General features: G+C 42.8%; 2 long non-coding RNA genes across 2 annotated transcripts; both read right to left on the bottom strand.

Moving 5' to 3' along the window:
- Nucleotides 1-22,453: 22,453 nt before the first annotated feature.
- LOC147578703 (uncharacterized) lies at nt 22,454-31,813 on the bottom strand. The gene is made up of 4 exons (XR_015254343.1): nt 31,694-31,813; nt 27,956-28,982; nt 24,875-27,386; nt 22,454-22,881 (listed from the first exon to the last, which is right to left on the bottom strand). It is a non-coding gene; the product is annotated as an uncharacterized LOC147578703 (long non-coding RNA).
- An 11,196-nt stretch (nt 31,814-43,009) lies between these two features.
- Nucleotides 43,010-51,759, bottom strand: LOC147578702 (uncharacterized). The gene is made up of 3 exons (XR_015254342.1): nt 51,181-51,759; nt 50,316-50,622; nt 43,010-43,456 (listed from the first exon to the last, which is right to left on the bottom strand). It is a non-coding gene; the product is annotated as an uncharacterized LOC147578702 (long non-coding RNA).
- Between the last annotated feature and the right edge of the window lie 20,330 nt (nt 51,760-72,089).

Raw genomic sequence — 72,089 nt, 5'->3', positions numbered from 1 at the left:
GTCACCCCTCAAACATACCACGCTGCCCGATGCCTTTGCCTTACTCTTTCTGCTGGCGATGCCCTCGCGTAAATTAATGCCAGTATCTTCCCCTTCATGAAGCTTTGCAATCAGGTCTGGGGGCTCCTTCCACTGCGCTTTCATTGAACTTCTGTTATCCTTTTGCCACAGTCTGTGTGTGTGTGTGTGTGTGTGTGTGTGTGTGTGTGTGTGTGAGTTCCTGGAGAGCAAGGGTCATGCCTTCTAATCTGCATAGCCCTAGCATCTAATTCAGTGCCTGTTAATCAAATATAAATTGTATTGAGCACCTAATAACGCACCAGGCCCTTGCCACACACTATAGATATAAAGTAATGGTCTCGGGGTGCCTGGGTGGCTCAGTTGGTTAAGCGTCTGACTTCGGCTCAGGTCATGATCTCAGAGTTTGTGGGTTCAAGCCCCGTGTTGAGCTCTGTGCTGACAGCTCGGAGCCTGGAGTCTGCTTCGGGTTCTGCGTCTCCCTCTCCCTCTGCCCCTCCTCTCCTCGTGCTCTCTCTCTCTAAAGTAAATACACATTAAAAAATCATAAAGTAATAGTCTCTGCCCTCAAAATTTTCAATAATGATAATAACTGTTGCAAGGCCCCCCAGCTCATTTCCCTCCTCTCCCCACCATGATTGCATCCAAGCTCTTGGGGTCCTATTTTGTGCTGAGGTATTGGGTTGTTGGGCAGGGGAGAGCGTGTCTCATCTTCCATTGTTGGCCATGCAGGACCCCAGCACATTGCTCCTGGGAGACTTGTCTGGAAGGCTCCTTGAAATCAGACTTTCGGTGTCTTTAAAGCTGGTGCTTTGAACACAGATTCATTCTTCTCTCCCCACCCCACCCACCCTGCTCTGGCCACAGCAAGATCCAAGAGGCTGAGCAAGACCTTGTCTACTTCCAGTCTCTGTAGAGCATGTGGTATCTGTTCTCAAGCCTCCCTAAATCTATCGTGCATTCATGCCGTGCACCATATCCTCTGTACTGTCCCCACCCTCCACCCCAAGGCCCGTCCCCCTTCCTCAGGCTCCGAGAATATCTTGGCCACCCTTCTCCACACTGAGGGAAGACTTTCCTCTCACAAGGTGCAAGGCTGTTCAACTCACCCTAAGTTCTTTCTGCCTCAAAGCCTTCTCACTTTCTTCCAGAGATGCAACTTCCCCCCAAAGCAGTAGTTTGTAATGGTAACGGCCCAAACAGGAAAAGAGGGAGAGTAATGGAAAATACCAACAAAATAAATTTCAGAAGTACTATTGAGGCACAGTTATAGAACTAGCAGCTAATCGGTTCTTATAATGCGCCAGGAACCACCATGAGTAATTCATACGCCTTAAATGTATTATCACAACAACTCGTGCAGTAAGTTAAATTGTTATCCCTGTGTTACAAATGAGGCACAGGCGAGGTTGTCTAGAACCATGGAGTCAGCAGGTGTTGGAGCCTGTTGGGAGCCCAGGCCGTCTGGCCCCAGGATCCACTTTTAACCACCACTCCTATAGCCTCCCCACGTCTTGTGGCTCAACCTCGGCCCAAAGTAACTTGAAACCAGCACAGCGTGGTAGAGTCCTATCTCAAACCAGCACGGAGCAGGCACCCCATAAATATTTGCTGAAAGAAGGCAAATGAACAGATGCAAAAATATGGTTGATAAAACCACACGCAGGGGCAATTCATCAGGGAAATGATTTGGGGGCTGTTCATCATATTCTCTAGTCAAATAAAAATGTTAGAAGGTGGACATTTTTGCATGTTCTAGAAGAAACGAGGACTGTTCTGAGCACAGAGCCCTAAATCCTTCTGTGTCCAGACATGCTATGGACCGGAGCCAAAAGCCAATGTGAATCTGAAAAGAACTCCCTAGGAGGAATATATTTACATTTATTCCATAAACTTGTGCTTCCCTTCCAAGCGATGGCATCCACCGGCCACTCTTCAAAGTCACTCTGGCTGAGGTAAGAAAGTGGTCACGCTGAAACTCTATTTTTAGCTGGCCTGTGGGTTGGGGCTTGCAGACATATTTACATATTTACATATTCTGTTTTGGTCTTGATATTTTTCTTTCCCTTCACTCAGTCTTGGAGCCCATGTTTACTTCATCAGCAGTTAAAACTGAGAATCTCGAGGGCCTCCCGCCGGGAAAATCAGTTTCAAGTGTTTTTAAAGCTCAGGTCTTGATAGCGTTGGTGCTGGCTCATCATGAAGAAAATTAAGGTAATAATAAAGATTTTCGAGAGACCTCAAAGTGTGTTTTAACTGCATAAAAATTGGTTTCAAGGAGCTGTGAGCCAGAGGAACTTTAGGCCGGAAGAAATTTCTGGATTTTTTTTTTTTTTAACATCAGGGTTCCTGCTTTAATACAGCAGGGACATTCAAACTGTGATAACTTTGTATAATATCTTATTGATGTGTCGAGCACTGTACTGGGTTTGAGTAAAGAAGCGCTTTTTTAAAACGTTTATTTATTTATTTTTGAGAGAGAGAGAGAGAGAGAACGAGAACAAGCGGGGGAGGGGCAGAGAGAAAGAGGGAGACAGAATCCGAAGCAGGCTCCAGGCTCGGAGCTGTCAGCACAGAGCTCCACGCGGGGTTCGAACTCAAGAGCCATGAGATCGTGACCTGAGCCGAAGTCGGATGCTCAACCAACTGAGCTCCCCAGGCGCCCAAGAAGTGCTTTTAAGAAGCATATGGACACCCTGAAGGGGGCAGAGATACACGCACATGTAAAGCAAAACACTTCCAAGGCCACATAAGGTAGAAACGACTGAGAGACAAGGGGATCTCACACACACTGAGTGGGAGGTGGTTCCAGGAGGGAGAGACCCCCTGTTATGGGCTGAGTTGTGTCCTGTCCCAAGTTCATTTGTTCAAGTTTTAAATCCCCGTACCTTAGGATGTGACTGTATCCGCAGATAGGGCCTTTAAAGAGGTAATTAAGGTAAAATGAGATCATTAAGGTGGGTTGTAATCCAACTCGAAGAGGAAATTAGGACACAGACGTGCAGGCAGAGAGAAAAGGCCGTGTGAAGACACAGGGCGAAGACAGCCTATCCACAAACCAAAGGGAGAGAGAGAAGCCTCAGAAGAATGAGCCCTACCGCCTCCTTGTTCTCACGCATCCAACCTCTAGAACTGTGAGAACATGAAATTCTATTGTCTAAGCTGCCCAGCCAGCGGTCCTTTGTTAAAGCAGCCCTAAGAAACTGGTACATCTCCATCAGCTGCAGCGGGGCAGGAGTCCCCCGCAGAGGACAGAGGAACGGAAATCAGCCTGAAGCACAGGTAAGGTCTGTAGAAGGAAGCAGAAATTCCTAGCACAGGGCAGGAGATACCTATGTGAACCAGATGAAATTGCTGACACCTGACCTGTCTTCAGCCGTACGAGTGGCAATTTCACATGGTTCAGCCCAACATAAGCCACCTTATGGAGCAAGCGTGTGGCCACCTGTCACACTGGTGAATGATGACGAACCGCGAGAGAGCCTGGTGGTGGCAAAGTACCCCCACTCCACCCAGCGTCTCCGCTCAGACCCTCAGTTTCCTCTTCTGTGAAATGAGGACAAAAGCTTGTAACTGCCTCACATAATTGTTGGGAGCCTTAAAGTAGCCGATGCCTGTAAGTGCTTACTTAGCACAGGACCTGGGACGGATTCGAAGATCTCAGTACATTTTAGGACAGCTTTAAGGACTCCCTGTGATGCAGGTAATAAGAGCTGAATCAAAATAGCTTAAAGGGAAAAGGAGGATTGTTCAAAGGGCAAAGATGCCTCGCAGAACACAAAGAAAGAACTTAGCCCAGCGGTTCTCACCTGGGGGGATTTTTCCTCCAGGGGACATTTGCCAATGTCTAGAGATATTTTCGGCTGTCACAACTGGGGAGACGCTAAGTGGCCTCTAGTAGGAAGAAGTCAGAGATGCCACTCAAGATCCCACAGAGCCCAGAACAACCACCACAACAAAGAATGATCTGACCCCAAATGTCAACAGTGCTGTTATTGAGGAACCTCTGGCCAAGAGCTGAAAAGTGACCTGGAGGTAACTCAAGGTCAGTGTGTCCTGGCCGTTAAGTTGTCGTCTCCCAGCACCAAACCCTCCCCTCCCCTCTTCTTTGTGATGCTGCGGTTGAGTCTCTACAAGTCCCGTTTCTGCTCTGCTGGCTGGTTCCAAGTCAAGCTCTGTCAAGGGCAAGGGGTGGAGTAATCTGTGAGGCTGGAGGAGGGGAGGGGACTCGGCCCGGCCAGTTGGCTTCCTGCTCCTGACTGTGTCTTCACCCCAGCACCCGGCTGGTTCCAGGAGCGATGGATTCCAGTTTCCAGCTTTGTCTGGCACACCCATTGCCTGCCCCATGGTAACCCCTCAGAGGTTCCCCCACGGGTAACCAACTCACCTGTCCCTGAGGTGAGTCCATGGAGTCCTCTACATCCCGATAACTCCAACTTCTGCCCTTCGTTCCCTCGGCTCGAAGGTCGTTCACGACTGCCTGCCGTTACTCTCTCTGGCCGATTTCAGTGCTTGCTTTTTGCGTCTAGAGCCTTCTGATACCTTCTAGCCAATTGCCATTACAGGCACAGCTTAGAGATCTTGTGGGTTCAGTTCCAGCCCCGCACAATAAAGCAAGTATCACAATAAAGTGAGTCAAATGAAATTTTGGGCTTCCCGGTGCGTATCAGCGTTACATTCATACCATATTGTACTTTGTCACGTGTGCGATGGCATTATGCTAAGAAAAATAACATACCTACCTTAATTAAAAAATATTGTAGGGGTGCCTGGGTGGCTCGGTCTGTTGGGCGTCCGACTTCAGCTCAGGTCATGATCTCGCGGTCCGTGAGTTCAGGCCCCGCGTCGGGCTCTGTGCTGACAGCTTGGAGCCCGGAGCCTGCTTCGGATTCTGTGTCTCCCCCTCTCTCTGCCCCTCCCCTCGCTCACACACTGTCTCTCTCACTCTCAAAAATGAATAAATGCTAAAAAAAAATTGAAAAAATAAACATGTTAGGGGCACCTGAGTGGCTTAGTTAGTTAAGCATCCGACTCTTGGTTTGGGCTCAGGTGGTGATCTCGTGGTTCGTGAGTTCGAGTTGCACATCTGGCCGCGTTGCTAACAGTGTGGAGACTGCCTGGGGTTCTCTCTCCCTCTCGCTCGCGGCCCCTCCTCCCATTCACATGAGCGTGCTCTCTCTCAAAAATCAATAAACTTAGGGGCGCCTGGGTGGCGCAGTCGGTTAAGCGTCCGACTTCAACCAGGTCACGATCTCACGGTCCGTGAGTTCGAGCCCCGCGTCGGGCTCTGGGCTGATGGCTCAGAGCCTGGAGCCTGTTTCCGATTCTGTGTCTTCCTCTCTCTCTGCCCCTCGCCCGTTCATGCTCTGTCTCTCTCTGTCCCAAAAATAAATAAACGTTGAAAAAAAAAAAAATTTAAAAAAAAAAAATCAATAAACTTAAAAAAAAAATACTTCACTGCCAAAAGTGCTATCAGCTGAGGGTTCAGTGGGTTGGAATTATTGATCCCAGCTCACCATAGCAAATATAATAAAGAGAAAGTTTGAATTATTGTGAGAATTACCAAAACGTGACACAGAGATAAAGTGAGCGGATTCCATTGGAAAAATGGCTTGGACACAAATTATGGAAGCAGCCCAAGTGTCCACCGACAGATGAGTAAAAAAGATGTGGTGTATGTATACAGTGGGCTATTACTCAGCCATAAGAAGAATGATATGCTGCCATTTGCAGCAACATGGATGGAGCTAAAGTGTGTTATGTTAAGCAAAATAAGGCAGTCAGAGAATGACAAATACTGCATGATTTCCCTCACATGCGGAATTTAAGGAACAAAACAAATGAGCAAAGGTGAAAAGAGAGAGAGAAACCAAGAAGTGGACCTTTAACTATCGAGAACAACAGACTGATGGTGACCAGAGGGGAGGTGGTGGTGGGATAGGTGAAACAGGTGATGGGGATTAAGGAGCACATTTACCACGATGAGCACCGGGGGTTGTACGGAGCTATCGAATCACTATATTGTACACCCAAAACTAATATAACACTGTATGTTGATTTACTGGAATTAAAATAAAAACCCTAACTAAAAAATGAATAAAACCAAGTTTAGAAAACGAAGAAAGAAAAATGGTGCTAATAGTCTTGATGCAGGGTTACTACAAACCCTTCAGTTTGTAGAAGTGCAATAAAACGAGGTATGCTTATATTAATGTTTTGTTAAAATATCTGGTGTGGTTTCTGTTTTCCTCACTGAATGTGACTGACTGATACACACATTTTCTTCATCCTTCCTGACAGAAAGGAAGGGGCCCATCCCTTGACTCTGCAGTGTAGATATTACAGGTCCAGCCATAGAACAAGAGAGAATCTCTCTTAGTCCCAATTACAAATTGCCAAGGAAGGAAATCTAACTGGCGCAGTCCTGTGCCCTCCCTTGTCCAATGGGCTGCCAAAGAGGGCAGGGCCATGTTGTACAAAATGGCAGCCCTTGGGGCGCCTGGGTGGCTCAGTCGGTTAAGCGGCCGACTTCGGCTCAGGTCATGATCTCGCGGTCCGTGAGTTCGAGCCCCGCGTCGGGCTCTATGCTGACAGCTCAGAGCCTGGAGCCTGTTTCAGATTCTGTGTCTCCCTCTCTCTGACCCTCCCCCGTTCATGCTCTGTCTCTCTCTGTCTCAAAAATAAATAAACATTAAAAAAAATTTAAAAAAATGGCAGCCCTTGTTCCTGATTCAGGTCACAGGTTTAGCAGGAAGTTATTTCCCAGCTCTTTGAAACTCCAAAGTTTTTCCACTTAATTTAGTTATTGTTGGTTATAGTTTTAAAGTCAAAGGGTGCCCTCAAAATGGCTCTCAGTGAGTCATGTTAATATTGGGCTTTTGCATTTTCCCATTCACTCTCAGCAGGAAGTAGGGAGGTGATATCTTTTAAGAAAGGGGATGCACACTGATTGGTACCCTAAGAAATATGGTGCATGCAACTGATTTTGGAGCCCTCATCTTCCTTTTCTAGATGCAACCAGATCCTAATGCTAGTCTAAATACAGTTTTGAAAAAGGACTAGATAAAACCTGGTTTCCACCAGACTGAAAAGTCCAAAATATTGAGTTTTTGAGGGTTCAAAATTTCATGAAGAGCTGGGTAAGTGATGGGTCGTGTTTCTAAAGATTTCCTCTGGCCTTGCTGATTCATAAAAAGAGCTTTGGATGCATGCTGAGCCATGGGTTTAAATCCTGTCTCCAAAACATAAGCCTCAAGTGACATACCTGAGCATCAGTTTCTCAGCTATAAAATGGAGATTTTTATGCTCAAACTCACAAGGTTGGTGTCATGATTAAATAAAATAATACCTGTGATAGCTCCTAACGGAATCTCTAGAACTTATGCCTCCGTAGCTGTGCCCTATATTCTCTCTGCGTTGGTGGTTGTTTCCCAATCTCCAGCGTTTGGACACAAGTCAAGACTTCATCATAGCACTTAAGCATAGGCCTGTCATAGCAAAGAGAGGCAAGCTGTACCCTGAACATGGCCTTACTCAGTCTCCAGTCCCCATAGTCACAGTATCAGTGGAACACAGAGACTTCTTGACAGCTGGTCAGGCACGTGCCCAAGGGCACAGTAGTGTCTGGCTAAGAATACAAATTCTGGAGTCAGGATGAGCTGGATTTAAACCCAACATTGCTATATACTAGCGGTAGGACTTTGGGCAAATTATTTCCACTTCATCCATAAAATAAGACTGATAATGACAGTAGCTGTCTCCGAGATAAACAGTGTAAAACACTTAGCTCCGTGAATGCCTGTTACTTGGGAAACATTCGATAGCAGTTGGGTTGGCTTAGCTCTTATTATTTTCCATCAGTAAGCCTTTGGGGATTAGTTGGAGAATTTGTAAAGCCTCAAGTCAAAACCATTTCCATTAGAGAAAGAAACCAGTAGGGTTTGAAGGCATATAGACTTCTTCAATTTCAGAGTGCATTTTGTTAACACTTTTCTCCTAGAGCTGAAAACTGTTCCCACTTTTTACTACCAGCCATCATGGCACTCCATGACTGCTCTTTCAGTGGGATCTGTGACTGACATCAATTAAGATGGCAGGTTTCTCACTTGGCACTATGCCTTTCTTTCTGCGTGGCAAGCTCTCGTGCAGGATTTCTTAGGTCTGGGTACTACTAATAAGGCGGTCAGTGCCTGTTTGGAGACATGTGACCATTAGCCCACAGGCCAGGGAGTTCTCTATGATCCAAGACCAGCCATTTTGAACATGCTGCATAGCAGCTACACCAGGACTGCCTCAGGTTTGCAGACTTAACCTAATGAGACAGAGGCTTAAAAGCTTATTTAAAGGAAAAAAGGTGATTTAAAAATTGCGACAAATGCTTCATAATGATTTGCAGAGGTAAAATTGTCCCATGAAAAAGAACATCTCTGCAAATTTAGGATACAAATGAATCGTCCATGACCACCAGCAGGAGAATGGATAGATTGTGACATTTTCACAAATGGAATAATATACAGCACCAAAAATGAATGAACAATAGGTTCATTTTAAGTATGGGTGACCCTTAGAAATCAATGGGAAGGGAAAAAAGGAAATTGTAAAAAAAAAAAAAAACCCAGTTCTTATACGTGGATGGAACCAGAGTGTATTATGCTACGGGAAGTAAGTCAAAGACAAATATCTTATGATTTCACTCATATGTGGAATTTAAGAAACACAACAGATGAACATAGGGGGAGGGAAGGAAAAATAAGATAAAAACACAGAGGGAGGCAAACCATAGGAGGCTCTTAAATACAGAGAACAAACTGAGGGTTGCTGGAGGGGAGGTGGATGAGGGGGATGGGCTAAATGGGGGATGGGCATTAAGGAGGGCACTTGTTAGGGTGAGAACTGGGTGTCACGTGTAAGCGATGAATCACTGGGTTCTATTTCTGAAATCCATACTACACTGTATGTTAACTAACTTGAATTTAAATTAAAAAAAATAGTGATACAGGGGTGCCTGGGTGGCTCAGTCGGTTAAGCGTCTGACTTCAGCTCAGGTCATGATCTCACAGTTTGTGGGTTCAAGCCCCACCTCGGGCTCTGTGCTGACAGCTCAGAGCCTGGAGCCTGCTCTGAAATCTGTGTGCCTCTCTCTCTCTCCTCCTCCCTCATTCATGCTCTGTCTCTCAAAAATAAATAAATGTTAAAGTTTTAAAAATAGTGACACAATTTTCTAAAGTTCACAAGAAAGCAAATATAAATAATATATTGCTTAAGGAAGCATTCATAGGTAACACATCCATAAAGAAAGTAAATAAGATGATATTTTTTTCCAGTTTGAGGAATCTTTTAAAAATGAGATGGTGTGATATATTCATACAGCAGAATATAATTTAGCAAGAGAAAGGAACCAATTAACTGATGCTTGCAACAATGTGAATGAATCAAAAAGCGTGTGCACTTGTATGATTTCATTTACATGAAATTCAAGAACAGGTAAAACCACTTTATAGGCATATAGATCAATATGGTGGTTGCCTCACTGTGGAAGGTTGCGTGGGAAACAGGGGTTTGAGGTATTAACTGAAAAATTCACTGGGAAAGAGCCTGAGAAAACCTCTTAGGTGATCCTATTTCTTGATCTGGATGATTGTTATGTTATATATGTAAAATTTCACCAAACTGAACACTTAAGATGTATGCGTTCTACAATGTGTTATACCTTAATTATTAAAAATAATTAAAATAATTATAATAGTACATGATATGTATTTTGATCTTAAAGTCCTTTTTGGTAGCATAAAAAGTAGGCAGCCTCACATATACACCAGAATTTATTTTTTATTTTATTTTTTTAATATGGTTTCCATATAACACCCAGTGCTCATCCCGACAGGTGCTCTCCTCAATGCCCATCACCCACTTTCCCCTCTTCCCCGCCCCCCATCAACCCTCAGTTTGTTCTCTGTATTTAAGAGTCTCTTATGGTTTGCCTTCCTCCCTCTCTGTAGCTTGTTTCCCCCCCCTTCACCTCCCCCCATGGTCTTCTGTTAAGTTTCTCAAATTCCACATATAAGTGAAAACATATGGTATCTGTCTTTCTCTGATTGACTTATTTCACTTAGCATAATACCCTCCAGTCCCATCCATGTTGCTGCAAATGGTCAGATTTCATTCTTTTTCATTCCCAAGTAGTATTCCATTGTACATATAAACCACATCTTCTTTTCTTTTTATATGAAATTTATTGTCAAATTGGTTTCTATACAACACCCAGTGCTCATCCCAAAAGGTGCCCTCCTCAATATCCATCACCCACCCTCCCCTCCCTCTCACCCCCCATCAACCCTCAGTTTGTTCTCAGTTTTTAAGAGTCTCTTATGCTTTGGCTCCCTCCTGCTCTAACCTTTTTTTTTTTTTTTCCTTCCCTTCCCCCATGGTCTTCTGTTAAGTTTCTCAGGATCCACATAAGAGTGAAAACATATGGTATCTGTCTTTCTCTGTATGACTTATTTCACTTAGCATAACACTCTCTAGTTCCATCCACATTGCTACAAATGGCCAGATTTCATTCTTTCTCATTGCCAAGTAGTATTCTATTGTGTATCTAAACCACAATTCCTTTATCCATTCATCAGTTGATGGACATTTAGATTGTTTCCATAATTTGGCTATTGTTGAAAGTGTTGCTATAAACATTGGGGTACATGTGCCCCTATGAATTGGCATTCCTGTATCCTTTGGATAAATTCCTAGTAGTGCCATTGCTGGGTCATAGGGCAATTCTATTTTTAATTTTTTGAGGAACCTCCACAGTTTTCCAGAGTGGCTGCACCAGTGTGCATTCCCACCAACAGTGCAAGAGTGTTCTCATTTCTCCACATCCTCACCAGCATCTATAGTCTCCTGATTGGTTCATTTTAACCACTCTGACTGGCGTGAGGTGGTATCTCAGTGTGGCTTTGATTTGTATTTCCCTGACGATGAGTGGCATTGAGCATCGTTTCATATGCCTGTTGGCCATCTGAATGCCTTCCTTGGAAAAGTATCTATTCATGTCCTCTGTCCATTTCTTCACTGGGTTATTTGTTCTTCGGGTGTGGAGTTTGGTGAGTTCTTTGTAGATTTTGGATACTAGCCCTTTATCTGATATGTCATTTGCAAATACCTTTTCCCCTTCCATCAGTTGCCTTTTGGTTTTGTTGATTGTTTCCTTTGCAGTGCAGAAGATTTTTATCTTGATGAGGTCCCAATAGTTCATTTTTGCTTTTAATTCCCTTGCCTTTGGAGATGTGTCAAGTAAGAAACTACTGTGGCTGAGGTCGAAGAGGTGGTTTCCTGCTTTCTCCTCTTAGAGTTTTGATGGTTTCCTGTCTCACATTCAGGCCTTTCATCCGTTTTGAGTTTATTTTTGTGTCTGGTGTAAGAAAGTGAGAACTATCTATCATGCTGTTGGAAGTCAAAAGAAAGCTGGAGTAGCCATACTTATACCAGACAAACTAGACTTTAAATTAAAGGCCGTAACAAGAGATGAAGAAGGGCATTATATAATAATTACAGGGTCTATCCATCAGGAAGAGCTTACGATTATAAATGTCTATGCATCAAATTTGAAAGCACCCAAATATATATATAAAACAATTAATCACAAGCATAAGCAATCTTGTTGGTAAGAATGTGGTGGCACCAGAATTTATTTTGACATTATGTTGGTCCATGAAATCACAGGGGAGAAACTCTGCTCTAGCCTACTGACTTTTTGCATAGCGCTTAATCCATTCTCCCTTATTGATAGAACTTCTCTATCAGACTATGAAGACCAGGAGAAAAGAAACCATGCCCCCATGGTTCCCAAACTGTGCACCAAGGTATCCTGTCCTGTGGCATATTTAAAAAAATTTGTTAACATTTATTTATTATTGAGAGACAGAGCATGAGCATGGGAGGGGCAGAGAGAGGGGGAGACACAGAATCGAAGCAGGGTCCAGGCTCTGAGCTGTCTGCATGGAGCCTGATACGGGACTCAAACACACAAATTGTGAGATATGAGCTGAGCCAAAGTCAGTCGTTTAACCGACTGAGCCACCCAGGTGCCCCTCCTGTGGGACATTTTAAATTTTGAGAGAAACACAACGTTTCATCAAGAATGACGTGAATTTATAGCTTGAAATAGTTCAGCTTCAGATTAAGATTATGTTACATTCCGGTATGCCTGGGTGGCTCAGTTAGCTGAGCGTCAGACTTTGGCTCAGGTCATGATCTCACAGTTCGTGAGTTTCGAGTCTCTCATCAGGCTCTGGGATGACAGCTCAGAGCCTGGAGCCTGCTTTGGATTCTGTGTCTCGCTCGCTCTCTGCCCCTCCCCTACTCATACGCTGTCTCCCTCTTTCTCTCAAAAATAAATAAAAACACTTTTTAAAAAAGATTATGTTACATTCCTTTCCATAATACTTTTTTTTTTGCAAAGCTGACTTTAGTGGTCACTGTCATAAAAGGTAAGTAAACACGAAATCAATATGCAAAGGGAAATGCGACAGTGTCCAATCTGATTCCAAGGATTGAGAATTTGTGCAGAGCCCGACAGGCACACATATCTCATGAATAAGTAATCGTGGTTATTTAGAAAGTAAATGAAAGTGCTATTTTTCTTTCAACTTATTTGTAGCTTAAATGGCTCCTAAATTGTTAACCCATAAGTATTTATTAGGTTGGCTTTTATCTATTAATTAAGCAAAGGGCTATTAGTTGTTAACTTTTGCAAGCTTGGGGATGTTGTGAAAATATTACTGAAACATTAAGGGTAGCATGAACAAGAAAGTTTGAGAATCTCAGCTGTGACTCTCTATTACATATCCATAAACATAATCACACACACACACACACACACACACACACACACACACACAGAAATTACCCAGCATGGTGTCTGATGTATAAGTTTTCAACAAATGTGTTGAGGAATGAACGAATGAATGGATGAATGAATGAATGGCAAAGCCATGCTTTTCTGGCTTACCTTCTCCTGGTGGGAAGTGTGTTCAAGGTATTCATCTCAGTATGGAGCCCCCCTTAGTTAACCGAATCCCGGCCTTTCATCAAACAGGCTAGAGATGAAAGAAAAGAGCCCAAGCAGCTTCTGAGGTGCAGGTGCACCAGTTGGGAGGCGCGTGGGAAGGTTTCACAAAGGAAGTGAGCATTACAGACATTGAAAGTGGAGGACTGAGAGAGAGAGAGCCTGGCATCTGAGATGGAAAGTGTTTCTGCCATAAGGGCTGTCATGACTGGAAAGCACATGAGAAAGCCCGAGAACAAAACTACAAGGGCAGCCGAGAAGGAGCCGAGGGAGAGATGGATCAAAAGGGAAGGGAGGTGTGAGTTGAACCAAGAATAGGAGGCACAGGCTGGCAGAAGCAGGAAAGTGACACATGCAAGAATCGAGAGGTCACGTCACTGAATTTGAATTTATTTAGAATTCGCTGAAGAAAAAGAGCAGGTCGGGTATTTAAAGAAGGGGGCGATATGGTCAGAGACTTGGGAACAAGATGTAATTTTAGCACCGGTGCCTGCAATGAGGCAACGAGGTAAAGAAGGCCACCTGGTTGACATGTGGCTTCGAAGAGCCCCCAGATGGGCTCCGGGCAGGGTTTGAAAGGTGTTCGGAAGCACGATGGAGTGTGCAAAATAGAACCCAGCGTAGCTTCGTCCGGGGGAACAATCTGCTGTGTTCGGATGGTTGCAAATGAAGGAAAACATGATTTGTGTTCTCTCTTTGGGCCGAAAACCTCCACGCTGCTCACATTCCTCTGAACGTGTTTACAGAACATGATCTAGACAAGCGTCACCTTTCCGCTACCGTGGGGGCCAGGGGGAGGTGGTTCGAGTCATCAAAATCTGCTCACACGTGGATCGCATCCTCAGAACAAAGCCTCTGGGTGGCTCGCCAGGCTGGCAATGGGGTCTGCCTACAAGGCTCCTACCACGTTTTGCCTTGTTCTGTCTTGAAGAGGGCTCATTCATTGTGTATGACAGCTCACATTTTAATGTAGATCTCCTATCAGGGTTCTCCCTACATCATCATACCATTTAAAATAAAATATTTGCATCTGCTTCAACTTGGAACATTTTAGAACTTCATGTCAGAACTTCATTCCTAGTTGAATCATTATTCTCTTGACACGTGAGATACACTTATTCTAAAGTGCCGGTGATCTTTTTTCTTATTTCTTGGAGGTTGTGTTGTCGTGTGGTCTTCTTGATGATGCCTGTGTAGTCAGTACCCTTGAGAAATGTACGGGGGGCAGATGAGTCTTATGGAAATTCTCTCAACTAAGAAACTGGGGATCAAATCCCAAGTTTATCGCACACTGCTGTGACCTCAGCCCAATCGCATTACCTCTCTGAACACCTGCTTCCCCACCCGTCAGATGACAAGGGGCTGTCTGTCTCTGTGGGCACCGCATGAGATTCAGGCTCCCATGAGCCCGGGTCTGAATTCTGGGTCCACCATTTGCCACCATTCTGAGCCAAAAGAAGTTACTCACCCTGAATCCAAATTTTATCGTGTGTAAATACAAATAATGGTCTCTTTCTCATGGAGCTATTGAGAGAAATAAAGGCAATTATAGGTAAGGTTGCCAAATGTTTTGTTGGGAACCTCACCATCCAGTATTTGAGGTTTCTTATAGTTATATAGACTGCAAAGGGAAGTGACTTAGGTGCAATTCTTCCGGCTTACTCTCTAGGCTTATGCCTACTCTGCTGATATGCAAATTAGATGTTTAGTACGGGACTTGATTCCTTATAAATTCTGGCGCACAAGGCAGAACGGCTCTATGCAGCCACGCACAGTACAGAGCTGTGATCAGGCAGGTAGCAATTATGAATAATGCTGAACACTTTTATTTTATAAACATACAGTGCAAGCCAATCTTGGGTTTGCTTTCATCTTATTTACTCAGCACTTTCATTTTCTTAATTCGTTGTTCCTAGACCTCCTTTCTTTTTAAAAATGTTTAAGTGTTGACCTTAATTCCAGTTAGTTAGCATGCAGTGTTATGTTCGTTTCAGGTGTAAAATATAGTAATTCAACACTTCCATCCATTACCTTGTGCTCATCACGACGAGTGCACCTTCTTTATTTAACCCATCCCCCCATCTCCTTCCCCTTAAACTTCATTTCTTATTACAAACATAATACACATTTCTTTTTAAAAATTAAAAACACAGATTACTTTTTTTATGCTTTTATTTTATTTTGGAGAGAGAGAAATAGAGTGCGAGTAGGGAAGGGGCAGAGAGAGGGAGACACAGAATCCGAAGCAGGCTCGGGGCTGGCACTCATGGACGGTGAGATCATGACCTGAGCCGAAGTGGGACACTTAACCAACTGAACCACCCAGATGCCCCTACCAAAGATTACTTTAAAAAAACAAACAAACTGTGATGTCGGAAATAACCACCACTAATATTTTGTTGTATAAATTCCTGTGTGTGTGTGTGTGTGTGTGTGTGTGCGTGTGTGTGTGTAGGTACAGAGGACTATAAATCCAATTTTACTGTAAACACAATTTTGCAATTTATTTTCTTTCAGGTCACATTTTTCTTACTGTGGTAAAATACACATAACATGAAATTTACCATTTTAACATCTTAAAGTGTATGACTCAGTGGCCTGAAGCACATTCATAATGTTGTGCAGCCACAACTACTGTCTAGTTCTAGAACCTTTTTAAAACCCCAGAAGGCAATCCCATACCCATTAAGCAATCACTCCCCATTCCTTTCTCCTCTCAGCCCATGGCAACCACTAATCTGTTTTCTGTCTCTGTCAGTTTGCCTATTCTAGATGTTTCATATAAATGGAATCATAAATATGTACTGTTGTGTCTGTCACTTAGCACAACGTTTTCAAGTTCATCCGGGCTGTAACATGTATCAATACTTCGTTCTTTTACCTGATTGAATCGTATTCCGTTTGTACATATATCACGTATCGACCTGCCTAAGGGATTGTATTTCCAACAACTCGAATTCTCACAACAATCCTGGAAGACGGACGGTGTGATTTGCATTTTACAGGGGAGAAAAAGGAGACAGAGGAGGCTATACAAGGGCATATGGTACTATTGTTGGTGCCAGAATCAGAATCCGGGTTTGTCTGTTTACAAAGCCCGTCCACTTTCCATTTAAATTCTATTTACAGAACTATTTCCTTAAGATAAAGTTCTAGAAGTGAAATTTACGGATCACAGGACATGAGAAATTTTAAAATTACTTATTGCCAAACTTTTTAAAGGCGAGACACTTTTGGTAACTTCATTAAGCTTGAACCAAGAATTTTACAGATTTAATTTAGTTCCAAAGTGCCTTTCAAAACTTGATGCTACGATTTTTTGGCATGAAGGCCATATTCAAATCGCAGAAAAATGAGCTCTTGTTTATGCATATCATAAATTGACTGCCAAGACACCAACGTGAATTTCAGGAGTCTCGAATTCTAGAAGGAGGAGTTAGAATTCATGATTTCATGCTCTGAGTCTCAAAGCATTTTGGCTAATCGTGATCAATCTTTTGATGAGTAACTCAAATCTGGAGGTTTTCGACACGAAGAAGGGGACTGCTCCAAATTCTCCTTGGGAGAATTGGTATTAGGGACACGATGTTCAAATTTCTCGGCAAAATGTCGTTTTCTGATAAGTGGAAACCGTGTTTTCCAAAGGAAACCTGCTGCTCTGTGTAAAAACGAGTTCGATAATTGCTCTAACTTCTGTACCAAATACCAGATCGAAAATAATTTTTTGTGCTATGAGTAATCTTGGTGTAATGGCTATAACAGAACAGTTCTGAGTCAGTAAAACCCAAAAGTTGGTTTGGTGGAGGGTTTCAAAATACTTTTACTTATTTGGTAAAAGGAAGAATGAAATGCAGACTGTCGTCATTAAATGTTCTGCAATACAAATACTTTTTACCTGATACATTGTTTGCACTTAGTATTTTTGTTAGAATAGTAGGACAACCTGATTCCAATGCTTAACGGCATTAGTCGCAGGGATTTCAAAAAAAGTTGTGAGGAGATTAAAATGTATTTACTTATGCACCAAATGTCTATTGAGCACCTACTCTGTTAAATCGCTAAGGACCTATCAGTGAACAAAACAAATAACTCTCTACCCTCATGGATATAGCTCAGGTAGCTGGCCGGTTGGAGGATACACACCAGACAAACAAAATGCTATCTATCCGATGGTGATAAAAAAAAAAAAAAAAAAAAAGCAGGATGAAGGATAGAAGGTGACAGAGAGGGTGACTTTTGATCAAGGACCTGAAGAGAGAGAATATGCTGTGAGTAATCTGGTAGGATAGATGGTTAAGGCAGGGGCGTCAGTAGGAATAAAGATCCTCAAGAAAGATTGCAGTTGGAGGATTTGAGAACAGCCCAAGGGCCAGTAGGAGCAGAGTGAATTGGGGAAGGAATGGTCGGCAATGAGGTTACAGAAATCTAGGGCCATGGAGGCCTTTGTAAGGATTTTGGCTTTTCCTCTGAGTGGGAAACTATTGCAGGCCTTGAGTAGATGTGATATACTTATTAAAAGGTTAACTCTGTTTGCTGTGTGGGAAAAAGACCATAGAGAGGCATGGGTCGAAATGAGAAAACTTTTCAGAAGTCTCGTGCAGTAATCCAGGCTAAGATGGCCGTGGCTTGGGTCCAGCGGAGAAGTGGTTAGATTCTTGACATATTTCTGAAGGTAGAGTCCATGGAATTTGCTCACAGATTGAATGTGAAAATGATATAAGAGCCCATTCAGGGATGATTTTGAGGTGGTTAGCCTGCAAAAAATGTCATTTATTTAAAAGGAACATATCAAGTATAGGTTTTTGTAGTTGTTTTTTATAATTGGTTTCTGTCATGGGATGATGAATGAGTTTGGTTTGGGGCGTGTTATGCTCAAGATAGCAATTGTAGTCCAGCTGGGGCAAATGAAGATCAAATCTTTCCAGCTGGATCTTCACTGGCCAAGTCCTCCATTCTGGATGGGCTGTATCAGCCCATAGAAAGGATGATTTTTTTCTAATTTGTATGCCTGGAGTAGACAGAATTCTAAGATCATCCCCCAAAGTCTGGCCCTGGGTACACAAATATGTTCTCTTAGCTATTCACTCAAACACTAGTATAAACACTAAGTACTAAGGTATTGCTGTGAAATTGCAGATGTAAGTAAGTCGTCACATCAGTTGGCCTTCAGGGAGATTATTTGGGTGGACCCTGCTGAATCACTTGAGGCCTTTAAAAGTAGAATTTCTCCCAAGGATTGGAAAAGAAGAAATCAGAGACACACACTCCAACTTGCCTTCCCATGGTGGCCACAAGGAAGAAACTGTGGGTGCCTCTATGAGCCGAGAGATGTCCTCATACAACGACTAGAAGGAAAACAGGATCTCGGTCCTGTGACACCAAAAATCTGAATTCTGCTAACAGTCAGTGAGCTTGGGAGAGGACTCTAATCCCAGATGAGACTGCAGTCCTGGCCAACACCTGGATTTCATCCCAATGATCCTCTGAGTAGAAAACCCAGCCATGCTGTGCCTGAATTTCTGACCTACAGAAATTGTGAGATAATTTATTTGTATTGTTTTGACAAAGCTCTTTAAAACTCACACCATCGGTGACAGGGGCAGCCCTAAAGGAGAGGAAGCGGAGAAAGCTGGCGTAGACAAATCTTTCAATGGGTTTTGCTAGAGAGAGAACAGAGAAATGGTGATGTATAGAGAAGGGGGTCAAAACAGTACTGTTTTGTTTTAAGGTGAGAAATCTTATAGTATTGAATACTGACAGGAAGGGCAAAATTGCACAGGAGAAACAAAATTGTATTCCAGAGAGAGAATAGTCCTAGTGCAATGTCTTGGAGAGAGGGGTGGGACCCAGGAGATAGTAGGAGGAGTGGGTTTGGTCTTCCACAAGAACAATGGCATCTTTCCATAGTACTGGAGGGAAGGAAAAGTGTCCTCTATGCACACAGAGAGAGGCCAGCTAGTCGCTGACTGGTAGGAGACTCCTAATTGCTTCCATTTCTCAGTGAGATAAGAAGCAAGGATATCAGTCAAAAAGGGAAAGACGGGAATGTAATCATCTAGGAGTGAGGGTAAGTGAACAGACCAGGGAAATACAGTGGGCTGGCTTTGGTCTTCTGAGACTAGTGACTAGGAATTTAAAATCATCAGGTTCAGGCTTTAAAACATCAGAGAGTTGCCTTTAGCCAAATTGGGAGTTTTCAGATAACTACAACGAGAGAAAGAGAGACACAAGGGAGTCCAGGATATATACAGGGGATTGGTCGTGATGTTTGCCATGGAATCTAAAGCATGGTAAGAAACGTATAGGGAAGCAGAATGAGTAAAAGGAGGTAGGACCATTGAGTTATAGGTCCCTGGGGTAGGCTGAATAATGCCCCCCCACCCACCAACAATGTCCTTGTCCTAACCTCAGGAACTTGTGAATGTTACCTTCTATGGCAAAAGGGACTTTGTCGATGTGGTTAAGTATCTTGAGACGAAGAGATTATCCTGGAGGACACAATGTAATCACAGAGTCCTTATAAGAAGGAAGCAGGTCAGTGCCAGAGAGGAAGGCAATGTAATGATGTCAGAGGCAGAGATTGGAGGGATGTGCTTTAAAGACGGAGGAAAAGGCCACAAGCCAAGAAACACAGGTGGCCACTAGTCACTGAAAAGGTCATAGAAACGGATTCTCCCCTCAGAGCCTCTGAAAGGAACCAGTTCTGATGACACTGTGACTTTAACTCAGTGAAACTGATTTCTGATTTCCATGCCCCAGAACTGTAAAGTAATACATTTGTGTTGTTTGAAGCCACTAAATGTGTGGTGATTTGTTACAGCAGCAATTGGAACCTACTGCAGTCCCAATAGAATTGAAGAATGGTTGAAACTGAGATACTCAAGGGAGTGAGCTCAAAGTTAAGAGAATGTGGTCAGCAAAGGAGGTACCTGAGTTGGGCACATGAGATTGTGCAGTGAGTGGCCGTGACCATGTGATGAGGCTAAGACCACAAGATTTGTGGACGAGGTGTAGTAAGACATAGTCATTTGAGAAAAGACCAAGGACCTCAGAGCCTAGGGCTTAGAAGAATTATCTAAGTGGGTAAAAAAATTCTTCAACTATCATGATAAATGTGGCATTGGAGAGTGACAGCGATCTAGAAGCTTAACTCTTGTAGAACCAAGGGTGAGCGACTCTGGGGTTTATAGACGACTGCAAAAGGGAAGGGGTAGCAAGTGATTGAGTCTGATGGTAGGAGTCTTACAAATGGGAGGAGCAGTGGAGGGAAGAAGTAAGAGGATGGTCTAGAAGAGGGATAATGGGAACAAGGACAACATCTGCCCCCTCACTCCAGGCCCACCAGTATGAAGGGCTGAGTGAGCTAGAACATCCACCACCTGAGACAGCTACACGGCAAGCAGTGCCCTTGAATGCATCCAGGATTCAGAGAGGGTAAGAGGGCAAGGGAAGTAAGTTCCCGGGTGTCCCATGGGTAGGCTTTGCTTTGTAGGAGGGAGTGGGAGATGAAGCCATATGGAGGACATATAGTGCGGTATGTGGGTAAGAATCTCAAAAATGAGGGAGCATCTTGGAGAGGATCCTAGCTTCCGAATGGTGGCTGATGAGATTTGTCCCAATGGCCTCCTGGGAGATGGTGGTAAAGAAGTTGTGAGGACTTGGAGGTTAGAGGGGGTCATCGTGCTATTGGCACCCAAGAAAGCTCTTCATGCTTTCACCCTCTTCATGCCTACTCATGGCAGCAGAAGGAAAAGGGATACTGAGTGTGAACATATTTTGAGATACATGATATAAAGGGAAAAGATTACTTACATGTTCATCTGATAGAAAAGTGATACATGACAGAAAAGAATCTCTTGCTCTGATTGGTTTTCACAACAGCCAGGCATCCACCCCAGAACCTGCAATGGCTGTCAGGTTTCCAGCTACTCCCACTGTAGGCCAGAGCCTGAGCTGACGAGAAGTCAGAGCACCATCTTTCAAAACCCACATCTCTGCTCAACACCAAGAAGGTCCAAGAACAGACTGAGCCCCTGTCTTATGATCAGCGGGTTGAACTTAAACTTTGAAGGTTTGGTGCTTTGGGCCCATTTTCAATATGCTCCCCAAATAACAACTTTATTATAAACACGGAGTCCCAATCAAAGTGTGGGTCATGGGGGAAAAAAAAATCTAGTATTGTGTGATACGTGGGAATGTTTGAATTAAAAACAAAAACCTGGGGCGCCTGGGTGGCGCAGTCGGTTGGCGTCCGACTTCAGCCAGGTCACGATCTCGCGGTCCGTGAGTTTGAGCCCCGCGTCGGGCTCTGGGCTGATGGCTCAGAGCCTGGAGCCTGTTTCCGATTCTGTGTCTCCCTCTCTCTCTGCCCCTCCCCCGTTCATGCTCTGTCTCTCTCTGTCCCAAAAATAAATAAACGTTGAAAAAAAAAATTTTTTTTTTAAAAAAAATAAAATAAAAACAAAAACCTGCATGGTGGGACCAGCCTTTCAAAGAGCGTCACAGCAAGTACATGTCGGCAACTGAAGTTGAGACAGAGGGGAAATGAATTGCCAGAGGTCTTTGAGGTATTATATGATGTTGAGGTCACAGTAGCCAAACAGACAAAAGGCTGTGGACATACAGAGATTGAGGAACCCAGTAGGGCAAGAATCGAAAGGGCATCTTACTGTTGCCTAATATTCATGAAGAGGCCTTACCCAACATTGTACGTTAGCTTGTGATTCCTGCATTTCTCTGGCAGGATGGGTATAACATACCATCTTGTAAGTCCGGTCTTCATCTAGGGTGGGTGTATCCCAAGCAATGAACGACTGTGGGAATACCAGTAGGGTCCTCAGCCATCAAAAATTGGTTCAATTTTGCCAATTCCTGAAGGGCACAGGAAGCAGGTTCTGGAGGACACCCAGGACCAGCTCTTCTCCATTTGCTTTCAAGGTGTTTAATCCCTTTCCTCAACCCTTAACACATAGCAATCATCAGAGCTACCTCCTTCTTCCGTGAGCTGGCAGGGGTGCTCAGAGATGGCAAACTAATTTTGCTGTCAGTCAAAGAGAAACACACTCTGAAAAACCCCTTCTGACCCTAACATTCTGTGATCATAAAACAAACCTCCCTGTACCCCCAATCATAGTGTGTATCCTTAAATTAAGTACAATTTGACTTTGAATGACCCATGTCACATGTCTCTCTCTCTGAATAGGAATGATCAGGAGGCCATTCTGCTCCGCTTTCTACCATCCATGAATGCTCATGCAAGAACGGACGACTTGCCACTTTGCCTGAACAGAGCACAATATGCAATTACTTTAGTCAAAAGTACTTTGAGGTGATAAACTCAAGGTGACGCTGAAAAGCTAACTTGTTGTGTTCATCTACACTTTCATCTTTATTCACCAGGAATTAGACTTTAAGAGTACCAAGCTTCCTGTGTTGTAGTCTTTCGTCAATTCTTGATTCTTCTTAAGGGAATTACTAAGTTCCTTAGCATATGGCCTTTTACTAAGATCATCAACCAACCCTAGAAGGAAACAGAATGAGTGGCAAAGAGCTCCGGAAGCGTGGCACTCTCCAGGGAATGTATGAAGCCACCAGGACTACAAAGGGCATCCACTTATGAGCTTGCTTTGCAAGTGACTGCTCGCCTGGCCTGAGTGAACGTGAGGATATTTGAATTTGAGTTGAGTCTGGGGTGAGGAAAGTGGAGTGAGGAGGAAGATCCATTTTCCATAAAGCATCAGGTTCAGAAGGGGTACAGAAGAGCGTTTGGAGCATCTTTGGGACTAGATGAGAGTCCTGGGCACCTGTTCAGAAGAAAGCAAAGGCGAAGGAAGACCAAGACAGACTTTACCTGCTTTGATTGCTTCCCTATTATTCAAAGGAAATAAACTTTTGAAAGAAACCTAGGAAGCATCTTAAGGAATGCTTAGTTTTCATCTTATTTCCTAGTCTGTTGAAATAATTAAATTTTCATCGTTAGCCATCAGAGGATGAGGTTTCTCTCATCTCATTGGCTTTACACAGGGGTGGTGTTTTTTTTGATTGTAAAAAGATTTGCATTCACCGGAGGCCTTTGCATCTGAGAAGGAGATTTCTGGAGCTTCTGCCTCCCCCAACTCCTTCCTATCCTCAGCCTGGACTGCAGACCACAATCACCAAAGCTGTCAGAATTAGAATCTCTTGGGTTGGGGCCTAGAAACCGAATTTTCAAAAATTTCCCTGAACAGCCAGATTTGGGAAACACTGAAAATTCCCAAGAACAATAGAAAAGATGGAGGAAGAAGAGGTGAGGGGATCCGGGGGAAGAGATCAAGTGCTCAGAGGACTCTGGTTGTCTCTCTGTGCTCTTGTGCAACAGAAAGCTAGGACTTCTTGTCCTTGCTTCTTCTTATATTCTACTAGCTACTGGAAAGAATGAGGGGAAGTTGGATGGGAAGACCCTTGGTGCTAAGGATTTCTGCATTCAGGGGGTCATACCAAGTGGGGTCAGACTGGGTATTTGTGACCCTTGTGAATTACCTAAATTAACTGAGTCTCAGTTTCCTCATCAATAGAGCTCAGTGAGTGGCTGCCACCATCCACTAATGGGCCCGGGCCAACCCAAAGTAGGCCACAATTTAGAGCCTCCAAAAGAGTCCCAGACATGGCAGCCCTGGCATTCCCAGGCACCAAAGACAGGCTAGGGCAGTGTCAAGGTGATCTGAAATACACATGGGCCCTGATGGAGCCCTGAGCCAAGCTGGGAATGGGACCAAGTCTTTCCCAGCCCTCCCATACTCTTCTCGTTCCAGTTTTGCAGACTCTGAACTCTCAAGTCTCATTCAAGCCTGTCTTCTTCCAAATGAACCACAATCATTTCCTCCCCACCACGGCCTTCTTGCCAGCTCCATTCCTTTGAAACTGGCCACTGCTAATTATTGGTCTGATTAAAGCAATGATCGCTAATGTATGGATGATGGGTGCGTTTGCAACTTTTCAGGGAGTGTTTGTTAATTCAGAGTGGTAAAATGGATTCAGGAGGTGGATCGTTATGGTCTTGACTATTCGGGGTTCCTTGACTATTCCAGGGAACTCCTCACCCCGAAACTGATCTGTCAGCCTCACAAGTGCCATTCCAGTCTTTTCATTGGTCAGTTTTGTCTCTACATCACACCAGACTGAATTAAATATGTGGAGGAAAGAGTGATGGCCAGCACACCCCATCAGAAGCCATGAGAGCTTTCACCAGCATCATTTTTTTTTTTTTTTAATTTTTTTTTTCAACGTTTATTTATTTTTTGGGACAGACAGAGACAGAGCATGAACGGGGGAGGGGCAGAGAGAGAGAGGGAGACACAGAATCGGAAACAGGCTCCAGGCTCCGAGCCGTCAGCCCAGAGCCCGACGCGGGGCTCGAACCCACGGACCGCGAGATCGTGACCTGGCCGAAGTCGGACGCTTAACCGACTGCGCCACCCAGGCGCCCCGCATCATTTTTCTTCAAATGTCAAAGAGTTTGCCTATGATATTTATCTGAAAATAAATGCCTGTTTGGATACCTCTTCTTCCACAAATCTTAAATGAGTAAAATCTTCAATGACTAAAAATGTTACACCGTCAGGTCCAGGAATGTAGTTAAGATGCTAAGACTCTCAGAACTTGGGAGGAATGTTGTATAAACTGCCTGTATTTCTTATGATTAGAGTTGGCTCCTCATGACCAAAACATAGTGTAAACAAGGTAAGACTATATTTCTCTCACATATGAAAGTCCAAAAAGGTGTCCCAAGACCATTATGGACTTGCAAGTGTCACTGACCTTTACTTTCTGTCTCCTTGCTCTTCCTTCAGTGGCCTGGATTCAGGGTTAGTTTATGATCCAAGATGGTGGCCCCAGTTCCGTTCAACATGTCCGCATCGCAGCCAGAAGAAACGAGGAAAAGGGGAGAGCACACACTCCATTTCAGGACACTTTACATAAATTTAACACACAGTTTCCACTAAAATCCTGCTGACCAGAATTTAGTCACATGACCAGGCCTTTTTGCAAGGAAGGTTGGGAAGTGCAGCCTTTGATCCAGGTGTGTTTTCACTTCTAGGTTATTGTGGGCTTTCCTCAGCCCTCCTGACTTCCATGTACCTTAGCCCTGGCAGCAACCACATGCATGTCGCTGCCTGGAGCAGCTGCTTCCTGAGGCATAATTCTTCTTTCTTGCCTTGGCTGTCATGGCACTTGTGAGGTCATGTCCTGTGCATATCTAGGTGCTGATCTGGGACCGAGTCCCTGAAAACATTCACTTTTTGTTAGTTTCTCTAAGGCATAGAAGACATTCTCTGTCCTGACACTGTAGAGGAAAGTAAGGGAAAGCCCCTCAGACAGTTGATTCCATTAATCGACAAAGATGTTAATGAGGCATTGGATGTGCCAAGTACTGGGCAAGGTGTTGAGGATGCACCTAGAGGTGTGAGGCCTCTAGGGAGACAGGAGCAAATGCAATGTCAAAAGTTGGATGGTTATCAGGGAGCTCTGGGTGAGGTCACCCGGACTATCAGGGCAGAAAGAGGCAGGTAAATCATGTTGAAAGAGGCTAGCTTGAAAAAGACTTTTGAAGAGGAATAGGGATTAGTCAGGAAACATGGAAACATGTATTCCATGAAGAAGGCTTAACATTACCAAAAGGAAAGAGAAGGAAAAGAGGGTAGTGTGCTTATGCAATACATGCTATCTGGCATTTTTGGAAATGCAAGAAGAGGGAATTAGAAAGGCGAGAAGGCAGGGACCAACTCCTGGACCATCTTGAATGTAATATGAGACAAGTTTCACTTCAGATTCAAGACAATGGAGAAACCATCAAAGGGTTTCAGCCCATGACACGGTCAATTTTGCGTTTGTAGATAGAATACTCTGGTAGCCCCATGAAAGAATGTTTCAAGGAGGGTTAAAGAGAAGAGGGGGGACCAAATAGGAGCCTACTGTAGTAACGTGAAGAAAGCTAATGATAGTGTGAACTGGCATAGGGGAAGGGAGATAGAGATAGAGAGAAACATCACAGAAGTCAGCCAGATAGGTGTGATGTCTGACTGAACAGGAGGAGGACTGAAAGAAAGCTACCATGGATGACGCTTTGCTTTCTAGTATGGGCTTGACTGGATGGGCCTGCTAACCAACGAGAGCAAATGTACATGAGAAACATATTTAGAGAAGATGCTGCTCTTATGTGGTAGACAATTAAGGGTGCTGTGCCTGGGGATATCCAGGTGGAGAAGTCAGATTGTTCTAGGAATGAGAAGCTTCTGGCCTGGGAGTTCTAGGTGGCCATGAGAAGCATATAAGTCTCAGTTTCCATCATGTACCAGATCATTCAGATGGGACTTGTGGAGTGAAAAGAGCAGTGATCCAAAAGCAAAGCATGAAGGAGCTTTTTCAGAAGGAAGAGCACCAGGGTGGAGGGATACAATGAAAGCCAAAGGCTAAAAGAGCTTGGTAAAGATAGTACGGACCATGGTGTCCTGTTGGGTATAAGAGACAGACCCCAGATGAAAGGACTCAGACAGCTTTTGTAGTAAAATAGGATGTCGTTGGTGACCTCACTGGGAGTTATATTAAGCTTCAGGAAATGAGCTTCATCTCAGAGTAAATTAGCATGAAAAAGGGAAATGCTGGGTTCTGACTTCTGTGTGGAGTAAAGATGTTGGACAGTTCCTAGTGGTTTTACAATGTAAAGGAAAGTTTTATTGTTTTTGGTTAGTATCAGGGAGATTTGCATGCTTCTTTTGGCTGCAGGAAGGGAACCAATAAAGAAAGAAACTTGACTTGAAATTTCTCAATAAAATAAGAGGCAGGAAGTCTTCTATGATTTGCAAATGGAAATGAGCAGTGACTTTTGGAATCATTTTTGAGGGGAACGGAATAGAGGATGACCAAGAACCAGTAAAGGGCTTGATGGAACTCTCTCTGGGATCAGAGTCCTGTTCTGATACCTTAAGAATGGAATTGGAACTTGATACTCCACTTTATGGATTTCAGCGTCTGATCGCCTCAATCTTCAAATATAGTCTGCTCATGGATCCCTATCGCTGGGCTCTAATCCACTTCGTGGCACACTTTTGTGCATTGTGTAACCTCCTCTATGTCTTACCGACAATTTTCTATAGCTAACACTGTTATCTACTGTCATTTTCCCCAGATACTTTGTTCTACCTGCCAAACTTGAATTTTCTCTTCACCTTGCATCTGAGCTCACTCCAACCACAACTTGACAGTCCATGATTAAGTCCCAATCTTCACTTCTCCTGGTCTGCTCTAACCTAATCCACCACACCAAGTTGGTCTGCAGGCAAAAAAAAAAAAAAAATCTAAGCAATGGGTAAAGAAAGGTGACTTTCTACTTTCTTCCTCGCTCCTCTCTTAAAAGAGATAATGCTAATCTGATTGGCCAGATTTCAAGACATTGACTGGATTATGTTTACTGGTGAATGGGGTCTCTGGCAACTGCTCAGCCAGTACTTGCTGAGCTTCTGTCATGAGCCAAGTGCTGTTTTAGGTTCTGGAGACACAGCAGTGGATAAGACAGTAGCCCTGACATTCTAATGAGACGAGGCAGGCAGTGACCACATATTTTGTGAATGAGTGCTACCAAGAATATGAAATAGGTCCATATGTGAAGAGGATCAGAAATGATGCTTTCGCTATAATGAGTGGGGAAGCGCTCTCAGGGGAGATGACATCTGAGTTATGACCTGAAGCTGAGGAGGAAGTGACTTTGTCAGGGAAGATCATTATTAACAAATGCAAGGTCCGGAGAGAGAGAAGGAGTTGGTGGCGTATTTTACAGATGGAAAGAAGGCTAGTAGTGAAAAAGCAGGAGGGTAGAAGAAGATGTATCACAAAATTGCATACCCCCTCTTTCCTTTATTCTTGCAGCTAGCTGGGTCAGTTGAGGCAGAGCCTGAGTCCTTGAACAGACCTCGCCACCTTGTCCTCTGACTCTCTCCTCTTCCCCATTCAGATGCCTCCAGCTGGGGTGCGGAGGGGTGGCTTCTGAGTTTTTCCAGAGTGCTTCATTATGGAGAAGTGGAGCCCTGGGACAATTTGTAACAAAATGATAGCTAGTTTATCGTTTGTCTTATTCCCTTGAGAACCCTGTGGAAAAAGCCATGCTCAAGGAGCAAAGGGAATTCAGCTCTTCTTAGATTCTTCTAATACTATCCAACACCCACGACCAATGGCTGCCATGTGAAGTTAGCAAATGATTGATAAAATGTTTGTATCGAAAGGAACACCATACTCTTAGAACGAAGGGCGTAAAAGGGTAACAGGAAAAGAGCATAACCTAATTCCGACCTCAAGTATTTTGAACAAATTTCCTAAGCTTGCATCACAAGCTGATATGCAGGAATCCAATTCTTAAGAGCTTGCTTCACATGTTTACAGATATTAAAATGTCCAGAATGCTCCTTTTTAAAATGTGTAGTGGCAAGCTATTGATGAGACGTGATGGAACAATCCCCATTGATAACTCCGGATTTCCCTGGGGAAGGTGAGGAGTTGGGAGGCATATTAAATCAGCAATCAGCCATCAGTTTGCTTTTAAGAGACAGGAGCCAAATGTCTCCTGTTCAGGGAATGGGCAAATATCAGAAAACACGTCAGGAATTCCAAATTGGATGACCTTGGGAAGTTGCAAGGCATTACAGGAAATAACAGGAAATGAAGAATATAAAAGTAACTTAGCAGATGCTCTTGAGAGCTTCAGTGGTGGGACCACAGCATTGTTCTTTGGCATTAACCAGATAGGACAAAAATAGCACGAACTTCCAGCAAAGTCTCTGGGTGGGTGGCAGAACTTGGGGATGAAATGAGGTGAGAAGAGGCTTCTGTGACCCCTGTCTACCAAATCACTTTGGAGGCAGAAAGTCAGAAAACCCTGTAGATTAGAAATAGAATACGAATTACTTCAGGGAGAGGATTGAAGAGATTGCTGGCTCTCAGAAGACTCCCAAGCCACATGAAAATGGATAGGCTTTTTAAAGTTCAATGATTTAAAAAAAAAAAAAAAACAAAACACAACAAAAATGAATCAGCCTCATCAAATGAGTAAAAATCCGCTGCTTAGAGAAAACAAAGGGCATGCTTAAGGAAGATTTCAGATGCTCTGTTCTTGGGTCTCCTTCCTGTTTTCTTTTTAGTGCCGTGTTTTGCCCGGGAGCCTGATCTCACAATGGGACTTTGATTATATTTCGTGTTAATACATATACCCCCTTAGTCTGCTGATAAGGGAGTGGAGAGTCTCGGGAGAGGGCAGCAAAACGAAGACGGAGGAAAGTTAGGCAGGCATTTCTGCAAGACTGAGTGAATACTACAGGAATTTGGTCATCTAAAAATCAAGAAAATATAAAACAGAGAGTCTAATGATTAAAATCAGTGAATGACGTTAGTTGTCCTTTTTATTCCAACCTCCCATCTTCCACCACAATTTAACCCAAGGTCCCTTTATTTGTTCATTCACAGATAATGTAGCATATGGCCTATTCTGGACATGGAACTCCGACGATTGCTTGTCCAAAGTCCCCAGGACAAGCATCCAAGGCCTGGGTTGCGAAGACAAGTCACTTTTAATGCTTACCGGGGCTATACTCGAAGGTCCCTGTGGCAGACAGAATTCTAAGAATGACCCCCCCCCCAAAACCATTGTCCTGTGTTATCCATTTTCCTTTGAGTGGGGGGGCGGGGGCGGGGTGGTAGGGGCCTGTGATTTTGATGAGTCATTCCATGACCCTTACATTTATGGCCAAGGAAGACCGTCCAGTGGGTCGAATCCGATCACATCAGCCCTTGGAAAATATCAGAGCTTTCCCCAGCCGCTCACAGAAAAACAAAGCTAGGTGAGGTGATGAATGTGTTAGTTAACTTGACAGGGGGATTTTTTTTCACAACGAATGCCTAAATCAAAACACCATGATATATTCTTAAATACCTTACTATCTTAAACGTCAATTCTAAAGCCAAAATTTTTGACACATGGATGGAACTGAAGGGTATTGTGCTACGTGAAAGAAGTCAGTTACAGATGTCACTTATACGCGGAATCTTAAAAAAAATGAAAACAAATGAACACATAGCAACAACACCAAAAGAGAGACACAGACTCACGAATACAGAGAGCAAAACAGTGGTTGCCGAAGGGGAAGGGGTGGCGGAATGGGCAAAATGGGTGAAGGGAATACAGAGGTACACACTCCAGTGATCAAGTAAATAAACCAAAGGCACGAAAAGTACAGCATAGGGAACACAGTCAATATCGTAATATACTTGTCCTGGTGAGCATTTTGTAATGTATGTAGGTAACGGTTGAATCGCTGTGTTGTACACCTGAGCCTAATTTAATATCATATGCTGACTATGCTTCAAAACAAATCCTCATTACATCTGCAAATTTCCTTTTCCCGTGTAAGGTAGTCACAGTTTCCAAGGATTAGGATAAGGACATCTTTGGAGGCCATCCTTCAGCCTTCCACAAGAGATTTCCCGCACTTCGCTCTAATTTTAAATTTAACCTTTTTTGCCACTTGGGTACCCCCTCGGCTAATAACACATTAGACACCAAGGTATAATGGCAAATAAGGGACAAATCCTTGCCCTTCTTTATTTATTGAACACCCGCAGGAGGTCTAGGAGGGCATCTGGGTGCACGTGTTTTCCAAAACTCCCAAGTTATTTTGATGTGCGCTGAAACGTGAGGCCCACGGCAGCCCTTGTACCCAGCACTGTCTAAACCTACTGAATGAGAGTTTTTATGGGTGGGTAGGGACAAACGCCTTTCCTTTGTTGTGCAATACTGATGTGTACAAAACCTTGGGTTTGCCTACTGGAAACATAATGGTCCCTAAACTAGTGCCCAGAGGGGATAGGACCTACAAAGTTGAAAGCTCAGAGAGCAGTAAGCAGGGGTTTGTGGGAAGCCAGTGAGAGGTAGCATAAAGAAAAACAAATCCCCTCCTTTCCACTAGGAAGTGGAGACACAAGGCTAGAGACATAGGTCTCCACTGGTGAACGTGGGCATCTCAAGGTCACATGGAATCTGTCCCCAGAAGGTGAAAGAAAGACGTGTCGAGTGAGGCTATCCAGGCAGACTGTTTACACTTTGTCATGGCTGTAAAGATCTAAGAAGGGATTTTTAGAAACTGTTTTGACAGAAAATAACATAGGCATGGAAGGTCCATAGGCATGGAATAACATGGAAGGTCGATTGACCATTAGGAGGAAAATCACCTCTGAGAAGTGCCTTAGGGCGAGAGGCAGGTGGGAGGGGAGAAGGCAGGATTCATTCTGATGGGCGATCTGGGAGGACACCCACACTGTGGTCCCTGAGCAAAAGCAAAAGCCTCTCAAGGCCACGAGTGCAAAGTGACTTGGTACCAGAAGCAAGAGAAAACCAAAGCTCAGAGCTCTGTCCTAGACAGTAGAACTGCCTGCACTTTGACTCAGATGCCCCAGGCCAGGCAGGAAAATCCGGGAGTCTGGTGAATGTCATCTCACTGCCTACATGATGACTTCCATGTTGTTTATTGTCAAGACAATTTCGCAACAACATTAAAACAGTTTTTAAAGAAAATACGCACCAGTAACACCACCTACCTAATCCAACAGCTTAATGAAGTCTTTGGGAATGACTCTTGAGGACCAACATTCCTGCTTAGTACACATCAAATCCTTATTCTGGTTCCGAAATTAGTCTTTTTTTTTTTTTTTATCTCGCTTTCCACATCTAAAGTTAAGTCACAAAAGCAGAAATGAATATTAGATCATGAATAAAAATGCCAAATAAAAGTCAATTTAAATAACAAGAAGAAACACGGTTAACATGTAAAAATCTTTAATGTTTTCTTTTGTCTTTATAAAGCACTACATATCTCGGACAGGGCAAAAATTGAAATTGGGTAGGTGAGAAAAAGAAAATAAAAAGAACTCCTAATATCACCTGGAAGGAACAACATTAATATTTTGTGTCTGTGCATATACTTACACTTACCTTTTCTCCTAATGAGACCATACTGCACGTATCATCTGTTAATCTGTGTGTGTGTGTGTGTGTGTGTGTGTGTGTGTGTACGTGTACATCACTCTACAGAGGTGGAAAATCTAAGACATTCTATGTTCTTCTCCTGCCACATTATCTGAATGCCTATTTCATAAAATATTATATGAATATCGCATTTCTCCAGTTCTCCATAAGCAGAGGATGCATTTCAGAGTGTCACAGCTGGGGGTCTTAGTCAACTAACCCTCCTTGGAGTCAGGGAATTGTGAAGTTCATTCTCAAGGCCACCACCAATGTATTAACATTTATTTAACCAGCAACATGATACATAAATGAAGGTGGTTGAATTATTTGCTGTTACAAAAATGCCGCACAAGGATCTCTGTAGTTAAATTTACTTCCTTTTCACATCTCAGAATGGCTTTTAGATTCAATTCTTAGACGTATAAAAGCAGGGGCAAGGGTTATGGACATTGGATAGGTATTAAAAATTTGCCCTACAGAGAGGCGGAGCCAACTTATATTTCTGCCAACAGTTTGGAAGAGGGTCCGTTTCTTGTAGCCTCACCAGTATGGTAGGGTCATTTAAAAATCATTGCCTGGGCACGTGGTTGGCTCAGCTGGGTCAGCATCGGACTCCCGATTCTGGCTCAGGTCATGATCTCATGGTTCGTGAGATCAAGCCCCGCGTTGGGCTCTGTGCTGACAGCTCAGAGCCTGCTTAGGAGTCTCTGTCTCCCGCTCTCTCTGCCCTTCCCCTGCTCTTACTCTGTCTCAAAAAAAGGTAAATATTAAAAAAATAGAAATCATTGCCAATTTGAGAAATGAACAATGCTATCTCATTTTAAATCACATCCCTTTGATTCATCATCTTCTTCTTAGTTTTTTGTCCATTTACATTTTTTCTTTATGAATTACCTATTCATAATTTCCTAGGCCCATTTTTGGGGCAGAGGTGTTCAGCTTTGATTTATTGATTTACATTTATTGGATATACAAGATTTGTTTGTTGTACAATAACAGTATAGAGATTATAATATATTCTTACTCTACTATATAGATAATAGATAATAGTATAATAAGTAAGCGTGTAAAATATCTTGGTCTGCCTCAGAAATTGCAAATATTTTTCTTAGTTTATCATTTATCTTCTAACTTTGTTTAGGGTAGGTTGGTTTTTGTGTTGCTGTGTTTATTGTGTTTTGAAGTTTCAATATTTTAATATAGTCAACTGTATCCATAGTCCTTTCCCTTCTAGATTTCTTCCTGTTTTTTGTTTTGTTTTGTTTTTTGTTTTTTTTTTTTTAGAAAGACCCTCTCTCCCGCGGATTATTTAAATACTGACTTATATATTCTTCTCAACTGGTTACGGTTCCTAATGCAGCTGGACTCTACTTTCGTGGAGAATATAAAGAAATGATCAAATGTTTATTCCCCTATACCTAGCCAGTGGGCACAACACCCTTCATCAAACAAATCATCGTGTTCTCTTGTTTAAAGTGCTACCTTTTCCAGGCGATAATGATAGGTCACCCTGACAGATAACAGTTAATTGTTAACTATGTTCCAGGGCTTTTCATGAATCAACCCTTTCCTCCCCACCTCAGGCCTTGCTGCTGTTATTATCTTTATTTTACTGAGAAAGAGATAGGCACAGAAGCGTTTTGTGACTGAAGCAAGGTCACACAGTAAGCCAGGACCCAGACCCTGTTGGGCTAGCTCCAGAGTGCTGACTCTTCACGTACTACCCCATACTACTTAATTTTTCACATAGCCTTCAGTTTGCCTCTAGTCTCTTTTTTTTTGCGTCTTCCTTAACTATGTCATATAGCTTTTACGACTCCGTAACATACCGTACTATGTGGTTGGGTGCGTCCCTGAGAGTCAGACCCTGTGATGAAAGTTCCTTAGGATGCAATCGGCAGGACCCACAGGCACAGTTGTGTGTGCTGGAACTAGAAGCTTCTCCTCCTGTAGTACTTCGGACATTTAAGTCGGAAGCAATAGGGTCATTCTGCTGAGCATCGCTTTCTGTGTACTTGCCAGGAGGCCTTTGAAATTCAGTTGTCGATGCTTCCACCCTCAGGTTCATGCTCTCCCGTATCTGCATGAAATTTCTTGACCTTCTGGGGATGCAGATGCTTCCTTCCCTCGTTCTGCTACAGTTGCTCAGTGCTAATTGGGAAGCAAAGGCATTAGCTCAGAACAAGGACTTGAACTGGGCCACAGTCATGATGTTTTTAGATTGGTTTCAGATGCACGACATAATAATTTGATATTGTATATATGGCAAAACGATCACGACAATAAGTTTATTGCCACACATCCTTACATTTTTTTTTCCTTGTGATGAAACATTTTAAGACAAGTGTTATTAACTGTAGTCACCCCACTGTGCACACATTACGTCCCCGGGACTTATTTATTCTCCAACTGGAAGTTTGTACCTTTTGACCACCCTCACCCATTTTACCCACCACCCACCCTTTGCGTCTGGTGACCACCAATCTCATCTCTGTATCTGTGAGCTCTTTTTTTTTTTTTTAATTTCACATGTAAGTAAGACTGTAGGGTATTTGTCTTTCTCTGTCTGACATATTTCACATAGCACAATGTCCTCAAGGTCCATTTATCTCATCACAAATGGCAGGATTTCCTTCCTCTTTAAGACTGAATAATATTCCACTGTGTGTGTATTATATATAATATACACTATATATATATATATATATATATATATAGTATATATATAGTATATATATATATATATATGTATATATAGTATATATATATATATATATATGTATATATATATTCGTATTCTTCAAAACATCCTACCATGTTACTAAAGCAGGATGTGATTCATTCCCAAGGAGGGGACCTCTCAATTAGACATACCAATAAAGCAAGCTTGGGCCAGATACAACAAAATTGCAAACAACCCCACAAAGGATACAGTTTTTCATGGAATGTCTCCAAGGATCTTATGCCAAGATGTTGCTTTCAACTTGCATTTTACTTAAGTCTGTGGTAAAATTAGTTTTTACCTTTTGAATTCCTATTAGATTGCAATGCTGTGGGTGCTTGGAGGTGATCCAAAAAGTGTCAGAAATGTTGTCTGAGACCTTACATTTCTGATGTGCTTAGTCACCTCCTCAAAGTGGATGATTGAAGAAGCAAATTAATAATTAAAAGGAGAAAATTGGCAGAATTTGTGGCGAGAGCTTTCCAGGAATTGTCAACTTGGCTGAAAATAAACAAAAAACACCCCATAGCACTTACCACGGTGCCTGGAACACTGTGGGCTCTCATGAAATTTTTCTTTAGTATGGAGAGAGAATATAGTTTGTCAATTCAAAAGAAGTCATATGGGCCATGTAAATAAAGTTCACAGGTAAGGACCTAACGTTTCACGCCTGATGACTTTGGAAGAAAACTCAACTTTTAAAGAAACTAATTTGGAAATCTGGGACTTTCTTGGTCTTTGTGCTACGTTTTAGGGAAGGAATTAAATAGAGAAACCCAAGGGCCCATCTGGAGCCTTAGGTAATTTGTCATTTACATAATTACTCTTTTCAAACCACGTCAAGTCTTGCAAGACCTTAAAGTCTCTTTGCCTATGCGCCAGTTCATTTCTTTCTACTTGATATGAAATTATGTTAGATGATTCAGATTGATTGTGTGAGGCCGTTCCCTCCATGTTCTACTCTTTGTTGACATTCCTCTCCCACCAAAACAGATGCACACCCAGGCACACATACCCAACATCCCAGTGTCTCTAGTAGGGACATTTTTATAAAAATAATATTTGATTGGATCCAACTGAATTTTCTTCTTTTTATAATTCAGTCTAGATATGGCCAAGATCAAATCCACTCTCATTTTCATTTATACTATATCACATTATTTACTAGATAAGGGACTGTTGTCCACTATTGTGGTCCTGAGCAAGAACTGGTGTCACCACCAGCATAAAGGGAGGGGATACCACAACATTCTCAAGTGAAGTTCCTTCACTGTCATATTTTAAATTGAGTTTATACCCTGGCTTTAGAAGGTTTTCTCTCTCTCTCTTTTTAATTGATAATTATCAGAGAAAGGGAATGTCATCTATATGGACTGAATCCCAAAGGCTTTCATCACCCATGTTCAAGTGACCCGTCTTGGAAAATAGTCTTTCAAAGGAAGATCTGTGCTACTCAAACTTACTCTGGTTACGGTGACGCAAATTTATTTTTTTCTGTGAAGTTTGTGCATTTAGAACATTGTTTACCATCGACAGAGTCAAGAACCAGACTTATTTTCTCTTTATTCACTCTGTGAGATTGTGCAGGTTCCGAAGATTTCTGATGTTTTTACTCATTTTATTAGGAGGGTCTCCTACAAACCAATTGTTAAAAGCCTTGACTCTGGGTGTTCCTCACATGTTCATTCTGAATTTACTTCTAGAGAGTGGCTATCTTTCAAGCCAGTAAGAAAGCCAGTAACTCCTTAAGTTTAACCTCTAAAATATTCATAGCTGGGGCTCTTACAAAGGAGTTGTTTTGCCACAAACTCACTACCTTTAGTAGAATATTTTAATATTTTAAAATTAAGAGGCATAAAAATCTCAAAAAAAAAAAAATACCTGGCAAACCTTATTCACTAGAATATCCATATCACATGTCTCTATGGAAATATACATCTTCATTGACCCCACCACTCAAGTGCTACCATCTTGGTCTGGTCACAAGATTTGGAGTTAGTGCTAGGATAAACCATTGCCTATTTGGAGGACTCCTTAAGTGCTGGGTAGTTCCAGAAACAACCATGTGAGGCTGTACTCAGCAGAGTTGGATATTATTTGGGATGTGGTTTCTAAATGGCTGGTGATTCCTAGAATGGTAAATGAACAGAAGTACAAGGCAATTTGGCTCCATTTATTAATGAGGTTTTTGGCTTTGGTTTTGGTTCTATTCATTAAGTTCATCAGCACCCATAATCCCCAAAGCTAGTGTTTAAAAAGAACCCAAAAGAGGACCTTGATGGGAGAGGGCCAAGATGACACCCAATAAAATACAAATATTTATGAGGTTGAATGACAAGACATCGTTTTTTGAAATTCATATTATCCAATTTTATTGATATTTAGAAACAAATGTATTCCTTCCTCTCTTCCTGCCACAGAAGGAAAAAAAAGGTTTAATTATTGCTTTGAAGTATTTCTCAAGATTATTACATGTTTTCCCTTCGTTCATGCATAGAGCAGACGAGAAATAGGAGAAAATTAGGTCTTTCAGAGAAATTTTTCATCTCATGCAATGAAACAATTTTAATTTTTCTCTTACAGTACAAATGCATTTATTATTGTTTTAGTACTTTTATTATGCTCCAAGATCTTATTTGGTTTTGAATTTTCTGTCACCATTTACTGGCCAGAAGAGGGCTCAAAAGTGTTGGAATTTCAATAAGCAACTCCTGTTATTTTCTTTCTCCTGAACTGATTTGTATATATTAAGAATTGTTTATGTAAATTATTTCCTGGGATCTTAGGTCTCACTTTTAGCTAAAGTTTTCCTTTCTTTTATACACTCCCAGAATAACAGTATTTACTTCTGTGCAACTCAGATGTTATGGTTCAGTAACATTTTTTCTAATTACAAGTCTCTCGTGTCTTTTATGTGGCGAGTCAATGACTCGTTTGGAGTAATTTGATTAATACAACATTTTTTTAAATAGTCAACAAAATCCAATCATGTTTCATAGCTTCAACTCAACATAAAAAATTTAAATGCTTCCACTATTATGACAACCTTAACTTAACACATATTTCAAATATTTTAGTACATTTGTCTCCGTGGTCAATGCTTAGTTTTATTACTTCCCTTACTTTGTTTTGCTTGTCAATGTCCCCCCTCCTACTACTTGTAGGTCATTTATAAGAAATTTCTACATCAAATTTAGTATCCTGAGGTTCAAGTTTCCATTATTCAAAATGACTCATGTGAAAGAAAGTAGATCCCGAAATACCCAGTCCTGTTGCCTTGGGCAAGTCACTTAATCTTTTTGAAACTCAGAAAAACAAGACTGAAGATCTCTAGGGTTGGTTCAAAACTGTAAGCTGTGTAATCCTCTCTCTGGAAATGCAGGTCCTTATGGAAAGCGTGGGGGGTGACATACTTTTCTTGGATACAATTCTCATATAAGATGCTCGGTAAATCTCTGGGGTCTAGCGCCGGGAGCTGGAACTAAGGTTGCTAGGTAAAATACAGGACCCAGGAATTGCATGGCATAGCCTTATACTAGAAAATTAGGGGCGCCTGGGTGGCGCAGTCGATTAAGCGTCCGACTTCAGCCAGGTCACGATCTCGCGGTCCGTGAGTTCGAGCCCCGCGTCGGGCTCTGGGCTGATGGCTCAGAGCCTGGAGCCTGTTTCCGATTCTGTGTCTGCCTCTCTCTCTGCCCCTCCCCCGTTCATGCTCTGTCTCTCTCTGTCCCAAAAATAAATAAACGTTGAAAAAAAAAATTTAAAAAAATAAAAAAAAAAAAAAGAAAATTATCCCCTGATATCTGAAATTCAGATTTAACTGAGTGGATTTTGTTTTTATTTGCTACATGCCCCAACTTCATCCAGGCCAAATTCTTCAGTCGCCAAGCAGGCTCGCACCGCTGCAGTAGAAGGAAGGTTCATCATTACTTCTATTTGCCAAACATTGTCCACAGTAGGTAAATTACAGTTGCCTCAAGCCCTGTGATCTCCAACAGCCTGAAGAGCCCAGAACAAGACCTTCCTACAGTTTTAAACATCCTTGAATGGGCACTGTTTTTATAAAAGAACCTTCTCTGAACTGTACCCACTCAGCAACCTCACCTACTCTGCAGTCTTCGTGGCTAGGCATATTAGTCAACTTGGCCAGGCTCGTGTGCTTCTCCTGAAAGTGAACAAGGAGGCAGGAGTGTCCTTTCCAATCTGGCCAATGATTACAGTTTTTAGTTGAGCCTAGGTTTTGAACAATGAGGTGTCTTTTTGCAGTCCAGATGCTTTCAAATGCCAACAGTTGCTTCATTTTCGGAAGAGGATCTAGGTATAGACCCTCATCTCTCTCGTCTCACAAATGGGAGCTCTGTTTCTCCATGAACAACAGGGAAGCCAACGACATGTCATATAACAGAAACACTACTTCTAACCCTATAATCCCTTTAGCCTCCAGATCCTTGCTTTTCAAGCTGTGATGTGCACACTGAGCATCTGGGGATCCAGTGAAAATGTAAATTGTTGTTTAGTTCGGGGTGGTGTCCAGATGTGCCACACTGCAGGTGGCCTGTGACCATGCAGAAGAGCAGAGCTAACTGGGAGCATTCACTGGGCAATTGCTCACCTGCGCAGGGATCGATGAGACACCCAGTTGTCCTGGTAAGCAAGAGATACGGTCATTCACTTAGGGGGATCCATGAAAATCTCCTTAATATCATCTTTGCCCCCCCATTCCAGCTGAAATCCCCCCATTCCAGCCGCTTACCAGCTTTAACACATGGCCTGAGGGCCAAGTTCAACTAAACCAGTCCTAGAGTAGATTAGATTTCACAATCCCTGACTAGTTAGTGCTACGTTATTTACTTTTAAAAAATCATTATTTAAAAGGTCAACCAGGAAAAAGTGAACAGTATTAATTTGAATGGCTTTACTTACTAGACTTTTATAGTTTTCCTATTGACATCCTAAGATACCCTCCCTATACATTGCATAATCTACTCAATTTACTCAGAAGAATGGCAAGGCTATCGTATCAATCAACCTGTATTTTGAACGCCTACTAATGCCGAAGCCACAGTGCCAGGTAAATGATGAAGCAAAAAACAGAAAAAATCTGTTCTTTTCCTCCAACAAAGGTAGACATTAAATGCCTACAATGAGCCAAACGTGTTTTTTTTTTTAACAATTCCTTTTTTTTTTAACATTTATTTGTTTTTGAGAGAGAGAGAGAGACAGAGCATGAGTGGGGGAGGGGCAGAGAGAGAGAGGGAGACACAGAGTCTGAAGCAGGCTCCAGGCTCCGAGCTGTCAGCACAGAGCCTGACACGGAGCTCAGACTCCCAAACCATGAGATCATGACCTGAGCCAAAGTCGGGCACTCAACCAACTGAGCCACCCAGGCGCCCCGACCAAACATGTTTTTGACACTTTATTTACTTGACCTCTTTGAATTTTTGCAAGAACCCTCTGGAGATTATGATTATAATCTCCATTCTGAAGTTGAAGAACTACATCAAACTCAAAAGCTTCTGTACAACCAAGGAAACCATCAAAGAAATGAAAAGGTAATCTATGCAATGGGAGAAAATATTTGCAAACCACATATCTGATTTGGGGTTAATATACAAAATATACAAAGAACTCGTACCATTCAATATAAAAAAAAATGAATTAAAAAAATGAGCGAAGACTTAAACAGACATTTTTTTCCAAAGAAGAAACATACATGGCTAACTGGTAGACGAAAAGAGTCTCATCATCAGGAAAATGCAAAGAAAAACCATAATGAAAAAGGCGCTGGCTGGCTTAGTCTGTGCGGTGTACAACTCTTGATCTTGGGGTTGCGAGTTGGAGCTGTATGTTGGGTGTGGAGATTGCTTAAAAGTCAAATCTTTAAAACAAAACAAAACAAAACCACGATGAGATGTCACCTCACATCAGTTAGGATGTCTTTTATCACAAAGATAAGTGACAGCAAATGCTGATGAAAATATGGAGAAAAGGGACTCTTTGTGCACTCTTGGTGGGAATATAAACTGGTACAGACATTATGGGAAACAATGTGGAGGTTCCTCAAGAAAGTAAAAATAGAATTACCATATGATCCAGCAATCCCACTCCTGGGTAAATTTCCTCCGTGACCAGGACTCTGGGAGTGCCACTGATGTAGACAGGGACATCAGGAGGGGGTAAGTTGTGATAAACACACAATTCATTTTATTTAGCACTTACCATGTGCCACTCTGCTCGCAGCTTTAGAACCACTGCCTTATTCAGTCGTCAACACTAGAGGTAGATACCGTTCTTATTATTAATAATGATAATATCGTCCCCATTTTACATACAGGAAAAATGGAGATAAAAGAGGGTAAGTAATCTCCTGATGGTGACTCAGATGGTCAACGATAGATCTGAGAGCTAACCCTGCATGTCTGATTCAAAGCCATGCTCGTGAGCCCTGTGCTGGCTGCGACCTCAGAGGAAGGGCTTGAGCAGAAACGAGAGTGTGAAGCCATAACGTGCTTCTCTCTCTATATTCCGACTACGTTTTCCTGCATATTGTTCATTGCGTATCATGTATTCGCGTGTATCAGAATGAAGTTTTATTTCCCCTTCTAGATTATAAACTCTCTGAAAGCAGACTCTGGAAAGCTTGAATTCTCAATGCCTTGGACTTAGGAGGTGCTCTCCTAAGTTTGAATGAATGAATGAATGAATGAATGAATGAATGAAAACATAAGAAGAGTCATAAGGGCCAGACAGAAGGATCTTAGAGCCATGTGTATAGATGCAACGTTTCACATATTCTTAAAAAGAAAATGGACAATAAGATAGCAAATGGTATCAGAATTGCATGAGGAAAAACACATTCAGATTGAGGCACATCCCCGTGGTCTGTGAGCATCTCTTATTTTGCCAGGCTCCTTAACTTTTCACAATCGCACTGAATCTATGTGCTTGCCATTGAATCCTATGAAAATCAAGTTTCTGGGCAATGTCCACATTTTATTGCAATTGTTCTTTTCATTTTGGTTTCATCTGCTTTGCCCTCCCATCTGGAAAGTTAAAACAATGTTGTTGTTTTTTTCTGTGATATTCGAGCTTCTGAATGACCGTTGCCATCATCCTTCATCCACTTATCACAGCTCTTGCTAATAACAATTATAATTGATTAAAAAAATTGAATCCATTATCTAGTCTAGATAACCTGTCTACAAGGGAAAGACAGAATGGAATGGAATGGTAGGCTTCTCAGTCACACAGTTGTAATCTCTTGATTTTTCAGAGACATCTCAGCTCAAATATCCTCTTGTGTTTAACATCAGGAGGTGGGGGGTAGACTGAGGGGAGACGATTTTGGGCCAGGAACTTTTCTTCAAGGCAATTCACAGTCCAACGTGCTCACTTGCTTGGGACTGGCCAATCATCTCAGGTAGACCTGGGCCAAATTAAGACTCAAACCAGGGCAGAGTCTTGTCTTCCAGAGTAAAGACTCCAAATCAAGAGATGAAAAATAAAGGGTGCCTGGGTAGCTCAGTCGGTTAAGCATCCGACTTCGGCTCAGGTCATGATCTCACGGTTCATGAGTTTGAGCCCTGGGTGGGGCTCTGTGTTGACAGCTCAGAACCTGGATCCTGAATTGGATTCCGTATCTCCCTCTCTCTCTGCCCTTCCCCCACTTGTGCTTCTTCTTCTTCTTCTTCTTCTTCTTCTTCTTCTTCTTCTCTTTCAAAAATAAATACACATTTTAAAAAAGAGATGAAAAATAAATGTGATCTTTCACTGCACACAGGTCATTGACTGACAAAACAAAACTCACTGGAAACAGCCGAGCGTTCCAGAAGGAACCTGCCTTTCCAAACACCTAAGAAGCCTCACACAGGGCCGCTGTCCACCCACATGGAGCTACCTGGAAATCTTAAGTTAGGAGTCAAAACTTTGGACCAGAGAATAAATCCGAGGCCTTTAAAAGATCATAACACAAATGACATAGGCCGCCTGGAAGGGGTGGGGGTTATTCCTCCCATCCTTCCTTCTGGGTTAAATAAAAAAATTTATAACAATTATTATAACAAAATATAACAATTATATAACAATATAATAATACAACAATATAATAATTAGAACAGTTATAACAAAAAATTATAACAATTTTCTATCACTGGAACATGAGCTCATGAGAGTCAAGACTTTATCTGTTGTGTTCACTTGGAGTTCCCAGCACAGTGCCCATCAGAGAAACTGTGCTCTAAGAAATACTGTGGAATCAGTGCTCAAAGAATATGGTGAAGCAAAGAAATGAATGAACGCAATAATGTATTAAGCACGTGGGGTATTCCATCTCGTATATACCCTCTGTGACCGAAGTTATTAATTTAAAGACATTCTGTGAGTGCTGCTTACCTGTGTTTTTCCACCCTGTGGATGCCAGAATCTTACTCCAAAAGGTCCAGTCAGGTCCACTCACACCAGATATCCATTTGTGAGCACATGCGAGGGCATCTTAATTTGAGATTTATGACAAAAATAAAAGCCAGATGAAGATTGATGAGGACTGAGGAGGACCGATCCCACGCCTCAGATAAGAACAAATTCCAGCGTCTTGAACATCGTCACCCATGACAAACTATGAAAGAGGGACAACGGGTTTTAGTTCCTTTTCACTAAAACTCTGGTATCCAACTTAACGAGGGTGACTAAAGCTTCGTGTGAGTCACATCTGTATCCGTTCTCGAGTGTTCCCTATTTTGGCTCCCATGTTTCCCTCCTTGCTTGAGACTCCTCAGTATTATCACAGAGAGTCTTCAGTCTGTGTTTACCTTTCTCTTTGCCCTGAAATCTTGTCCAACCTCTGCCCTTTCTGCTCCCCATGGTCTGATCAGGGGGAGACTTCACCAGGGTGCTGGATGATGGGAAAGATTTGTGAGCCCCTTTTCAGGGAGGCAGGGGGAAATTGCTTTATGTTCAGAGTCTAAAAGAGATCACATTCTCCATCTGTCCACACCAAGACATTTTCTAGGCATCACTATTGAATGTTGCTCAGCTGCTGGGTGCCTGGTTGGCTCAGTTGGTTGAGTGACTTCATTGCAGGTCATGACCTCACAGTTTGTGAGTTCGAGACCCATGTGGGGCTTTGTGCTGACAGCATGGAGCCTGTTGAATTCTGTCTCCCTCTCTCTCTCTCTCTGCCCCTACCCCACTTTCTCTCTCTCTCTCTGTCAAAAATAAACATTAAAAAAAAATTTTTTTTAAACATCTCTCTGATGCTGAGACATTGCTGTTTAAGCCTTCCATACCCAGAGCCCTCGCTTAGACTTCTGCCCATTATTTTCAATTAATCCTGGTAACCACCCTGGGGCCAATTATCATTATTCCCTTTTTCAGAATTTACTAAAGGCAGGTTTGCTTTAAGTATATACCATAAAATATTAGTCATCTAGATGCTTCACTTTGAAAAAAAAAAGTATTCTATGGTCAAACAAGTTTGAAAGAGATACATAAATCCCCTTCCTGTATATTCCCAGTGCACATTAATCCAGTAGCAGAGAAGTTTATTTAATTTCTCTTAACTCAGAGTATCCTACACTTTGATGTCTTTGTTCCTATATAGTACCTTTGGAGGGGCGCCTGGGTGGCTCAGTCGGTTAAGCATCTGACTCTTGATTTCGGCGCACGTCACGATCTCACGGTTTGTGATGTCGAACCGCACGTTGGGCTCTGTGCTGGCAGCACGGACCCTGCTTGGGATTCTCTATCCCTCTCTCCTTCTGCTCCTCCCCCACTTGCTCTCTCTCTCAAAATAAATAAGTAAACAGCAAAAAAATAATACCTTTGGAAATGCTGACCTAAATCACAGAACAAGTAAGGGAGCAGAAGGAGGGAGAGGCATGAATCTGTGGCTTTTTGACTTTCACATAGCATAACACACAGTATACCTTCTTTTGCTAACTCATTAATGTATGTAAGCTTATTATAATATAATATAATTATAATTATAACAATGTACCTACTATACCACACTACCTTCTTCTTTTTTTTAAAGTTTATTTATCTTCAGAAAGAGAGAGAGAGAGAGCTAGTGTGATTTGGGGAGGGGCAGAGAGAGAGAGGGAGAGAGAGAATCTCAAGCAGGCTCCACGCTGTCAGCGCAGAGCCTGAGGCAGGGCTTGAACCCACAAACCGTGAGATCATGAGCTGAGCCGAAAACGAGAGTCCGGATACTCAACCGACTGAGCCACTGAGGTGCCCCAGTACCTTCTTCTTTTTACTATTTCATTGATGTGCATATTGAAGGTAGAAATTATGAGCCTATGGGAAATATGTACAAGACCGTTTAGGGGAGAAGGGAGATTAGGGACAAGCACACAAGACTGAGAGATGTTCTCTCCAGGCTAAGTGCGTCTGTAGTGACTTAGGATAAATAGGGGAAGGTTGCAGAAGCAATCTAGCTGATTCCAGGCTTTCGGTATCACCATTGACAATATCTTTCATATTTACATGACACTTTATACTTTGCAAAGTGCTCGTAAGTGTACCATGATGTTCGATTCTCATAGCCAATGTGGCTGGTAAGCATGAGGATTTTGCTTCCATGAATGAGGGGAGAGTCCAGGCAAAGCCTCATTCAGTGCCCATAAGGTTCGTACTATAACTGGGAGTTCCATTCAGATTTTGTTATTTTGGATCCAGGGTCTTTCCAGGGCAAGGCTGTGTGATTGATGATGTTAGCAAGGCTAACCTGGGCAGGGAATAAAATCTCGGGACAAATTAAGACATGAGGAAAAGCCAAAGGTCATTCATTTCACAATTTCTCCTAGAATTGACCACATATCACCAGCCCATTTACCGAATCCCACATGAAGAGCTGGTGTCCTATTCCCCCAGGAATCACATCCCCCAACTTTGTTCCTGTGGGAGTGTTGCCTCTCTTTTAGCAGAGGCCGGTGAGACATTTGGGGATGCTGAGAATGAAATGGATTTGGGGGCACCTGGGTGACTCAGTCAGTTAAGCATATGACTTTTGATCTCAGCTTAGGTCATGATCTCACAGTTTGTGGATCGAGCCCCACTTCGGGCTCTGCACTGACAGTGCGGAGCCTGTTTGGGATTCTCTCCCTCTCCCTCTCTCTGCCTCTCCCCTGCTCGCACTCTCTTTCACTCTCCTTTAAAAAAATGAATTAAATGAGTTTGGGCCAGGACTTTCACAGATTGGGATGCCTTCCCCCAGAGCAGGTGCAGGGGCATTGAGGAAATTGGAGAGGCTGGTGAGGAAATTGGAGAGGCTGGGTAAGGGTTTCTTGTTGCAGAGTGGGAGGATTTGAGGTAATTCTGAGCTAAGAGGAGAGAGGCAGCTTGGCAAGTGGTAAAATTAAAAGTCCACAAGTAAAAGGGAAAGAATTCTTCAAAAGAATGAAAACCAAGTGTTCAGACATCCCAGAAGGAGAAACTTCAAGAGAGTCCTAATTAAATCATGATGATTGAGTCATAAATTATTTCCACGGTGAAACACAATGTATTTCCTTCTCTCATGCATCAGTTTCTTAGAATTTTTTGTGTGTGCATTTTTCTAAAACATCAAGCATCATGGTAAGATTGCAAAGTGGTCGGTCTCACTGACTGTTACATGAAATGAAGCATAATCACTGAACTTCACTCCAAAGGAGAAAGGAACAGTGATGCCTGTCTTTCCAGGCCCCTGTTTCCTATGTGCCATCCAAACACCCAAACTGCTTATTCCCCCCCAGAAAATGAAAGATGAGTTTCTAAAGTCCTGGCTTTTGAGGTAGAAATAAAAATTTTCCTTTATTAATCATAACCAGATTTCTTCCTTCACATGTGCAGAGCGCTAAGGCAATAGCATCCCTGTCTTTTCTGGGACTCCTACTTCTCCTGGCAAGTTGCTTCTAGAACTAGCAGCACTAGGAACTTCCTGACCTTCCTCTAGGAGCCTGTGACACAGGTCAGGATCCACACACCCATCTGAGCCCAGAATATGTCTGCTCACGCCTCCACCCTACCTAAAATACTTCAATGGTTTTCCCATCGCTTGCTGGATAAGGTCAGAATTTTTTAGCATGGCATGCAATGCCTTCATGATGTGTCCTCAGGCTACCCACCTAGTCTTAACTGCCAAACGTCCACTCTCTAGCTTGCCCTCAAACTCACTGAGATTTTTGCCTTTACGCAAGCGGGTCGGCCATGTTGTCTCCCATTGAAGTTTGGCTTAAGATGTTATGCCAACTTGGAATGCTGTCACCATGTTGGGTCGCCTCCTCACAATCTAGGGCTCAGTTCAAGAATAATTTCTGAAAGTTTTTCCTTATCTTACCTACCCCACAGCCCAATCCACATCAGATGAACACCAGTGTTCACTCTGGCATCACACTGAATATTGTAGTCGTCTTCTGACATGATTGTTTTTTGAGTACTTGCTAGATGTTGAATATTCAATGGTGAGCAAAACTAGCATCCAGCTTACAGTCTCATGGAGAAAATCAGCTATCAAAAGATCCCATGTAAAAATAAAAGCATTGACTGTGCTAAGTGCTATGAAGGAAAAGGATTCCATTAATGCATAAAATTATAAAATTATAGGCTGGGGAAGGATTGGGGCAGGGGGAGCGAGTGATAACTGGGCTGAAATTTAAAAGTATGAGTAAGAGTTAACTAAGTGAAAAGAGAAAGAAGCATTCCAAAGAGAACAGAAAGTCCTGCGTTTATTTATCTGTAAGTTCTGACAAATAGAGGCATGAAGCCATTTGTTGGGAGATAGAAAGCATGAAGGAGTGAAAGATTTAATAAATACATGATATCGGAGACACTGGAGTTCTGAGAATTGCCTCAGGCTTCTATGTTAACAGCCAAAGAATTTAATCTGCAAATTGTTGGATCTGCCCCGTAGGTCTGGTGTCTGACCCCCTCTTCCCATTGCTGTAGGATAAGGCAAACTGTTTCAATGGTCAATCCCAAAGGACCACCTGTTACCAAAGGACGGTCGAGAGGAAATCAGCAAGAAAACAGCCTCTTGGAAATGGAGACCAAAAGTCTGGGGCCTCTGAAAAATAAGGGCAGCATTGGGAAAAGGGAAAGGAAGGAAGTGCAGATAAAAGAAGAGACTGGAAAACACACGTAGATGGTTCTGGCCATAGAAAAGGCAGCAGTTGAACCCTTTAGTCTGGGCAGAAGCCAGGCATAATTATTAAGAGTAGAATCCTATTCTAGAAGTGATGAGAGGAAATCTGAACCCTTGGGCTCTGGGTAAGTAAAAGTTTGTTTGTTTTCCCAGCCTGAAGTGTGTGTTTGCTTCCAAGCCTTAGGGCTATTTGTCCCTGTTAGACCCTGGGGGCCGAGGCAGGGCTCTCCGTGGAGAACGTGGAGAACGGGGGAAACTTAGGGAATGTTTGTTTATATTTTCGATAATAAAAAGGGTGTTATTGTTATCCTGATCTCATTAAGTCATTTTCTCCTTCATTTTTCTAATTCACTCTGCAGGGAGCTTAAGAATTCATTTTCATTTACTCTTAAAACCTCTAAAGTGATGCCAAAAGCAGATATACAACTGTTCCCCCTGGGAAGGAGTGTTGCCTTCCAATCTGGAAAAGCATGAAGGAGCTGGTCTATATTGATTTTTAGTCAAAGCCATTGTCACTGGCGTAATCCTAAGCATCTGTCCCATGTTGAAGGGAGCTGTTTGTCCAAATATCTGTTCTTTCATGCTGTTCTGGACTCAAGCACTAATCTGAAAATTCATATTTGGCTTTTTTTCTAAAGGGACCCCATTGTCTTCCAGAAACAAGAGCAGGTTCCACTCAAGCATATGCTATAAAATATCTCTGACCAGAACTCCACCGCCTGAAATTTCAACTTTATAAGGAAGGCTAAGAAAGAAAGAAAGGGAAAGAAAGAAAGAAAGAAAGAAAGAAAGAAAGAAAGAAAGAAAGAAAGAAAGAAAAGAAGGAAGGGTTAAAGAAAAGAAAAAGAAAAAGTGAAAACCAGGAAATGAAGGTCCCATTAGCAGTCAAGAGCCACAGCGTGTCATGAACGGAACTTTATTTACATTACTTGAAAAGACACATTTCCAGGTCTTCAGTGAAGCAAAATGACAGTAAGAAAAGAGTGAAGCTAGGCAGATCTCAGTCCAGCCCCATCCCCTCCACTGATAAACCATGTGAACTGGAACAAATTTTGGTAATAGGCTTCTCTCCAGTTCTCATTTCCTCCATCCATAAATGGGCAATAGGAAACCTAGCTTAAAAGATTCTTGCTGTGATTGGGAATTAGAAAATAAGATCTCAAAGTTAATGCTTACTTATTCGTCTTATTTCCAACACAAACACAGCAAATTTCCTTCTCTGGATTTCTCCAGTCCGCCACTGAGCAGGCCTGGAATTCAAAGCAGGAAGAGGTTCCCCTAAGCGTTGGTGAGAAAGGACCTCTGGTCAGCTGATTTCAAAGAAGAGATGATGCCAGAACTTAAATAAGCATCCACCTGCAGTGTTTTACCCCAGGGTCAGAGACATTGGTCCTACCCTTCTCAGCAAGACCTGAGGGCAACTTAAAGACTCAGCAAAATGAGAGTAGCTCAATGCGACACCCCCCTTCCAAAAGAAGTTTACATTCTTCCTAGACTATCATAATTAAGGAGGCAGAAAGTAAGAAAGACTTTGGAACCATTTTCATCCATGAGTTTTTAAGTTTCATTCATTCTACGTTCACCTCACTGAGCACCTGTCATGTTCCAGGCACTCTTCCATATTTGAAATACATCAGGAAACAAAAGACAAAAATCTCTGCCCTGGGGAAGCTCAAATTTTTGTGGAGAGAAACAGGCGATAACCAATGAATACATCAAAGAAGTAAACAAATACATTATGGTCAAAGATGCTAAATGTGATGAAAGAAATATAGGGCAGGGGTAACGGAAGTTAGGAGGAGAGGGACAGGTAGGTTACAGTTTAAAATAGGGCAACTGGAAAGGACTCAAAAACAGTCCTGTACTTTTTGATATTTGAGAAACCAAAAGGAGGCTGGTTCTGGAAAAGCTAAGAAATCACAATTCTTTTTCTGTTATTGAATTCCTAGATTGGACTTTAAGTGTCTATCACTGCCCAAGTAGACTTAAATTCTTTAAGAATAAGCTCAGATGTGTGAGTGCTGGGGTGGCTCAGTCGGTCGAGCTCAGGTCATGATCTCATGGCTTGTGAGTTCGAGCCCTGCATTGGGCTCTCTGCAGACAGCGGGGAGCCCATTTTGGATCCCCTGTCCCTCTCTCTCTCTCTCTCTACTCCTTTCCCCTCTCAAAAACAAGTAAACACTTGAAGAAGAAGAAGAAGAAGAAGAAGAAGAAGAAGAAGAAAGAGGAGGAGGAGGAGGAGGAGAATGAACTCAGATGTGTTGCCACAGTGCCTAAGATATCAACAGACAATTATGCGCTGAAGCTATTTTGATGCATGAATGAATGAGGGATAAATAAGTAAAACACTGACCTCTGAGAACTCATGGCTTCTTTGGCTCCAACAAACTGAGCATCTATTATCTTCCGTGTGGTTTAGCCATCTTGTCCCCCAGACCAAACATACCTCTTCCTCCTTTCTTCTCTCCCTGGTGAGTTTCTCATTCACTGTCCCCAAGAGGGTAGATCTGTTGGGGCCAATGTGGCACCTTTCACTATGGAACTCTAGGCAACATCATAGCCAGCTACCTCATTGTTGAATTTCCTCATAGTTCCTTCCTGTTATGACAAAGACCAGAGGTCCAGTCTTGTGTCGAGGTGACGGGGATCCTGGCTGTAAGCTGGATGAAAATACAGATTGAACCTCCCAAGACACATTTTTCAGAAGGAGGATGCATGAAGAGTAAGCACACATAGTTTGGTGATGCAACAGGTATAAGAGGTTTCAACAACAAATTAGAAAATGGGGAAGGTGAGGCCAAAGTTATTAGATAAGCTCCCGGCTTGTGTGAATCTCTATGGTTTTAATATTGATTCATTTCACCGCAAGCTACAGTAAAAACTCGAATAGGTTCAAGCAGTTGAGCAAAAGCTGGCCCTTATCCAGGAAACAACTAGAATGCTAAATTCTCGAATGTAGACTGTTTTTTTATTGTATACATTTAACATACAACAGTGCTTCTCATATTTAGACATAGCACTTCCTATGCCATACTACCCATCTGCAAAATCCCAAAACTTAAGAGTCAGTATCATAGATAAGTGCTAGGAGAAAGGCCATGCTTAAGGAAATTTGTCCAAACCGAAACCAAAACCCCAGTCACTGAATTTGGTAGAAGTGTTCGGTGACCCACGAGTTTGTGCCTGAATCAGTTGCCAAACAGGGGAACTATACCTACCTTTTGATGCCTCTGCATGGAGGTCCTTCTGGGCCAGGCAGGCATCTGTTTCCTCTTTGTAGCCAACTCAGGGCCCCAGACAAGACCTTGGGCAGAGGCAGTAGCTGGATGGAAATGTGCTGAGGTTGCTCTAGTTACAAAGGGATGTGGTTAGTAGGGTGGCCTGGTGCAGATCTATCCGGTTTAAAGAGGAGATAGACACCAACCGTGGTCTTCCCAGTTTCATTTTTAAGGTGGGATGGCAGGGTAGGACCCTGTGTCTGACAACTATCCTGCTCCTTTATTAGAACCAGAAGGAGACATTTGCAGTAGGCTTAGATTCGACTCTGACTGACAACAGCATCCTTCCTTGACAGCCAGGCTTGCTTGGTGTCCCCTGTGGTAGTCTTTGCTCACATGTCTGGGACTGTATCAGACCATGCTCAGCAGTGGGGACAAAAAATTTTGGCCAGGGGCAGGACACAGGACACAGGTAGTTTTTGTCTGCAAGCCTTTAGAAAAAAAAAATAAGAATAAGGTCTTTGTCAGTATTTGAAACCTGGGAGGTTTCATATAAAAATCCTGGTATCCAACTTCTCTTGACAAATCAGAAGATCTGGCAATAGGCAAGAAAGATGTAGATCTGGGGCCCCCGGGTTGGCTCTCCAATCGTCTACCTGATTTCACAAAAGGGCCGTACCTGTCTTGCCCTTGGAAGCATTTAATTGGTGACAAACGTCTCCCACCATCTTGACAACTAGTTCAAAGCAGAGAATAATGGTCATCATTTATCAAGCGCTCGTGATGGGTCACTCTTCTGAGATCTTCCGATGTATGAACTCATTTAACCCTCAACAACTCCATGAGATGTATCCTACAGATTACAAAAAAGGGAAACTGAGACAAGAGACATTCAGTGGTGTGCCTGTGGTCACACAACTAGTACGTGGCAGAAATCCAAGGAAAAGCAAAGGGGGTTGACTCCGGAATCCCAATGCCTGACTTCTGATCTACGCTGCCTTTCGGATTAGCCAAATGCACTCTCTTCTTCAAATGTTTCCAATTTCGTGATCTCTCTTCGGCTGTGTTCCAGCCTAACAAGAGTTTCTCACCATATGTACACACACATTGCACCTACAGGTTGATATTTTATGTAATAAATTTCATCTATAGAATATATTGTATAAGCCATGCTTTATATGTCCATTAGTCAATATATATACCTGTGTACATATATCCTGATGGCCAGGTTAAATGTTTTTTTCATCTGTTCAAGCTCTGGGAGTCCTAAAGGTACAGAAGAACTAAACCACAGTCACTGGCTGCCATTGGGTAGAAGGGAGCCACAATCAGCTCCTCGAGGAGGTGGCTGCAAAGGGCGTGGAGATGGGGACAGATGTGGCTGTCCGGGAGCCCGAGAGCTTCTCCATCTGCTGGCCCCTTGGACGTCACATGTGCTCTGACCCAAACCACACACTAAGCCGAGCTTCTCAGATTCACTCCAGAACCTTCTTTGCTCAGGTTCCTGGCCACCACTTCTGGCAGGTCACTGCCGGAGCACCAGCCACGGCCTCCGCTCCATCCAAACTTGGCTGTCCCCCAAACGGTGGCTCCCTTGGGCTCCTCGCATCCTGCCTGCTTCTCCTGTAGTATCTTTGCTCTGTTCTGAAGGCTCCTTTATTAACCAGGCCCGAAGGCCGAAATCCTTTCTTGTTCTTTTATAACAAAATAAACGACTTCCATGTTATTTATTTTATTTCTGAATACTCCCCCTTTAGGGGTGATTTTTGTTATTGTTTGCTGAGGGTTGTTTTGTTATTGTTTATTTAATGAAGCCCAGGCTGAAGACGCTGTGGCGTCCCCAAGGCACTGCCTCTAGGCTCTGGAATTTTCCTTCAGCCTTCGCCAGCCACGCCCTTGGCTTCCTGTGAGCCCTGGCTGAGTGCGGCCTCCCAGCGCCGCCTCCTCCTGCCTGGTCTCTCTGGGAACCTGCAATACCCCAATTCCCATGTTCCTCCCTGGACACTCTCAGACCCCCAGTCTCCACGGAGAACATTTCCTATCTTTATTTTCCAGCACTTCATAATTTAAATAGATCGTGTTACTGGGGAGGTGCAACTGATAATCTTCCAAAATCAAAACCTTCTGGAGAAGTCTAGAAAATGAACACTCCTATAACATGGTCTTTATCTCACCTCCTCGTAATTTGAATTTTTTTCCTTTAAGCACAAGGTACTGCTACCAACACTGATAATTCCTAAAGACTGGGGAATTCTTTGAATTTCAGTATGCTACAAAAACAGGGGCTTTTGGTTGTATACTAATACATCCCAAATGCTTAGTATGTAATAGGCACTCAGGAAAAAGTTTACTGAGTGGAGGAAGAGACTCATTATTTAAGAACTGTTATTATAGACCAGAAAATATATGAGAAACTCACTAGTATGGCTCGTTAAGTCTAAACACTGAAATGGTCTAATCTACAACAAGGTCTTTGCCAAGAAATCAAGTGTTCCCTTCAATCTCAGTCACCTTGTGAATTTAGACTGAGATCTATCCTAATCCTTATTTTACTGGACAGCAAGTAACCAAGATCCCCGGAAAAAAAGAAAAAAAAAAAAACAAACAAACAGGAATATAACATTTGAGGGTGTTAATTTTGAATCTGAACATTAAATTCTCTTTTTTAATACTCCCGCAGTCCAAAAATTGCCTGAAGTTTCAAGATACGGGGTTTTGTTGATGTTTAGATCAAATATATATGTAATAAAATATATCACTTGCTCAGTACCGCTAATTCCGAGTCACTCCTAGGAAGCTTTCGGGCACTAAAGTCTTCCTCTTTCTTCTAGTAAACTCAATCTTTAAGCAAAAAGGCTGTGTTTCATATCTTTATATTTATGGATCCTAGCACATACTAGATACTCAATAAATATTTGTCGACAGAATGAATTCAGTGATACTTTTCCATGAGGTTAATTGTACCATATTTTGAAAGCTAAGCTTGACCAAATGGCCAGTAAAACCTGCGTGCAAAACCATGGAGCTGCAGTCAATCCTGGAAGATGTTGTGGACCCATATTTTGAAAGAAGAACTAGCTAGTCCCACCTAGTTTATATTATTTGGTGGAAAAAATAGGGTTGGGGGAAGTCTTCACTTACTGCATCAATCTCAGAGAGGGAGGAAGTTGTGAGTGAAAGAGAGTAGACTAGAAAGTTTCTGAGATTTTCTTGGAGCACCGGATGGGGGTGGAATTGAAACAATTGTGTGGTCTTAAGATGGGCATTGATATCTGGGGCAGGGCCCAGGAATCTGTATTTTTAAACTATCTCTGGGGTGGATTCTTTTTTTTTTTTTTGAAGCTACTCAAATTCCTCCACCCTTCCCTGGACCCACGTCCTTGGGAACGCGTCATTGAAGGTCCTCCCATAAAGACGTGAAGTCCGTTTCCCCACATTGATTCTGGGCTGGTCTTTGCACTTGCTCTGACCAATACTGTGGGCTGGAAGTAATACTGGGCCAGTTGGGAGCCTAAGCCTCAAATGGCCTTGCTTGCTTCTAGCTGTTCCTTTGCTTGCTGCTACAACATAAGCAAGCCCTGTCTAACCTGCTGGATTATTAGAGACACGCGACCTCTGTCACCCCGTCACTCAGTTGGCAGCCAGCCAGCCATCGGACATCTGAGACCACGAAAGTCTACCTGAGAGCTGACTGCAGACCCACAGTGAAACCTGGCCAAGGTCGGCCCAGCCTAGCTAACTGGCGGATTCACACAGTCAGCCTACAGATTTGGAGGCAGTTAAGAGATGGCTGTTTTAAGCAACTGAGCTCTGGGTTGGCTTACCAATGCACTCTTTAGATGATCCCTGCAACCAGGCAAGCTTAGGAAATGTTAGTCTAGAAGATATTTGCAACTTTCCTGGAATAAAGAAATGTCTGAATGCCAACCTCTATAAGTTTCTTAATATTTGGTTCTTCTTCCCCATTGACTGAACACAAATTAAAATGTAATTAAACATTTAAAAATGTTTATTCACTTCTGAGAGACAGAGAGAGAGAGAGAGAGAGACAGAGCATGAGTGGGGGAGGGGCAGAGAGAGAGGGAGACACAGAATCCAAAGCAGGCTCCAGGCTCTGAGCCTTCAGCACAGAGCCTAACGCGGGGCTCAAACCCATGAACCATGAGATCATGGCCTGAGCTAAAGTCAGACGCTTAACAGACCGAGCCACCCAGGCGCCCCTCAATTAAAATGTAATTAGAAAAAACTTACACTGACTTTCATAACTTAAAAAAAAAATCCACTGAAAGCTGCAAAAAGAATAATCAAGAATTATGACTTCCCAGGGGGTTGGGGCTTGGGGCTAGGTTTTGGAAATAACCACTAGTAGTCAGGTATATGATCATCACAAAGCAAAACCTATTTCAGTGTTCCCCATGCCCAGAAATGAAAGGCAGAATTGATACATAAAACAAGTAATGGTTCTCAGTTGTGTTAATCCCAGAGTAGCAGGCTATGTACAGTAACGATTTTCAGGTGCATAATTTGGGGGCCTGGAAATGGATACTGAATTCTTTGTTTTTCAGCAACGGACACATTCTGCACTCCTAATCCCTTGCCTAATAACAACACTGTATTTTACTATTAATGATTAATGCCCATTGCTGATACATGCAGATTAATGGCTTGATGACTAGACAGGAAATGCTGTGCATGCCCACGGGCAAGTTGCCTTAGCTAGTTATTAATCACCAAAAAGTGAACTGCACAGAATCACAGCAGCAAGTGAGACAGAATGAAAGCTTGGTTGTATCGATCACTTTAAATTTGCCTTTAGGTCAGCGAGAATGCATAAAGACAAGGCATTAGAGGAAAGTTATGTGTGGTAAAGATACCAGGAACCAGGTGCTTGGGCCATTTCACAGTTCCTCCTTCTTCAGAGGCTGATGAATTATAACACGATCCTAATGATCTGACAACAAGGAAAGGGAACTACTTTTTCAATTAGCACATTGATTAAAGATTTCACAAGTACTTTTATTCTCTTTTTAACCGGCTAATTGGTTTTCTTGCTGAAATTTAAAAAAAAAAAAAAAAAAAAAGCAGCCTCGCATGGTCTTGCCTATTATAATATTTTGCAAAGACCCGTGACATTTTGAAACAATAAAAAGAAAATAGCACCACAGAGGTGATCTAAAAAGTAGCCCCTTTTGAACAAATATGCTTGATGATTAAAAAAATTCTATTATGTTTTGGTTTGCATAAAATAGGCTTTGAAAAGAAAAAGCCTATTTTTTTTTTGAGAAACCTCTTTTATGAGCCAGGTTAGAAGATGAAATAACCATATCACGCATGGGAGAAGACCGAGTGAAGTTTATTTATTTATTTTAAGAGAGAGAGAGAGAGAGAGAGAGCAAGCAGGGGAGGGTCAGAGAGAGGGGGAGACAGAGAGAATCCCAAGTGGGATTCAAACCCAAGTTGCGGGGCTCCAACCCACCAACCATGAGATCATGACCTGAGCCAAAACCAAGAGTCGGGCGCTCAACCACTGAGCCACCCAGGTGCCCCTATTATCAAGTACATTTAAAACAGTTAACTTGGCAGTTCAAAGTGGTGTATTGGACGTACATCTATCTCCTCTTCTGCCTGAGCCTCCGCTAATTTATTGCAAAGGGAGTAATGAAATAATAATTTTTTTTTTTAATTTTTTTTTTAATTTTTTTTTCAACGTTTCTTATTTATTTTTGGGACAGAGAGAGACAGAGCATGAATGGGGGAGGGGCAGAGAGAGAGGGAGACACAGAATCGGAAACAGGCTCCAGGCTCTGAGCCATCAGCCCAGAGCCCGACGCGGGGCTCGAACTCCCGGACCGCGAGATCGTGACCTGGCTGAAGTTGGACGCTTAACCGACTGCGCCACCCAGGCGCCCCGAAATAATAATTTTTAAAGGTATGAATTTACAACAAAGAAAACAGAGGGACCACCGGTAGTTTTTTTTGTTTTTTTTTTTTAATTTTTTTTTTTCAACGTTTATTTATTTTTGCGACAGAGAGAGACAGAGCATGAACGGGGGAGGGGCAGAGAGAGAGGGAGACACAGAATCAGAAACAGGCTCCAGGCTCTGAGCCATCAGCCCAGAGCCTGACGCGGGGCTCGAACTCGCAGAGGGCAAGATCGTGACCTGGCTGAAGTCGGACGCTTAACCGACTGCGCCACCCAGGCGCCCCGGGACCACCGGTTGTTTTAAGATGTCAGGACACTTCTAAAAAATGGGGAGCGGATGTAGGCATCATGGATGATCCAAGTGGAGGAATCTGCGGCCAAGAATAGGTAGAGATAAGCGACCATCTGAGAAGGAAGATAGTCTGATTTTAAGAACCACAGGAAAGCTTGAATTTGGGAATGCTACGTATAGAAGAGGGTCAAGGTGGACACTGAAGTCTACCCACCGATAGGTCCAGCCAACCTTCAGTCGAGAAGCAGATCCCCCAAGAGACAGGCATTTGCCCTTCCAGGAAGGAGGGTTCTTTTCTTAAATCTTGACTGGAAGAAGTAAGAGAAGTAAGACCCTTGTGGGAGGTGTTACCTTAAAGAGATGATCTGTACATTTTTCGTATATTTGGAAATTAAAAATGAAAGTAACTTTCTTATTAAATTCTCCATCATCTTAGAGCTCATTTCCCATTCATGTTTCTAATTTCATATTAATTATGAGTCATATTTATTGTATTTTCAAGCTAAACTCCCCCCCCACACACACACACATACCTTAAAGTAACTTTTTAAGGATATGAGTTGGTTACCAGGTTGACCTTTAAAAAAAAAACAGTCTATTCATTTTTGAGAGAGAGAGGGTACGAGAGAGGGAGGGGCAGAGAGAGAGGGAGAGACAGAGAATCCCAAGCAGGCACTGGGGATTCTGCACTGACAACACAGAGCCTGACATGGGGCTCGAACTCACAAACCATGAGACCATGACCTGAGCTGAAATCAAGAGTAGGAGGCTTAACCGACTGAGCCACCCAGGCACCCTACAAGATTGATCTTCACAGCATTAAATAGTACTACAAAGAAAAGGTGGGAAGAAAAGATAATATGGAAAAGATTAAGTAAATCACTCAGATAAAATGAAATACTACATTGCCAGTCAGTTTTAGAATGTGATTTATTTTCATGAAGATATGTTTACCATGTTATTGAATGAAAATGTAAATTACAAAATAGAGTATAAGTTTTCATTTAAAAGCTGTATGTATATAAAACATAAATATATATATACACACTGAGAAAAATCTAAAAACTATTCAACAAAATGGTAACAGTTGTTGTCCTGGATGGTGAGATTATATAGCATTTATATTTTCTCTCTTTTTAAATATGTTTTCTTTTTTTTTTTAATGTTTTATTTATTTTTGAGACAGAGAGAGACAGAGCATGAATGGGGAGGGTCAGAGAGAGAGGGAGACACAGAATCCGAAGCAGGCTCCAGGCTCTGAGCTGTCAGCACAGAGCCCGATGCGGGGCTCGAACTCACGGACTGTGAGATTATGACCCGAGCCAAAGTCGGACGCTCAACTGACTGAGCCACCCAGGCGCCCCTTTAAATATGCTTTCTAAATCTTCCTCGTAAACATGTTATATTTAAGTCATTTCATAGTTTTTTCTTGTTTTCCCACTTAACATCATAATATAAGTTAAAGGGTTTTTTGGGGTTTTTTACAGGAAATGCTGTTAGCAAAAATGTTTTGTCTGATGTACTTAGACTTTTGTTCTTGAAGACTGTGTACATAATATTAAATTACTACAGCATAATTTGTAAACATTTCCCTATTGTTGTATATTCTGGGGATTATAAATGATGCTGAAAGGAAAAGTTTTCTCCAAAAATCTTTATCTAATTTCTGAGTTTTCTGAGAATATTTTCCCAGAAGGAGAAATGTGAATTTTATTAAGGCTCATGGGATATGTCACCATATTTTATACTTATAAATCTCTCTTCATCTCTACTTTTTTCATAATTTTATTTCTTGGATTTAACTCTCTTATTTTTGTCATAGCTACAAGATGAGATTTTAAATTTAATTTTACCTCTAGATATTTTCTTAGTATTCCCAACAATGTTGTTGAAAGCCATCCTTTTATATTAGGTACACTATCTACATAGACACATACTCAGTTGATTATGGAAACTACTTGCTTTTTTCTGGTCTTTTTTTTTTTTTTTTTTTTTTTTTTACAATCCTTTTTGGTGCAACAGATAACACTGTCTTGATGATCAAACCTTCAAAGTGAGTTTTGTTATCTAACATAACGAGTCTTTTCTTAACTCTTCTTTTTCAAAACATTCTAAGCAATTCTTACTGTATTAATTTTCTCTTGCTTTGCAATAGAATAAGTTGCCACGAGCATAGTGGTTGAAAACAACACCAATTTATCATCTGATGGTTTTTGCAGGTCAGAATTTCACAAGGCTGAAAGGTTTTAAGGTGTCAGTCTGGCTGCGATTCTCATTTGAGGTTGGGCGTTCTCTCCTAAGTTCACTGGCTACTACAGGAATTAGTTTCATGTGGTCGTGTGACTGTCTTTCCAGTAGTGAAGACAGCATTAAGGGTTCATGATATGATCCGGCACTAGAAATACTCAAAACATCACCATTTGATACTCCCAATCAATGACTTCTAGGAAGCAAGAATCTGGGTGACTCTCTATGGACGACATTATGGTGATTGGACCCAGCAAAGAAAGCGTAGCAACTCCTCTGAATGGTAAGACATTTGGGATGTCAAAGGGTGGGAAACAAACCCAACTAAAATTTGGGAGACTTCTACTCCAGTGAAATTTTCAGGGGTCCAGTAGTGAGGAATACGTCAAGATATCCCTTCTTTAAAAAAAAAAAAAAAGTTTATTTATTTATTTTGAGAGAGAGAGAGAGAGAAATTACGCGAGCATGAGCCGGGGAGGGGCAAAGAGGGGGAAACAGAGAATCCCAAGCAGGCTCCGCACTGTCAGCCAAGAGCCTGACGTGGGGCTCGAACCCACAAACCGTGAGCTCGTGCCCTGAACCAAAATCAAGAGTTGGATGCTTAACTGGCTGAGCCTCCCAGGCCCCCCAAGAAGAATCAGATTTTGCTTCTAGCCCCTCCTACAACCAAACAAGAGGCACGACGCTCAGCGGACCTTGTTAGATGCCCCATATTCCTCACATGGGTGTGTTACTCGGGCCCATTTACTGAGTGACCCGAAAAGCTGCTGGTTTCGGGTGAAGCCCAGAACCAAAGAAGCCTCTTCAACAGGTCCAGGCTGTTGTGCAGCCTGGGCCGCTACTTGGGCCATATGGCCCAGCAGGTCCAATGGCTCTCAAAGCATCGGTGGCAGATGGGGATGCTGTTGCAGTCTTTGGCGGGCCCCCATATGTGAGTCACAGGTGAGGCGCTTTCGATTTCGGAACAAAGCCCTGCCCTCCTCTGCAGAGAAACTACCCCCCATTTGAGAAATAGCGTGTGCCCTACTGCGGGTCCTTAGCGGAGACTGACCACTTAACCATGGGCCACCAAGTTACCTGGTGACCCGACCTACCCATCGTGAACTGGGTGTTGTGGGACCCGCTAAGCCATGAAGCTGAGTGTGCACAGCAACCCTCCTTCACCAAATGGAAGTGCTATCTTCACGACTGGTCTGGGTAGACCCTGCAGGCACAAGTAAGTTACAGGAAGAAGTGGCCTAAATTCCCACAGTCCTCTCTTCTGCTCACTGCCTTTTTTTCTCCCATCCTTCCCTTCATGGAAAGTTCCTGATGATAAGTTGACACGAGAGAAGATTCAGATGATTCTGTACAATAGGCAGAGACCACCTAAAAGTAGACAGCCGCAGCAAGTACAGTCCCTTTCTGGAACATCCTGAAGGACAGTGGTGAAGAGAAGTCCTCCCAGTGGGTAGGACTCTGAGCAAGACAGCTGGTTGTTCACTTTGCTTAGAAGAAGAAATGTCCAGATGTGTGATTATATTCCAATTCATGGGCTGCAGGCACTGGTTTGGCTGGATGGTCAGGGACTTGGAAGGAATGATTGGAAAACTGGTGACCAGGAAACCCGGGGAAGAAGTTTGTGACAAGAAACAAGAAGGCGTCTGTGTCCTGTGTAAATGCTCACCAATGGGTGACCTCAGCAGAGGAAGATTATAATCATCAAGTGACCCATTCTGTGGATATGAATCAGCTTCTTTCCCCAGCTACTTCTGTGATCACCTAATGAGCTTATGAACAAAGTGGGGACGGAGGCAGAGACAGAAGTTATGCACGGGCTTAGGACCACGGACTTTCACTCACTAAGGTCAATCTGGCAATGGCCACCACTGACTGCCCAACTGGCAGCAGAAGAGAATAGCACTGTGTTGCTTCTGATCAAAGATCTCGCTTTACAAATGAAGTGTGGCAGTGGACCCGTGCTCAGGGAAGTCAGTGGTCTTACGATGTTTCTCCCACCATCCTGAAGCAGCTGACTTGGCGAAACAGTAGCACAGCCTTCTGAGTATGCAGGTACAGCACGAGCTAGGGCAAAGTTCTTTAGAAGGTTGCATGTGCTCCAAAACAGCATCCACCATACGAAGTTTCTCCCATTGCCAGGATTCCAGAGTCTGGTAACCAGGGGTGGAAATCGGAATGGCACCACTCACTGTTATCCCTAGTGACCCACTAGCAAAATCTTTGCTTCCTGTTCCAGAGCGAGAGCATATGCTTTGCTGGCCTAGAGGCCTTAGTTCCAAAGAGAGGAATGCTTCCACCAGGAAATACAACAATGATGCCATTGAACTGGAAGTGAAGACTGCCACCCCGCCGCTCTGGCCTCCTTGTGCTGCTGAATCATCAGGCAAAGAAGGGAGTTACTGTTGTCTGGCAAGATTGATTCTGTCTGCCGATGGGAAATTGGGCTGCAACTCCACGATGGAGGAAGGGAGAATATGTCCGGAATACAGGAGGTCCCTTAACGTCTCTCTCAGTCTTACCATGTTCTACGATTGAGGCCAATGGAAAACTACAGCAACTCAAGCCAGGCAGGACCATTAATGGCCCAGACCCTTCAGGAATGAAGGTTTGGGTCATCCCACCAGGTAAAGAAGCATGACGCGCCGAGGTGTTCGCTGAAGGCAAAGGAAATGGAAAATGGGGACTGGAAGAAGGTAGTTATACATGCCAGCTATGATCACATGACCAGTTACAGAGGACAGGAATTGTCTTGAGTATTTTCTCCTTATTTTGTATATTAATATATATACATATACACACATATACCTGTATATATGTGTTATGTATATTTGCACACGTAGCAGGGATCTCTATATGTCTATGTGTATATACATGCATATTTATGCATATATATATAACAGATACTTCTATTTCCTTTCCTGTCTTCTTCCCTTATCATGTAACATAATATTTATATTTACTCTTTATCATAATGTTTACATATTATTAATTTTTCACTGTAGCATTTAAATTATAGGCTATCAAGAAGAACAAACATCACTCAAGGACTATTCCTCCCCAATTAGTTAGTATGTTTTTAGTTGTATACAGAATAGTTACACATGTCAGGTGGAATTATGACCTTGTTATTCTTTTTATTTGGAGATTAAGTATGGTGTAAGGAGACGCACATGGGTGCCAAGTTGACAAGGTTTGGACTGTGATGGTTAATTTTTATGTGTCAACTTGACTGGGCTACAGAGTACCCAGATATTTGGTCCAACATTACTCTGGATGTTCCTGTGAGGCTGTTTTTGGATGGGGTTAATATTGGAATTAGTGGTTTGAGCAAAGAAGATTGCACTCCTCACGTGGGTGGGCCTCACCCAATCGGGTGAAGACCTAAATAGAACAAAAAGGCTGAGTAAGGGAACTGCTCTTACCTGACTGCCTCTGAGCTGGACATTTTGTTCATGCTTTGGGACTGAAACATTGGTTCCTTCTGGGTCTCAAACCTGCAAAGTTTCATACTGCCATTTTACCATTGGCTCTCCTGAGTCTCCAACTTGCTGTCTGCAAATCTTGGGACTTGTCAGCCTCCACAATCACATGTGTCTGTTCCTTATAATAAATCACATGTCCATGCTGTTTTTGTTTCTCTGGAGAACACTGACTAATACATGAACTTACCATTATAATTTTCCAAATAAACTTCAGGAGAGCTTGGTCAAGTTCCAGAGCAAAATCCCACGGAACTATTTCTTTACTGGTAGATGATGTCAACATCTTATGAGTACATGGCATGCCTATAGAAAAGTACACAAAGCACAAGTGTACCCCTTAATTTTCACAAAGCTAACACCTCCTTGATCAGTTTCCAAATCAAGAGCCCCTCATGCCCCTTTGAGTCTTTATTCCTCCATGGTAGCTACGATCCTGACTTCTAACAACATAGATGGGTTCTGCTGTTTTTGAACTTTATATAAATATACATATTTCTTTTTTTTTTTTTTATTTTTTTTTCAACGTTTATTTATTTTTGGGACAGAGAGAGACAGAGCATGAACGGGGGAGGGGCAGAGAGAGAGGGAGACACAGAATCGGAAACAGGCTCCAGGCTCTGAGCCATCAGCCCAGAGCCTGACGCGGGGCTCGAACTCACGGACCGCGAGATCGTGACCTGGCTGAAGTCGGACGCTTAACCGACTGCGCCACCCAGGCGCCCCTATAAATATACATATTTCATACAATATGTATTATTTTGTGTCTGGCTTCTTTTATACAACCTTATGTTCGCAAAATTCATTTGTGTTGTAAAGTGTAGATGCTCTTTCTCACTGTGCATAGTATTCCATTGTGTGATTGCACAACCGTTTATTTATATATCTTGCTGGATTGTTTCCAGTTTTTAGCTACAATGAATTGTACTATGACAATCATTCTTGAACGTGTGCTTTGGGAAGGTACACCTATGGGGATTTTAATTGGAATTTTTATTAACTCTATACATAACTTTGGCAAGAATGAAATACCTAACCTCTTTGATCCAGGAACACAACAGATCTTCCATTTATGAAAAATTCGTGTCTCTTTCAGTAATGCCTCTTCCAAACTCACCCAGACTGATGTCCATTGTCCCTGGTCAAAAAGACAGAAGACAGAAGCAAGGAAATTCTGACCTTTTACTACTAATGTTGCACCATTTTGCAAAACATTGTTCTGAGTCATTTCTCTCACAGCCTCTTCTGAGGATAGACTTTATGCCTTTTGTTTCCTTCACTTTTCACAAGTGTTAATTGAGCCCAGTCATTAGCTTTCGCAACACACTCCTTTGCTTTTCATTCATGGTTATCTCTTGCTCATTCAATTTTTGTGTACATGACCTTTTTCAAATGCACACTCACTGGAAAGCTCCCTGGGGGACTACTTGGGCTGTTTTAGAGACTTCCTTTCCTGCCTTATGCACTCTCACAAATGCCCTTCCCTCTTGAGTCATACTCTTGTTTAGAATCTGGTGGGTTTTTTTCACATTTCAGAAATATATGCCTCGGTAAGATCTTGGACACATGTCTTCCCATGTCTACAGTTCCTCCCAAACAATGAAATGGTCATTAAGGCATGCCGGGAAGTGACCAGATGTCCTACTTTAAGCAAACAAAGCTTCCAGCTGATGGTGTAGTCTGACGCCTCCAGTCACTACTATATCTTACGTCTGAGCTGAGCTAGTGTGATAAATCTTCATTAAAAAAGCATCTGTAAGACAGAATAGTCTATAAATGATGAGGTCCTGGCATAGACCATGGCTTGCATGTTGGGACGTTGAGCCCCTTCCAACGTTCGCCAGGTGGGCATCACCTCCCTGTTACCTGGTCAGGACTGCAACTCTGTGCTCTCCTCTGACCTCTGCGCTCCTTGATCTGGAGCATCAGGAAATCCTGACATCCTCTTCCAGGTCCTCTAGGGGCCACAGGAAATACCTGTGTTGTCAAGTACCCCAGACCACAGTTCATACTTACTCCTTTGTCCCCATCTGCTTTATTAAACCTCCCAGCTTCAAATAATTTCTGGTGAGAAGGAGTTAATGTTCTCTCGGTTTATCAAAGACCACAGAACCCCCTCAGAACACATTAATTTCTCCCAGTTACTCCCTCACCACACTGCCATTCTGCAGCTAGTCAATCATCTATCATCTATCTGAAGAGCAGATACCAGCCTTCCCTCAACGAAATCCGCCAGCTCCAGGAACAAGTCTCTTGGAGACTCTGGGGTCACTTGGTTGGGCAGGATGGTGGTAGGAACAGAGGAAGTAACCTCCCACCATTCCATGAGGACAGTAGTCCCTGACTCCCTACGTCTCTCCCCATCCTTGTCCATTTCCAGAACTCCCTCCCCAGTCTGTTGAGGGTAATGGAGCTGTATCTGCAGTTATTTTGTTAGACCCAAGGGAGGGACCTGGGCCTGATCATTTATGGCAATTTTTAGAATTCAGGGGTATGTAACAACTCACTTGTTCTCAGATTTGAACCTAAGTGAGCTATTTAAAAATCATATGAAAGGTCTCAGTCAACAACAGGTTATACAAGGAGACATGTAACAGTGATTTCAGGTAGTTATAAATGATATGATGAAAATGAAATTAGGCTAGATGATCAACAGCAGTAGTGAACCTCTTTAGCTATGAAGGTCAAAGACAGGTGGTATCCAAGAACCCACTGGAGTAATAGAAATCTCCCAAGTCCTTTGAGATCTGGGAGAAGAAGGGGCAAAGGAAGGAGCATGTGCAAAGACTCTGAAATATTCAGAGTGAGCTGGAGAAACAGAGAGAAAGTCAATGCTCCTTACATGCATTTTGCCTGGGCATGGGCAAGATTACTGCCCCATCCTCAATCTCCTAGGCAAATGACACCATTCATTTATCAATGAGAGTGCATTGCGGAGCCTCTCCTCACAATCAAGGGAGGGGATAGGTGATGCTCAGCGAAGCCATTCTTTAAGGGGAACCACCTCGAAGCAAGTTTGACATAATTAAACCTTGGGCCCTTAGATCTCACTAATGTAAAAGTCGTTCTTGTCTACTTTTATGTGATCTATATACTACTGGAAACACAACAGGGGTAATTATTCTCTGTTGAGGCCTGGACATTCTTTAAAATGAGGAAACTAATTGAAGTCTTCATAAAGGTCCCTGGTACCCGGGAGGCAGCAGTCTACAACTCTAAGTAATATGATCAGGAAGCCTTTAAACAATTGGACGAACCAGACAAAGAAAAATGTTTTGTGGTATGCCTGTTATCAGCAAGGAAGCAAAATAAGCTTGTGAACGTTCTATTGCCATTTCTAGAAAGGGAAATTATAAGACTATTTCTAGGAATAGGAGACGGTAAAATAGAAATTAATTTCATGATTCCCATTCTGAGCTAGGATTATAAAATGCCACTGATACTTCTTTAAAAATGAAATTTTCACTTGATTTTATTAAAACTTTTTTAACACATTCATTTCTGATAGAGACAGACGGAACATGCATGGGGGAGGGGCAGAAAGAGAGGGAGACACAGCATCTGAAGCAGGATACAGGCTCCGAGCTGTCAGCACAGAGAGCTCATGACCTGAGCTGAAGTCGGACGCTTCCCCAACTGAGCCACCGAGGTGCCCCACAAAAATGAAACTTTCATTTTGAAAAAAGCCATTCAAACGTACCTCCCCAGTACAGAACTATGGACCAGGATTGCCCTAGACACCACCATTCCTCTGCCGTCGTGAGGGCTGGAGCACTGACCACATCAGGGCTCTTCTGGGCACTTTTATACTGGACGCTAAAGCTAACATAGGTGTGGAGGGCTGGGGTATGTTGGAAGGGCAGCTGAGGTTTTCCACACTCTGTTACTGAAATTCTGAAAAAATACTCGTAGAAGCAGGCTCTTCCTGATTCTCTGAACTCAGTCACTTTCTGCTTCTCACTGATGCTCTTTGTCTACAGCCGTTCAGAGTCAGTTCATGGTGGTGATGGGAAATGTACAGGCTGAGTTGTTCTCTTATCCTCTTTCTCCACTCATGGACACCCACTGGTAAAAACAAGACAAAAGCTCTCCTCTTTCTTTCCTTAGTCAAAAAACAAGTCTCTATGCATATCAGCTCACGTACTCAAATAGAATTCAAACATAGTCCGTGTAGACTTTTGCTTCATTGTCTGGCCCTCCTCCTCCACAAAGAGCTAAGCCTTTTGAAACACTAATAATTGTCAAGTTTTGGTACTGTCTACCAGATTTATTAGATAGTCCCCACAATCCTTTCCTCCAAGCCCAGTATGCATAGTTCACAGTGAATACGGTGAATTTTATTCCCACGATTAGGTGATGTTATATGGCATCATTGACCTTAAGGTAGGGAGATTATCTGGGTGGAGCTGACCTCGTCACATGAGCCCTTTAAAAGCAGAGAGTTTCTCCAGCTTATCATAGAAGAGAAAGTCAGAGGTTGGGAGCTGGAGAAAGATGCCCTGCACCCTTACTAACGGAAGATGGAGGAGGCATGTGGCAAAAAAACGTGGGTGGCTTGGAAGAGATGAGAACAGCCCCTGGCTGAAAGCCAGCAGGGAAATGGAGACCTCAATCCTACAGCTTCGAGAGACTGAATTCTGCCAATAATCCTAATGAACTTGAAATGCATTCTACTCTAGAGCCTACAAACAAGAATTCAGCTTGATTGACATATTGATTACAGCCCTTTGAGACTCAGCAGAAAACACGGCATGTGCCTTCTGACTTCTGATGCTGAGAGTTAATAAATGGGTGTTGTCTTAACAATTAAATTTTTGGAAATTTGTTATGCATCAATAGAAAACTAATTACTCTTTGGGTAACTGAAGTCAAGATTTTAACATAGCTATGGCCTGCTATTTGGAGTCCTGTTCTCTTCTGTAGGAAGGGTGAGACACTCCAGTGCTCCCCCAAGCCCTGGGAGAGTCGCACACATGTCTAATCCAAGAGTAGGTTCCGGATCAGCCAGCTTGCTCTCAGACCAAGAACTGTTAAACATACATTATTTTAATTTTTATATTTTTCCCAATTCTTTTTCTCCTTGTCTCTGATATATAGGTAGATCTCTCTCTCTCTCTCTCTCTCTCTCATTAGCTATCTCCCTCCCTTATTAAATATTTTCTTAGACATGAGAATTTAGCCTTTAGTTTTTCTATGTGGGCTCGGTATAGGTGCATAGAATGAACAAATGACAGTACATGAGAGAGGAGAGGAGAGATAAGAGGAAAAAAGAAGGAAGGAAAAATAAATTGAAGCAAGGTGGAAGGAAGGGAGGGAGGGAGGGAGGGAGGGAGAAAGGCGGAGTAGGAAAAGAAGGAAATAGAAAGGGGGTAAAGAGGGAAAAGAGGAAAGGAGGGAGAGGGAAAGGAAAGGGGAATGAGAAGTAGTGTTTCAGTTACCTATTGGTGCATAAGAAATCACTCTAAAACTTGTGGCTTAAAAAAAAACAACTATTTTTATTATGTCACGACTCTATGGGTTGACTGGCTGAGGTGAGCAGCGGCTCTTCAGCTCGATATGATATTGGCTGGGGCTATAGGTATGTAGGGAGCTGGCTGGGCTGGAAAGTCCGAGAGGACAGTCGACCAGTATTGCCAACTACTATCTGGAGCTCCCCTGGGGCTGCTGACTGAAGCTTCATTGTTTTCCTCCGTGTGGCGTCTCCATGTGCCTTGGGCTCCTCATAGCATGGCAGCTGAGCTTCAAGACGATGAAAACAGAAACAATCCAGCTTCTTCAGTTCTGGATTCCACGGTTTAATTATGTCACTTCCCCTGCATTCTTGTGGTGAGAGCCAAGCATAAGAACAACTCAGATTCAAGAGGAGTGGAAATAAGCTCTATTCCTTGATATGAGGAGACACAGACATGTACAGGTTGGGGAAGAATTATTGTGAGTCATTTTTTGAGACCTACTACTAGAGAAAGGAAGAGAAAAGTTCGCACACCATCATCACCACAGGGATCCTTCTAAAGCTTAGGTCAGATCATGTCATTCCTCCGCTCAGGGTATTACAATGATCTACAAAGTGGTGGACAATCTGCTCCAATCCTTGAGTCTCTCTTGAGTCTAACCCCTTGCGCTCTCTCATTGACTCATGCGCTCTGCACCCACAGGTCCCTGAACTGTTTCTCAAACTCACCCCCGCCCCCTCCACATTCTTATTTTGGGCACTTGGCTCTTTTATTGGTCTGGAGAGGGTTCTCCAGCTATCCAGAAGGTTCCTTCCCTCACTTTGGCTCTCAGATCAAATGTCAGGGGAGTTTATCCTGACCATCCAACACAAAACAGCAACTTCCATTGTTGCAGCATATAGACTGACCTGTGTCCCTCTAGGATTCACTCCGTTAGGACTGTACTTGGAGTAAGGAAATAATTAATGTCGAATGAAGTCATAAGGACAGACACTCAAGCTGGTTAGTGTCTTTATAAGCGGCCCCCTCTCTCTCCACCATGAGAAGAAGTATCTGACTATAAGCCAAGAAGAGAGTCCTCACCAGGAACTGAATCAGCCAGTAACCTGAGCTTGGACTTCCCAGACTCCAGAACTCTGGGAAAGTGAATTTCTGTTGTTTAAGCCACTCACACTACAGAATTTGTTATGGCAGCCTGAGTCAATGAAGACCCCCACCAACCTCCTCCCCGCTCATCTTGCCTGGTTTGTCTTCAGAGCCCTGTATCGCCACCTGAATGATTAAACTTCTATTTGTGCGTTGTCAGTCTCTCCACTGCATACTCCATGAGAAAAAACTTGGTTAAAATCCCTGCCCTCTCTCTAATACCCAAACGAGAACTGCACAGAGGGGCTATTGATAAATATTTGCTGAAAAATCGGAATGAATGAGTAAATTGGATTTTTTTTTCTAGCATCAACAAGGGTAGAAACAGCGCTGTTTCTTCACCAGCTAAAAGCACATTTCTCCCCATTGCTAGCAAATGTTTACAACAGATGTTCTCACAAGATAGCACTGTGGATGAAATACCACAGAGATAAGACCTTATTTAAACCTTATGAGAACAGAGTGGAAGAGGAAATAAAATGGTGTGATAATAGGTGACTTTGGACAGTTCACAGCCCAGAATCTCTGATGGGGAGGACATGCTTCATTTTCATACCTGTCCATATCCGCATGCTGGATTTCAGTGCCTCTCACCCACAGGAACCTGTTAGTGTAGCACAGGCGAGGCAGCTCTACCCACTGGGAAAAAGTGCTTCAGTTCACTGCAGACCCAGGATGTCTGTTCTGACTCTGTGGCCACACTCAAGGTGTATCTCAGAGCATCTTCTAAGAGCCCCGGGGGTTTGTTTCCATAGCAGACCTGCCCCGGGTGTCCCCTGAGACATGGGTCGTTGAGTCTGGGCCGGGATATTTTGGTGCCAGAACATTAACCCTTCGTGGGGTGTCATCACCAACTCTATAACACGGAAGGGTAAATCTAAGACAGCCTCCGGGTTAGAGACACTGGAAAGCAGCTGTGACACTTGCCTCTTGGGGCTTCATGTGTCTCAACCTGTGACATTTCCTAAATGCGGACTACTCCGTCTTTCGGGCCAACGGCTGAATAAGGCAGCGGACGGTGCCGTCCGGTTTGCCAGCCAGGGGACTGATACTGAATAAATTGTTTAAGGTTAGGCCATAGGTGGAACCAAAGAAGAACCAAGATGAGGAGTTGAGGAATTCAAACGAACGGACTGCTTCCAAGCGCCAGTTTAGACAGCTTCATAGTGGGAACGTAAACACTACTGCCCAAGAGGTCACTTTAAGGAACGCATCTTCTCTAGCTTCCAAAGAAGACTAGCCAGCTTAGTTGCCCCGTTGTCAAATCATTTCTCTGAAGATGATCCCTGAAGCCCTGAGAGAACCCTGGGAGCTACAGGAAGCAGGTCCACCGACACAAAATTGACAGGCACCCTGTATTAGTTTCCTAGGGATTCCAAAACAAATCACCATGAACCTGGTGGCTGAAAACACAGAAGTGTATCCTCTTGTAGTTCTGGAGGCCGGAAGTCTGCAATCAAGGCACGAGAAAGATTGGCTGCTTCCGGATGCTGAGGGAGAACGTGTTCTAAACCTCGATTCCTAACTTCTAGTGGTTCTAGCCATTAATTCCTTGCCTTATGGACAAATCACTTCAATAGCTGCCTCCGTCTTCACGTGCCTTTCCCCTCTGTGTCCCTTATAGGGCACTCATCCTTAGCTTTAAGGGCTCACCCTAATGCTGGATGATCTCATCTGGATACTCTTACCTTAATTAACATCTGCAAAACCATTATTCCAAACTAAGATCACATTCTAAAGTTCCAGGGTTTAGAACGTGGACACATCATTTTTGGGGAGTAGGGGGAGGTCCCTGTTCAACCCACTACATGCTCTTAAACCAAGCTCGCCACGGGTTCCCAGCCTCATAGCTACAAATATTTGCATTACTTGGTTTTAAAGCACAGATAGGATGGGTGACCTTCAGCTCTTTCTAATCTTGATCTGTAACACCCCCTTTCCTCTCTAAAACTCTTTCCTTCTTTCTTCAAGTCTCTTCTCAACTTATACCTTCTCCAATATAGTCTAATAATTTCCATAGATTATAGCTACTGCTTCCCCCCAACCCATTGCTGTAAACTCCTATCTAGTTACAGAGTATGTTGAAAAGCATATGGGCCTTAGCTCTCGACTCTTGTCATGTCACCTTGGATGAGGTACCCACTTTTTCTGAATTAATGACATTGTACATAAAGCACCCCGTTCAGTGCTCTTGCTCTGAACACAGCAAGGGCTCGGTCTGTGCTAGCAAATATTATTGTTCTGCCAGGGAAGACATTTCTTCTGTGTGTTGAGCACCTACTCTAGGTCTGACAGAGTAATGAGCATTGTGGGAGGTTTTCTGAGGCCAGAGAAGAAACATCAGCATCCTTCGAAAACTCACAAATGGA

Source organism: Puma concolor, chromosome C1 (assembly GCF_028749965.1).
Source record: "Puma concolor isolate L17-30 chromosome C1, mPumCon1.1.hap2, whole genome shotgun sequence".
Taxonomy (NCBI): Eukaryota; Metazoa; Chordata; class Mammalia; order Carnivora; family Felidae; genus Puma; species Puma concolor.
This window is presented reverse-complemented; position numbering and strand designations above follow the sequence as displayed.